This window comes from Peromyscus maniculatus, chromosome 11, assembly GCF_049852395.1.
Source record: "Peromyscus maniculatus bairdii isolate BWxNUB_F1_BW_parent chromosome 11, HU_Pman_BW_mat_3.1, whole genome shotgun sequence".
Taxonomy (NCBI): Eukaryota; Metazoa; Chordata; class Mammalia; order Rodentia; family Cricetidae; genus Peromyscus; species Peromyscus maniculatus.
The window spans coordinates 31434838-31506926 of NC_134862.1; the positions used below are offsets into that span (position 1 = coordinate 31434838).

The 72089-nt window shown below is 44.6% G+C and overlaps 1 protein-coding gene and 1 pseudogene across 1 annotated transcript; both read right to left on the bottom strand.

Moving 5' to 3' along the window:
• Window positions 1-295: 295 nt before the first annotated feature.
• Window positions 296-15154, bottom strand: Ddx18 (DEAD-box helicase 18). The gene is made up of 13 exons (XM_006980955.4): window positions 14973-15154; window positions 13003-13293; window positions 11390-11500; window positions 8713-8848; window positions 8294-8394; window positions 7887-8201; window positions 6476-6615; window positions 5541-5702; window positions 4712-4864; window positions 3581-3694; window positions 1996-2052; window positions 1559-1736; window positions 296-593 (listed from the first exon to the last, which is right to left on the bottom strand). Exons 1-13 carry the CDS (start codon window positions 15055-15057, stop codon window positions 451-453), a joined length of 1986 nt encoding a protein of 661 aa, XP_006981017.1. The 5' UTR covers window positions 15058-15154; the 3' UTR covers window positions 296-450.
• Window positions 15155-49002: 33848 nt separating this feature from the next.
• On the bottom strand, window positions 49003-49898 carry LOC102904245 (small ribosomal subunit protein uS5 pseudogene; annotated as a pseudogene).
• Between the last annotated feature and the right edge of the window lie 22191 nt (window positions 49899-72089).

Below are 72089 nucleotides of genomic sequence, written 5' to 3' on the forward strand. Positions count from 1 at the left end.
CGGCTCCATAGCATTGGAGTTCCAAGCGCTGCTGTGCCCGGCACTTTCTGTGGATGCTGAACACAGGTCCTAGTATTTGTGCAGTGTCACTTTATCCAGAGTCACCTTCTCAGCCCCAGTGACAGACACCACTGAAGGTGTTCATTAGTTTCCTCCCAACAGTCTTTGCCCTCTGTATCTGCAGCATTTTCAGGGGCTCCAGGTTATTGTTAAGGTCCAAGAAATAAAAAACAAGCCTATTTTCGTTACATCACCTCAACCCTCCTTATACCAAAAGGGAAAGGTACAAAAGGCATTAGAACAAAGACACGGTTTGTTTATGGGAGTATTTAAAAATAAAATATTATCATCATAGTAAAGACAGAAAGATCCAAAGGTGACTGAAAAAGTTCCTTTCTAAAGAGAAAGGGGAAATTAGGGCAAAGTCAGTCTGGGTGGAAAGCCGTCCCTTCAGTGGGAGAACTGCCTACGGTCGGCCGTCTTCTTGCTGATGTGTTTAAAGATCTTGGACTTCTCCACTTTCTTTGTTTTCTGGTAGCCGAATCCACCACCACCTCCTCTCTTTTTAAGCTTGCCATCATGGCTGCCCACGTCTACAGGTGAATGTTAAGGAACAAAGGACAAGCTACATTAGAGAAAATCCCAACATGCCCTGTGCCAGTCTCCGCTAGACAAACGGAGACGTGGGGCCTGAGGCTGAACAAGGAACCTGCAGGAGACCAGGAGGGACAATGAGCGTGTACATCAAAATGAACAGGAATGACTTTAACCACTCTGCCCTGGAATTCCCTCAGTTACTACAGCAGCATTCAAAGTAGTCTTCTTCACATCTGGTTCTTTCTTCTGAAAGTATCGAGTCAATACGTCAATACACACACACACACACACACACACACACACACACACACACACACACACACACACACACACACACACACACACACACCCTGCAATAGAACCAACTGGGAAGTTCCTTTTACCTTTATCTGGAGCAAGGCTTAGGTTTGTTTTCTGTGCCAGCCTTCCCATTTCCTTACAGATAAACAACTCCCCCAACGGCTCTGAGGCTGGGAACTCTGAAAGCTCTTATCCACTCTCTTCAGCTGCTACTTCCCATCTCTCTGCTTCTACCCAGAAGACACAACTACCTGCCTTTCACTGACAGTCATGTTTTTATCTCTCTCTAATATTATTCTGTGTGTATGGATGTAGTGTGTCATAACTGTGAGATGTTTGGTTCTTTCCATCCATTGTGGGTCCGGGGAATCAAACTTGGGTTGCCAGGCTTGCTGGGAAAATGCTTTTATCCACCATGCCATCCTTAGTACTTTACAGACTTAAATCCTGAGCTGCCTTCGTCTGGTAATTCCCACCTCAGTGACAAGTCCTTGCTGACACTCGTCCTAGTCCCTTGTCCTATGCTACTGCAGACAGACAAACACGGGCTAGGATAAACTCAGAGCCTTTGGCTGGCAGCTGTACCAACTCACTGCTAAGCCCCCACAGCCCCACTAACGCCCTTAATTGCAGCACAATGTAGTAACAAAGAAAAGGATACTCAGATCCACGAAAGGAGGGACCTTAAAACCAAACGACAGAGCGACCTGAGGCAAATTTAAGTTGTTCACATTAAAGATCTGCTTGAGGGAGTGCGAGTCATACGCTCGAATGTAGGACTTGTATGCTTCCTGTGCAGACTTATGGAGAAAGTAGTTCTTCTCAATCAGCTTTTCCAGCTGAAACAGAAAGAAAAAAGGCAGACCTCAATTATTAGAATAGTTATCCTATAAAACCACTCATCCTAGTACACCTGATCTGGCTTTGAACTCTTGGGAAACCAGGCAGAAGGAAACCTTAAGGACCCCACAGTGCAGGCCAGCATCATTCCCAAGTGGGAGGGAGCTTGGGAGAGTGACTGCCAAACTCCGTAAGGGAGTACTGGGACAGACAGGTGATCTCTTCCCCAGAAGACAACGAAAACAAACAAAAGCATACCTGAGACTGAATATCAGAAACTTTAGACCAGGAAAAGTCAAACTGATTCAATGGAACCTAGAGAAACAAAGTTCACGAATCGGTAAAAGGCACTCAGTTTTAGCTGCATGAAGGGTGAAGTGTCCCATAAGCAGCAACAGCAGGGACAATTCTGGTTCTGAAGACAGATGCCTGGGCTTGTGGAAGCCCCAGGATGGACTGGGATTCGCCGCTCGCCGCCTCCTGTCATTACGGCGTTCCGTCTCCGCCCTGCTGAGACTATACAAATCCTGTGTGGAAGCCTGCATTTCTTCCCTCCTCAAAAGCTGAGGGAGATGAGCAGAGGCCAGTGGCTGCTAAGGCTCTTCCCCAGGAGCTCCCAGACCCTGACCTTCAGGGTGATAAATGACTCCTACTTTCTCCTTTTTCCTAAGAGGGTTTCACTACATAGTCCTGGCTGGTCTTGAGGCTGCTGAGATCCTTCTGCCTCTGCGTCTTGATTGCGGGATTACGGGTCTGTAATCCATGCCAGGGATGACCACCTCTTTCTCTATACCAGGAGAGGGGTCTCAATACCACTCTGCCTTGTGTCTGGTGCATGACACCAAGCCCACGTTTGGATGACTCCAGCCCCCGCAAGGATTCATCACTTCTTACCTCTTACTTAACTGGGAAAGCTCAGAGCCTGTGTTTATGCTATAGATTGGGGAAGAAAATAGGTCTATAAGGGCTGGCTCCTGCCCTCCCCGCAGAGAGCATGCTTGTAGTCCTACAGAGCACGCAGGTAAGTGATGGAGCAACCTGTCAAGGTGCATTTGTGTGCTGGGATGGGAGCACAGAAGGTTAGAGGTCAGACAATGTGCTGAAACCAGTGTCCTGTGAGATCCAGGAAGAGCAGCTGGCGAGGGTGCAGAGGCCTCAGGGCAACTTCAGGGAACTGCGCCATATTGTAGGAAAGGGAAAATCCATGTGGTAGGACTGTCAGGAGGGTGTCACGGTGCCAGTGTCAGGGACAAGCAGGACTACCATGTACCAACTAGGTCCATCAATAAGCAGGCCAAATGCAGTCTGGATGCACTCTGTCCTGGCAAGCTGGCATAAGGGCAAAGCCAGGTAGGCTGGGGATTGAGGCGATGGTGACCAGAAAATATACAGACCACTTTCCTAAAGAGGCAGACTGAGGAGGCAGAGCCAGTGGAGGTGGTCAGCCCTGAAGGGAGTGGCAGGAGGCTGAGCTGAGGGATGAAGGAGAGCTGCAGAGGGAGACTTGGGAGCACGAGGACCAGAATGAGGAGGCTGGCACAGGAGAGCACAGATCTGCTGCTCTTTTACAAGATCTGCACAGCAGACTGCAGGGATGCTAGGGAGTGGGCGGAGCTGACCAGGGCTGCAGAGCTCCATCAGGCAGAGGAAACAGAGCTGGGGAACTGAGCCACAGTTCATTCCTCTGTCAGTGCCTCCTGGGCCAGGAGCACATAACATCTCAACTAGTGACCTGCGGCACAACCTCGATGTCAGCTAACCCCCACTCTAGAGACGGTACCTGAGAAGAATCCTCATAGCAAGAGGATTCCCAACTTAAGACTCTCTGAACAAAGGCCCTTACCTTGGATTGCTTCAGGTAACGAAGGAAACCCAACTCTTCAGGGCGTAGGATGAGCAGGGCGTGCCCTCTCCCATTCAGGCCCCTGGCCGTTCTACCCACACGATGAATGTATTCCTGTGGCAAGGCAAGAAAGCTGGGTTAGACCTCTTCATGAGTCCCCACCAGCATTTTCACTGTGTCCTGTGATGGAAGAAGCACGCCAGCACACATGCACCAATCACAGGGCAGGGCCAACTTCACCTTCACCACCCCTGCCAACACTGGGCCAGCATTCCCTCTGCAGACACCACCCCTTAACAGGGCCAAACACCAAGGCAGGAAGAGAAGCTGCACACATCAGCCATACCAACAAGTGTAAGAGAAGCCTCAAAGCCAGTCATATCAACACTGACCCAGTAAGATAACTATTGGGTGTAGTTCATCTTCAAAGTAACCTCCTATGAAAATGATGTTTCAAAGCTAGCTGACAATTTACTATAACTCACTGCTGATTAGAAGGACTCCTTTTGTGTATGGAGTATGCATGCATGTGTGGAAGTCAGAGGTGCAGGCCAAGTGTCTTACTCTGTTGTTCTCCACCTTGTTTTTTGAGGCAGGATCTCTCACTGAACCTGGAGCTTGCTGTTTCAGTTAGGTGGCTGCACAAGCCCCCAGGCCCCATTTGTCTCCATCCTCCTCCTTCCTCCTGCCACTGCTGGGGTTACAGATGCACTCTACCAGGCCTGGCCTTTACAGGGGTACTTAATGACTACAAACATTACTGACTTTTTATCTACTTCCTGGGGTTACAGATGCACTCTACCAGGCCTGGTCTTTACAGGGGTAGTTAACTACAAACACTACTGACTTTTATCTACTTCCTTACACACTTGCTATTTCCTTCTGACACCAGTTGGACACAACAGTCCAAGGATCTCACATTCCTAACTGAAAGTCACAGACACCCCTCAAATCTCTTCACACACCCCTTTTGGCCCCACGAGGTCCCTGACACCTATCAACACCAGTAATACCCTCCCGCAGACGGGGCAGCTGTTCCGTACAGGGAAGCATCATGGATGTGAAAGGACATGCTTCTTTGGACAGCAAGTGCACTCCTCCACATAGATCCATTCTGAAGACACCTGTTACCTTGGGGTCATCGGGAGGGTCATACTGAACAATCCAGTCCACTTCTGGGATGTCCAGCCCTCTGGCAGCCACATCTGTGCACAGCAGTATCCCTGAATCTGCATTGCAGAATTGGAAGAACGTGGTTGTTCGCTTATTCTGCTTTTGCTTTCCCTAGATTCAAAAGCAACAAGAGCACAAAACCCATTCAAGTTGTTTCTGAGAGGAGAATGGAGAACCAGTCAACTGTGGAGCTGCTACCACACTTTAGCTCAATCTTACTCTGGCCCAGGCCCTACGTTCCCAAACGGACCCCAAGCCCTTGAGAGGATGGGTGTCTCTCATTCCTTTTTTAGTACTTTCTTCTTAAGGTTTTTATTATGTGTCTCGTTATGACAGTTTCATGTGACCTATCATATATTCCGCTCACACTGACCCTATCACCCTTTCCTGCAGATTCTTTCCTGCAGATTCTTTCCTCTTCCCAACTCATGCCCTTCTCCCTCCATGTCTGTGTGTGATCTGATGAGCTTACGGGTGAGGGGTGCTTGCAGGCACATGGGCACCAACCCGTGCTACACCACTGAAGAAATGTCTCTCTAACAACCATTAGCTTCCTATAGATCCTCAGGGAGGGGTGGAGCCTTTTAAGCCTCACTGTCTAATGTTCTTCAAGTAATCACAGCTGCTCTCAGATCCTTGTTCCCTCCCCATACACACTGATATCAGCTGGGAGATGAACCATTCAAATCTATGTTCAGAGGGAATAAGCAATACCTCCAATCCCAAAATGTACCGAACTTCATTCACAGGCTTACCCCTTCCCAACAAGCTCATCGCCACTACTTACATGGATGGCCAAGACAGGCAGGTCAATGTAGTTCAGTAGCTCATAGTGGTACTTCACAGACATACATGATGAAAAGAAGACCATCACTTTCTTCTTCCGGTTCTTCTTAAGGAATGTGAAGAGTAGAAGGAACCTCTTTTCAGAGGGACACACAACATATCCCTGAAATGGTGCAAGTGAATAGATGACTCACAAAGGCATTTTGTAGCTTCATTAAGCAAAAAAATGTGTTTGAACACAGCCATATACTGCAGAGTCTTCTGCCACATTGAAGGACTATATCAACTCCAATTACATGGAACTGCTTACTCATCCAAACTTTACCTTGGGGCTACGAAGACAGCTCAGCAGGTAAAGGCGGATGCTGGTAAGTGTGGCAGCCACCATGTAATCCCAGTGCTCAGGAGATGGGATTCGTGGGGCCACTTGGCTAGCTAGATCAGCTAAGTCTATAGGCCCTGGGTTCAAATTAGACTCTCCTCAGTATTCAAATGGCGAGTCATCAGGAAGACACCTGACATCACATGCATGCATGCACTCTCTCTCAAACACACACTTTCTCAATATGAAACTTGTTTTTCTTGAACTCAGACCCGGCACCTCTCCTCTACCTTGCAAGCAATGCGCCTGCTCCCCCAAGCCAGTGTCCTCTCTATCACCCAACTCTCTGGTACTTTATGTTATGGAGATTACTAAAACCAAGTTCTAGCTGCATTTCAAATCAGCAGCGACTGATAATGCTTCCCCCACAAAAAGCAGCATCAACAGAACAGACACTGGCTGGACCATCGAGTTCACATGTCTGCTGCTCTGACTTATGTCCATCAACCCATTTGCTCTCTGGATCATTCTGAACAAGCACAAGGAAACACCAAGTAGACCCTATGGCTTTCCTTATTTATTTTTTAATAGTATAAGCTATTTATAAACAATACCTGCTCAAGCCCATCCACCGTGGCAACCTCTTTATCGTCATCAACACCCACATACAATGGCTCTTTTTTCAGAGAAATTCTTGCCAAGTCTTCAACTTTTCGAGTTTGTGTGGCAGAAAAGAGCATGGTTTGCCTGCGTACTGAAAAGACACAAGAATAACCCAAACCTTCCAAAGGATCTCACAATCACTTCATGATTACACTTCAAGCAGAAATTCCAGGAGGAGGGGATGTGCTACTGGTGTGGATTCTCCAGATATCAAGAGTAAAAGGTTATACTGTGAATTTTAGGTCTATAAACATGGTAACTTAGGCGAAATGGACACATCCATCCTAAGCAAATGAAACCCAAGTGATGGGTGGTTAAGGCTTCCCACCTCCCATCAATGCCTTCTTGAAGATATTCATGAGAAAAGGAGCCAAAAAACCTTACAACAACTTGTAGTGAACATGTATAGGAAATGTCAGCAGCTGCAGACAGCATACATATCTGTCAACAGCTGAACAAATAAATGTACTGTACTCTCAATGCAGCACCCTGAGAATCTAAAATAAGCTGCATGGTAAAAAGAGTAGTACATACTGCCTGCCCTACTATATCTACACATTTCAGAAAACGTAGGCTCATGTATAAGGACAGAAAAAGCTGGTTAACAGTTGAAACGGAAGTTACTTGTATGGGGGTGGGGAACTGCAAATGGGCATGGATTTCTGAGGTGGAGGACATGCCTATCATCTTGTTTGCGGTTATGATTTTCAAGGGCTACACACATTAAAATACCAAAAACTACAGATTTCAATTTGAATGGTCTACTTATTATTTTTTTTTATGTGTTTGTGTGCCTGTGTAGTAAAGCCAGAAGGGTTAGATTCCCTTGGAGCTAGAGTTACAAGTGGTGGCCATGTAGTGTGGGTGATGGGAACTAAGCTTAGGTCCTCTGCAAGAGCAGTATGTGCTCTTAACTGCTGAGCCAGCTCTCTAGGCCCTAATTTATTTTTTTTTGAGGCAGGGTCTCACGTAGCTCTGGGGTCAAACTCTCTGGAGTCAAGGTCTCAGGGATGACCTTGAACTCCTGCTTCCATGCCCAGCTAATTACATCGGGTTTCTTCTGTCAATTATATAGTTCCGTACAGCATCGTACAAGGTACAGGATCATGGCTTTCTTATAAACAGAAGCAATTTATCACATAGAAAGATTTCTGCCACTAATAGAACACAGAAAGAAAGACTGCCTCCATGGAGATAAGAACAGGGACAATGGAGGAGGGACTCAGCCCAACAGCTCAACTCCTACAAGGAATTTTAGAGCCACAGTAAAATTCCGGTATTAAAACAGTATTTGTCTTACAAGATCTCTAACCATGGACCCCTACCTACTCTGTAAGCCCCATGCAGATGCTGCCTACTTACCTGGCAAAAGTTTAATAATTTGCTTTAATTCTTCTTCAAACCCAACATCCAAGATACGATCAGCCTCATCAATAACCAGACACTGGAGGTTCTTGTACATAAACCCTGGAGTATTCTGCATGTGGTCTAGGAGCCGGCCTGGGGTGGCCACGATGATGTTGATGCCATTGACGAGCTTCTGCGCTTCAGCAGACCTGTTACTGCCCCCCATGATTAGCCCATACGTGTGAACATGGTGCGTCATCAGTTCCTTCAGAACACCGAAGGTCTGCATGGCCAGTTCTCTGGTAGGAGAGAGAATCAGGACTCCTGTTCCTAAAAGGCAAAAGGCGACAGAAGGCCGTCTCCACAAGTCCTCATGAGGCTCACCTCCTATTAAATGATAGCAGAAAGACACAGACACTTACCATTCCTGGGCATGAACTTCAACTTGACAATGAGCTCGATGACAGGGATGAGGAAAGCAAGGGTTTTGCCACTGCCTGTTTTCGCAGCTGCCAGAAGATCCCTTAGCATGGCAGAAGAGAAGGACATTCACTCAAGTCATGCAGATGCACACTCAACACCCCCACAGCTAGGAGTATGTTCTAGGCACTAAGTGAGAACCCCAAAACACAGTCCCTGCCTAGCCACCTTGGCATGCACCTAACTCACAAAGAAAGACTGCTACAATTTTCTTCAAACACTAGAAAATGACCCAAGCCTTTAATACAGCCAGGCATGAACCTATACAGAGAACAAAATCAGCGGGAACACACAAATAGTTCTTTTACAACTCCAGTCTTGAGAGCAGACAGGAAGGTCCCAGTATCGGTGTCCACCATACCTGCCTTCCAGAAGTGGCCTGATACTTTTATGTTGGATCTCGGTCATGTGCCTGAAGCCCATTTCTTCTATAGCCTTCAGAGTGTTTTCATTGACGAGGTTCGACAAGGAAGCAAATGAAGTGTCTTCAAAAGCACCTAAGTGGAGATTGGTCACTGTCAGAAGGCTGCTCTGTTCCCAGTGAGTGCTGCCACAGCCACCTAAATCCATGCCAGTTCTTAAGAGTATCTTACAGCAGGAAGGGACTAATGCTCCATCACTGCTAACAGGTAATAATGAGGAAACAGTCCACAGAGAAATGACAGTGTAAACGTTGGGGTTGGAGAGATGGCTCAGTGGGTAAGAGCACTTGCTGCTGTTGCAGAAGACCTAGGTATGGTTCAGGTCCCACAGTGGCTCTTAACCATCCACAATTCCAGTCTCAGGGGTAAAATGATTCTAACCTTCATGGGCACCAGGCATACATGGTGCACAATCATACAAGCTGGCAAAGTGCCACAGACATAAAGTATAAAAATTAAACATAATAAAAACTGAAGCCTAAAACAAAAAAGTAGACAACCCGAGTCCAACAAGATTCCCAAGAAAGCGACAGCATCCTGTGGCTCTTTAGTAGTCAGGGCACCAGAGAGCTCCCATGACCCACATACTCAGCCATGCCCTGACCTCAGCTGCGGCTTCTCAGCTTGGCAGTAATGGTGACTGATGGTCACCTCCAGACTTTCTTCCTTCCAGTTGTGGGAAAACACACCCATAACCAAACCTTGACTTGCATTTTCAGTGTGGCATTTGATAAATTAATAGGTATATAATAGTTTTTTAAAATAGGCTTTGTTAGATGATTTTTTCCCCCAATTGGAGGCCAAATAAGAGTTCTGAGCATAAGACTCCTAGCAATGGGGGATACAGAGCCCGAACCTTCGACCTACAATTTGCCCTGCCTACAAAACGTGCTGAGGTAAAAGTGGTGGGGAAACTGTGGGAGTGGCCGACCAATGACTGGTCCGGCCTGAGACCCATGCCATGAGAGGGAGCTCACCCCTTACAATGCCGGGAGGGCCAGGACCGAGGCTGGACAGCCCAGAGGCTTAGGATAGAACTAAACACAACTGGGGCAGCGTGTGCGTGTGCTGTCAATGAAATGATTTCTAATGATATCTGCCATACTCATAGGTTGGCGCCTGGCCCAACTCTCATCAGAGAGGCTTCACCCAGCAACTGATGGAAACAGATGCAGAGACCCCAGCCAAATGTCAGGTGGGGCTCCGGGAATCTTGTGAAAGAGGGTAGGGGAAGGATTGTAGGAGTCAGTGGGTTCAAGGACACCATGAGAAAACCTAAAAAAAAAAAATAATAATTAACAAACCTGGGTTCATAGGGGCTCACAGAGACTGAATTACCAACCAGGGAGTCTGCGTGGGACTGACACAGGCTTTCTGCACGTATGTTGCATGGTCTTCTTGTGGGACTCCTAACAGAGGGAGCAGGGGCTGTCTCGGGCTCTGTTGCCTGCTTTGGGGACCCTTTCCTCCTATTGGGTTGTCTTAATAGCAGAGGAGGTGCCTAGTCTCACTGCAACTTGATATGCCATGGCTGACTGATATACACAGAAGGCCTGCCCTTTTCAAGAGAAATGGAGGAGAGGATGAGGTGGGGGAGAAGAGGGGAGGGGCTGGGGGTGGAGCAACTGGAAGGAGAGGAGAGGAAACTGTGGTTGGGATAAACAAACAAACAAACAAGAGTTCTGAGCGCGTTTCTTCCACTTCGGCAGGTTCACTGGGATACAGCCTACATTTGAACTGACACTGGGCTGGAGAACTCCCCTTTTGTGTGTAGGGAATTCCGGACCTTGTGTACGCTGGGTGAGGGGCTATCCTATGTATCCTGATGCTGTGTGGAACCCAACCTCCACACTCTAGATGTCAGCAGACTGTCCCTAGTCACTCTGGGAATGTAGAACTTTTGGTGCTAATCTGGACATTTCTGGGTAAACCAGAAGAGTTAGTTGCTTGACTTGGGGTGAGAAATTATCCAGGCTGAGAACCACCTCTATAACTTGCCTGTTTTTCTCTTTTCTCTGTAGACTGCTTAGTACTATACCACCAGCTCACTTTAGCAATCTTGATTAAGCATTAAAATGGTCCAACTGCTAGGCAGTGGTGGCGCATGCCTTTAATCCCAGCTCTTGGGAGGCAGAGGCAGGCAGATCTCTGTGAGTTCGAAGCCAGCCTGGTCTACAAACCGAGTTCCAGGACAGGCACCAAAACTACAGAGAAACCCTGTCTTAAAACAAAACAAAAGAAAACAAAAGGTCCAACCTCAGTATTTTAACAACGAAGAAAGCAAGCAAACAAAATCCCCTAAGTCAAACAGCTTAAACAAGTAGATAGTTCTGACTGGAACACTAAATTCCAATCTAATTTCTTGAACATTAAGGATCCCAGCAGCTGTGAGAACAGAGAGGATAGAAATATCAGGAAAGCAGAGAAAGAAAGAAAAAGAAGGATGGAGAAAGTGCCAAGGTACCACAAGGTAGAAGATAAAGGAAAACGGCACAAAGACACAAAAGCCACTGCTTGTTGACAATCATTCCCCTGGTAATGAAAAGTCACACTGGAACCTTCAACCATGCAACGGAGAAAAGTGACACTTGTAAGCAAGGCCATGGCCATCATCACCTGTCAGTCCGAGGGGCAGGCTGGGCTCCTCCCTGCCATCTGGCTCCTCACCACCATCTTCTGCTTCCTTGTGAGCCCCAATGCTTTCTTCAGTTTTTGTTTTTTTGGTGTCTTGGTTTAAAAAACAAACAAATAAAAAGTAAACAATAAACCCTTTATTAAAATAACAAATGAAAACCAAAGATCTGTAATGTAGAGAAATATTTTTCAAAGTTCAACATTATTCCACACTTATTTGTTAAAAACCTTTTTCAGGAAGAGACTTGCTCAATATTTAAAATTTTGGGGTACAAATGACTTGCAAACAAAACAAACGTTTTAAAATTTCTTAAACTATTACACTATCCTTAAAAGAATTTAAGCCAGGTGGCACATGCCTTTAATCTCAGCACTGGGGAGGCAGAGGCAGGCGGATCTCTGCGAGTTCGAGTTCTGGTCTACAAAGTGAGATCCAGGACAGGAACCAAAACTACACAGAGAAACCCTGTCTTGTAAACCCCCTCGCCAAAAAAAATTAAGTTCCACTAATATCAGGACAGCTCATACTTTACAAGGAAAGCAGCACATTTCAATTAGACCAATTTTAAATTAAATTCATACAAACACCAATATTTTCTCTTCTTGCCATTACATGTCTGCAAGTCACTTCTGCTTTGAAGATGAACACTAAGAGCTCGGGGCTCTTCATGTCTTCCTGTTCCAGACAGTTAAGACTGACGCAGGTGCAAGGATTCCTTAGCTGGGTGACTGAAACTGGATTGCTGGGAAGTTGTTTTAGTGGAGGAGGAGGAATGGCAGAGCCTTCCAGCTTCTCACTTCTATATTCAACTTTCACAGGATGGTCCCAATCTACCTTTCTAGTAGATTCTACCTGTGACTCTTAACACTGCACACTGGGTTCACTGAGCCGGGAGAGGTTGCTGGCCTGGCTCACCCTACCTCAATTTGTTCACATCTCAACAAGTGGCTCATTCATCCTGCACCAGAATTTACTACCCCCTTCCTTCCTCCTGCTCTTCAAACACTGCCCTGCACTTTCTGCTCACTGGGAAATAAGTTTTTTATTTACTCACAATTTTCCTACATGATATTTTATATGCTCTGCAAGGAAGTCTCCTTATGAGGGAGGGGGTTATAGAAAATAATGGGCAAAAGACAAGTCAAAAAGGGGTACCTTATAAAATTAACAAGTACCTTCATACAAAAAGGCCCAGATACTTGCCATCACCAGGCCAGATCCACACAGTGCTAATTAAAGTTCTGAAACTCTGAAATATGCAAAACACAAGCACTATGCTATGGCATATTCAGTTTACTTAAAAAGCCCAACTAACTGCTCCCCTGACTCCTCAATACAGTATTATAAATCTAAAGAAATTATTACCAAAGGCGAACTTTTCCAAGGTTAGTGAATTTAAAAACACAACACAAATTTGGGAGAAAATTAAAACCCACTTCCCTTCTCCACATTTTAGTAAATGTGTCTTCCAGCTACCAGATTAGTCTCTCATATGCTGGCGCACACAGGGGATGCTGTACAAACACAACAACCAAAGGATGTGAACAGCTGAGAAGCTACCCGAGTGACCGATAGTCAAAGAAAACAAACCTACCAGGCCCAGCATCATTTGCCATTTTCCTCTTTTTCTTCTTCTTTTTCTTTTTTGGTTCTGAATCAGGAGAAGGCGTTGCTGCTGTTTCCCCATTGGTTAAAGTGGTAGGCTTTTGGGGTGATCTTTTAGCTTTCAAGTTTTCCACTGTCTCTTCAGGCATGTCTCCACTTTGTGCTTCTGCTGAGCCCACATTCACAGAATGTTTCATGGCTTTCTTAACTTTTCTGACTCTGACTTCTTCTTTAGGCCCATCTCCGTTTTGAGGCTGTGACAGGCTCCTGTCTGATGCTTCTGTTAAAAAACACAGAACTTATTACACTGTGACACAGAAGAGGAAGCTTACCTATAACACTGACCTCTGAGGGAGAAATTCCATGGTTTCTGGAACTCCAACCATTTAGTTTTCCTTCTATGTTCACTGTAGAAACCACCTGTTGATTCTCTATTATAAAAAAGGTACCCCCCCCTTTTTTTTTTTTTAAAAAGAAAAAGGTATCAGAAAAGTAAAGTTGCTTTATTTTAACTTCAAAAGAGCTCATCTCATCCGACATTGTGGTGCATGCCTGTAATCCCAGCACTTGGGAGGCAGGAGAAGGTAGATCTTTTTGAGTTTGAGGCCAGCCTTGTCTACAAAGCAAGTTCCAGCTTTGTACAGCCAGTCAGGGATCCAGAGAAACCCTGGAAAACCAAAAGAAGAAAGAAAGAAAGAAAAAACAAAACCAAAACAAAAACCTTATCTGTTTAAGGCTACAGAGGAAAATGCCAACAATGTCACATGTCACATAATTAAATCAATGGCGTTAAAAAGCAGCAAGGAGAAGACATATTTCTAACATTAAGTATTTGATAAACATAACTGAATGACATTTATTTCATACTCCCACAACTACTGCTTATATAATTTCACATCATTCAAATCCAAATTCCTGAGACTTTGGTGAACTGAAAACTCAGTTAATGAAAACCACTCATTTACCCCATTAAAGCTCCGATCTATCTTTACAAAGTTTCCCTGATCACAGAAAAAAGGAGTTTACATTATCCACGTCAGGTAGCTACTAATTAGTGTTAATTATTCTACAGCAACTAAATGAAGGAACTTGCCTTAAATCCACGCCCCCCCCCCCTCCGCCCAGGCTTTCTTTCAATTACTACCCGTTGCATATTACATGGGATGTGACAATATGCACCAGCACCTCACAGGGTCGCATATCAGATATGTACATTACGATCCATAACAGGGGCAAAATTAGTTATGAAGTAGCAACGAAATAATTTTATGGGTCGCAGCAGTAGGACGGTTGGGGAACCACCGATTTATATTTTACAGGTAACCTTAACAAGCTACAGAAACTGCAACGGGAAAGGTGACATTTGTGTCAACTTTTCATTTACGTCGCTGTGCAAAAAAAAAAAAAAAAGACGTTAAGGGATTTACAAACTAAGTTGGGCACGACAAAACACTGGGAGGGCTCTGCGCTTAACATGTGATGAGGATCGCTGCAGGAATGAGGAGAACCCGCTTGGACAGACGGCAGAAGACAGCAGCTGGGAATGCATAGAGGAAAGCAGTATCACTGATGGGAAAGAGCCGAGAAAAAAAATTCCTAAGCTCGGGGGAGAGATGAGATCCCGCAATTAAATAAAAGGAATGGAAATGTATAGTACCTAGATCTAAAGTTCTACGTGGGGCCGAAAGAGGATGGGGGAGTCTAAGATGAAGGCTGACACGTAAGTTTTGCTGTATGCCCAGCCAACGGAAGCCTGGGAAGCAAACCCAGGACTCCTGCTCCCACTCTGAACCAAGAAACCCAGGCTGGCACAGTCTGGGACCCAAACCACGGGGGGCTAAGACCCAGGCGGCCTGCTCGTGCCGTGCGTCCCAGGCACCCGCCGGAAGCTGCCCGGCGCACGGCGGAGTTTCGGGGTTCCCGACGTCGTTCGCCACCGCGGGGTTCGACAGAGCTCACCTTGCAGCTTCAGGTTTCGCTGCCGCAGCTTGACGTTCCGCTTCTCGATCTTCTTGCGCAGGAGTTTCATCTGTAAGTGCGACATGTTGCCCGGCCGCACGAGCAGGCTGCGCGGAGCACCGGGTGCACGTGCGCAGTTGGAACTCGGAAGTGTGTGTCGCGGGACCCTACCGAACCGCGGGGCGGAAATGCTTCTGGGCGGAAACGGTTCCCGGCGCGCGCCAGGGGCCCCTTTGGAGACCGAGTTCCGCGCAGCGCCCCCTGGGGGAGTGGAAGACGCATTGCAGTTTGAGTTTTCCAGAACTGAACAAAAAAGGGCCGATTGGAAGACAGAATTCCTCGTGGCTCACATTCTATTCCCTTCACTGCTAGAGCGGTGCCAGTATCCAGTCAGAACACTTTTTTGTTTTGTTTTTTTTTCAAGACAGGTTTCTCTGTGCAAAAGCTTTGGCTATCGTGGAACTCGCTCTGTAGACCAGGCTGACCTCGAACTCACAGAGATTTACCTGCCTCTGTGTCCTGAGCACGGTTAAGTCTTCTTGCTTGGGAGGCGGACGTGTAAGTGGATCTCTGTGAGTTCGAAACCAGCCTGGTCCACATGGCAGGGTCTAGGCTAGTCCCTCCCACTAAAAACAAACCAAAAAGAACCTCCTTGCTTAGGTACTGTATTACTCAAATGTCTTTTTTCTTCCTTCCTTCCTTCCTTCCTTCCTTCCTTCCTTCCTTCCTTCCTTCCTTCCTTCCTTCCTTCCTTCCTTAATTCCTCCCTCCCTCCCTCCCTCCCTCCCTCCCTCCCTCCCTCCCTCCCTCCCTCCCTCCCTCTCTCTCTCTCATCTCTCTCCCTCCCTCCCTTCCTTCTTTTCTTTTCCTTTTCTTTTTTTTTTTTTTTGTTGGTTTTTCGAGACAGGGTTTCTCTGTGTAGCTATGTGCCTTTCCTGGATCTCACACTGTAGACCAGGCTGGCCTCGAACTTAGAAAGATCCACCTGCCTCTGCCTCCCGAGTGCTGGGATTAAAGGCGTGTGCCACCACCGCCCGGCTCAAAATGTCTTTTTTCACAACATAGTTATCCCTCAATTATCCAGGGCTTTCTAAATTTATTTATTTATTTATTTATTTATTTATTTATTTATTTAGTGCAAGTTGTGTGGTAGATGTATGATAAAGTCCATAGATAAAACACTGGATTTTTACAGGACTTCCATGAAGACAGAATCACAGTTACAGACTGTTGGTTAAATGGTGCAGAAAGGAAAGAGAGGGTCCACCCGCTTTTTAGGCTGAGATGCAGTAGCAGGCTGATGACGTAATTAAGGACAGAATCCTTACAGACTGCACATTGTCAGGGAAGTTCATGCACCACTTGAGAAAGAGCCTAGCCTCAGAATGGACATGTGAGTCTTCGTTCAGCATCCAGTGTGTGTGTGTGTGTGTGTGTGTGTGTGTGCTTGCGCTCTAGACTGTGAATGGCCATGCAGATAGAGTCTTCAGTGTTAGTGCTGGGTATTGAACTCAAGACCTCTTTCATGTAGGCAGCCACTATACCAACTGAGCTACCCCCTGCTCCTAAGTGTGTAGAAGTTTTAATTGGGGCTGGGGAAATGGCTCAGTCTGGAAAGTGATTGCCTCAGAAGCACAAAGACTCTCGAGTTCCATCTACTCCCTGTATCGAGAAAGCCAGTTGTAGTGGGGCTCAGTGGCCAGCATCCTGGTGAGACCGAGACCCAGGAGAAGCCATGTCTCAAGGTGGATAGTGCCTGAGAAATAACATCTGTGATGGCAATTATTGGTTGTCAACTTGACCACATCTGGAATGAACTACAGTATAGAAATGAAGGGCACACCTGTGAGAGATTATTTTTGCTTGGTTTGAAGTGGATGAATCCACTTCTAGTCCAGACCTTTGAGGTGGGAAGACTCATGCCTTTGATCCAGATTTTGAGGTTGGAAGATACACCTTTACTCCAAGCCACACCTTCTGCTGGGAGACTTTTGCTTATCGCCTGCTTACCCTCCCCTTGCTAGCACATCCATTCCTCCACTGACTTCAGAGTCTACTTCTTTGGGATTCCAGCATATACTGAAGACCGGCTGTGAAGTGTGATCCTAATTAGTCTTACCAATAAAAACCCAGAGTTAGAAATTAAAGCTGAAAGATCAGAGAAGCAGAACAACAGCCACTAAGAGATTGTTTACTTCTACGACATCTCAGACCGGATGGAAGGATCCTGTCTCTATGAATCCTCAGACTTAATGGGGGTCAAGATCCTGTCTCCACCCTGTTGTAGAATATTATTGTAAGGTGTGTTACTTTTGTTTATGTTGTATTTGTTTAACTCTGTGAAGCTGTGTTACTCTGCCTGTCTTAAACACCTCATGGTTTAATAAAGAGCTGAATGGCCAATAGTGAGGCAAGAGAGAGAAATAGGTGGGGTTGGCATGCAGAGAGAACAAATAGAGAAGAGAGACGGAGGCATGGAAAAAGAAGAAGTAGCCAGAGAAGGAGGAGGACTCCAGGGCCCAGCCACCCCGCTACACAGCAAGCCATGGAGCAAGAGTAAGATTTACAGAAGGAAGAGAACGGGAAAAGCCCAGAGGCAAAAGGTAGATGGGATAATTTAAAGTTAAGGAAGGCTGGCAAGAAAGAAGCCAAGCTAAGGCCAGACATTTATAATTAAGAATAAGCCTCCGTGAGTGATTTATTTGGGAGCTGGGTGGTGGGTCCCCCAAAAGAAAACAACAACAACACCTGCCTTATTCTTGTCTCCACCTCCCAAGTGCTAGGATCAAAGGTGTGTACCACCACTGTGCGGCTCTGTTTCTCTTTTAGACTGGTTCAATCTTGTGTAGTCCAGGGTGGCCTTGAACTCCTGATCTTCCTGCTTCCTTCTCCCAAGGGCTGGGATTAAAGATGTGTGCCACCACTGACTGGCCTCTATGGTTAACTATTTGCTAGCTCTGCCCTCTGATCTCCAGGCAAGATTTGCCACAACACAAAATATCACAAAACACAGCTGAAACATTCAGTCATGTGGACTGAACAATTACTGGATTTTTGAATTTTCTGTTCACGGCCAGCCATTGTTGGATTAGCTGGACTGTAGCCTATAAGTCATTCCAATATGCATGCTCGCACACCCACACCCACACATATGCATGTATACACACAGAGACAGCAACAAAGACAGAGATATTCATTCTATAAGTTCTATAAGTCAGAGAACCCTGACTAACACAACATCCTGATTAACCCTGACTAACAACGTCCAAGCACATCCTTTGATCAACACACACACACACATATACACACACACACACACACACACACACACACACACCCTGGGGCATTTAATTTACACAGGCTGTGCCTTACCCATTCTGTTCTTTGAATTTTTTTCTGGGATCCTTAAACCAAAAGCAGTGTTTGTAAAGTAGAAAGTAGATTCATATACTTTAATCAAAAGAGAAGGGCTTTGATTCATGGGGTAATAGAAATCAGTCTATTTTACCAACACCTTAGAATTGTTAGAAATAATGGACACACCTGCGTCAATCTCTGAACTAGGGCTTTTTTTTGGGGGGGGAGGCTGATTTCAAGACAGCATTTCTCTGTGTAGTTTTGGTGCCTGTCTTGAATCTTGCTCCGTAGACCAGGCTGGCCTCGAACACACAGAGATCTGCCTGGCTCTGTCTCCTGAGTGCTGGGATTAAAGGTGTGCGCCATCACCACCTGGTGAACTAGGGCTTTTTTCAAACTTTCTTTTTGTTGTATTGGGGATCAAATCTAGGTCTTTAGGTATAAGAGGCAAGTGCTTTACCAATGAAGGACATCCTCAGACCACATTAGGACTCCTGAAGTTAATTTCTATGAACTTTCAAATGCCATTTTTCCACAAAATTCACCACTCTGCAGTGTACAGGAGTTTTCAAAGGGCCACATTACTGTAAATGAGCAGCCTGACTGTCTTTAGGAATCAAATGGCTGTTGGCAGAGACTAGTAGGGACATCATGAAAGCTACAGGCCATCTAAATTTAAATGTTCTCTGTCTGTCTGTCTGTCTGTCTCTCTCTCTCTCTCTCTCTCACTCGTGTGTGTGTGTGTGTGTGTGTGTGTGTGTGTGTGTGTGTGTGTGTGTGTGCAGGGACCTGTGCAGAGGCCTTTGCAGGGCACAAGTCAATGTCCAGTGTCTTCTTCAATAGCAAATCTGTCTTATTTTTTGAGATAAGAGTCTCACTGAATGAGGAGCTCACTGATCACTGATTCAACTAGACTATTCAGCCAGCACTCTCCAGGAATCTTATTGTCTCTATCCACGGAGTGTCAAGATTATAGATGTGTGCCACCAAGTCCATCTTTCACTTGGTTGATGGGGATTTAAACTCAGGTCTTCATGCTTGCACTGCAGGTACTTTCCCAAGTGTGGTGTTATGAATAAAAGTGGTTCATAGGCCCACAAGGAGTGGCACTATTAGGGGGTGTGGCCTTGTTGGAGGAAGTGTGTCACTGGGGGCGGGCTTTGAGATCTTAGGTGCTCAAGCCATGCTCAGTGTGACAGTCTCTTCCTGCTGCCTGCAGATCCAGATATAGAAATCTCAGCTACTTCTCCAGTGCCATGTCTGTCTGTGCTCCACCACCTTTCCTGCCATAAGGATGATGGACCTAATCCTGTGAAACTGTAAGCCACCCCCAGTTAAATGTTTCCCTTTATAAGAGTTGCCATGGTCATGCTATCTCTTCACAGCAATAGAGACCCTGACTAAGACACCAAGTGCTTTGTCTTCTTAGCCTCTTAAAAATTATATTTTTATTACTGTCTATGGGAAACCTGGAGGGATAGATTCAGGATTCAGCTACAAATCCAAATGTAAATAATCCTAATTTCTTTGAAATTTTGATGTTGCTGATCTCATCTTTTAAAGGGACACCTGGTTACATTAAAATTAATTGTTGTCAGGTGGTGGTGGTGCACACCTTTACTCCCAGCACTCAGGAGGCAGAGGTAGGCGGATCTCTCTGAGTTTGAGGCCAGCCTGGTCTACAGAGTGAGATCTAGGATAGGCAGGGCTACACAAAGAAACCCTGTTTTGAAAAACAAAAAACAAAACACAACAAAAACAAAAATAATTTTTCACTTTGGGCTATACTACACACTCTGGACACATTTTATATCAAGTATTATATTGGACATTTGAAGATATTCATAATTAGCCATTGTGTTAGTAACTGAGTTGTAGGTTTTGGCCTAACGTTAAAAAGTTGTCTCATGTTTTGGACTTGAATAGTTTTTGCTTTAAATTTATATATTATTTATTTGGTAAGACGTCTGTGTGTGTATATATGCACGCACACACACACACACACACATACACACTTAGCATGTGTGTAGAGATCAGAGGACAACTTGTGGGAGTTGGCTCTCTTCTCTGAACTCAGGTGATCAGGCTCGGCCATAGGGTGCCTTTATCCACAGAAATCTCTTCTGCCCCTGAATTCTTTAGGTTATGTATATGCTAACAATGCGTTAAATAAGCTTGTGAATGGTCTGCTGAGAGGAAGCTCATTGGGAGTTTCCATGTTATCACACCCACTGTGTTCTGCTGTGCTTTGCTACTTCAGTTGGAGTCCAATATTTTCCAGTTTTGCTTATTAAAATATCTAGTTTATTGAACATGTCAGTTCTTTTGTTTCCCGTATCCCCCCTCCCCATCTCTTTCATTATCTTTTCTACCTGCAGAGAGACCGAGGGAAGCCTGGAAGTCCCCTCAGTTAAGAAAGGCACACAAGGAAGAAGGCCTTTATCAGAAAAATGGCACCCTCATCTCAGACCTCTAGGTTCCAGAGCTGTGAGAAAACACAGTTGATTTTGAAGAGGGGTCTCATGTAGCCCAGGCTAGCTTCAAATTCAATAAATAGCCAAATGTGACCTCAAGCTTCTAATCCCCCTGCTTTGACTTCCTAAGAACTGGATTACAAGTCTGGAGCCACTATGCCCAGTCTATTTGGTACTGGAGACGGGACCCAGGGTTTTGTGTATGTGTATTAGGCAAGCCTTCTACAAACTGAGTTACATCCCTTCACTACAGCTCAACTGAAGGCTCCCTTTCCCCTCTGGAGCCAATTTAGGCTTTCCAGAAGTCCTGAAAGGAACAACTCAGCTCTGGCTGCTTTTCTTCCCCCCTTCTCTTTCTTACACTTGTTCCTTAGTGTCAGGGTCCGAGAGAAGCCCCTAAGAAAGACCAACAGTCACGTATGCAATTTAGCAAGAGCGTTTATTTCCAGCATGTTGGGGTGGCAAATAGCGACCCTGAAGGGAGGTCGAAAGTTCCTTTTAAGCAGAGTTAGGGGAATTCCAGGGAGGAGAGATTAATCTGGTGGTGATTGGTGGAGGCAAGATTAGTGGGGAGCTGATTGGTGGGAGGCTGTAGTGGTTACAGACCCATTGGTGGTCATGGGGTCTAGTGTCTAGGGGCTTGTTGATGAGAGGGTAGGGAAAGTTATCTTTAGCTAGCAGAAGTCTGGGGGGCTTTGGGATGCCTGGTGAGCCGGCAGGAGGCTTGGGGGGCTCCTGTTGATTGGTTATCCCTAAGTTGTGGTTTTCCTGAGAATTGCTTGCTCAGCTCTAGCTGGTTTTAGTGAACCGAAACTAAGGCCTGGTCCATGTCAGGGCTGCTAGGGGAGCCTGTTATGGCCCTGGCTTGGCTACCCAGTCCTCTCACTTGGGATTACAGTGAGAAGGGAGAGGGAAAAACTACAACAAGCAGTTGATTGCTCTTCCCTTGTTGACTGGAATGGCAGTATTTTCCCCTCCCTCTCTCTTCCTTCCCCCTTTCTATCTTCCTTGTGTTTGAGGCAGGGTCTCTCTGTGTAGCCCAGATTGGCCCTGAACTTGTGATCTCCTCCCTGAGCCATGCAAGTGCTGGGATTACAGGCATGAGCCACTAGACCTGGCTCTGTCCTGACTTAACCTTGTGTAAACAACCTTGTATTTCTGGCAGGAAGGTTTGTGCTCCTGTTTTATTATAATCCTTTCTATTCTTGCTTACTGACTAGAGACCTAATAGGTTGACCCCAGCAGTTTCCCACCACAAGGACTTCCATTCTGGGAAGTTCCCATGGCCGTTGGTGGTCTTTCTCATGATTCATCCATATCTTCCTGTCGATTCTACCCTCTGTTGTGTGACTTACCTAGTCATTCCAGATAGAGCACTGATGACATACCAAATATACAATTCAATCTAAATCTAGCTTAATAAGTCAATGAGCATACTGTATCCAGCTGATAATAGAAAAAATTAATTAACTCATTAAAAAAACAAATCAATGAGCTTATTGGGGTGACTTACAGGATTATGGGTGAGAGGTGACTTACAGAGACACAGAAGGCACAAAGGCAGCTGTTACTGAAAAGCTGGCCCCAACATGGTGGCCTCTCAAAACACTGTGTCTCTAGAGTTCCGTGCATGATGTGGGCAGTTGGGCTGGTTGGAGTGTCTCCTCCCTTAAGAATTGTTACTACTTATATAACCTTTGGGAGGGGCCTTGCCCATCTTGTAAGTTTCAGGGACATCCCGAGACCCTCCAGTTTTGTTTACTTACTGGCCTTGTAAGTCTCATTTAGTTACAGCCCTTTATTTATTTATTTATTTATTTATTTATTTATTTATTTATTTATTTATTTATTTATTTATTTATTTATTTGAGAAGGGCACTCACTGTCTAGCTCTGGTTGGTCTGGACCTCATTATGTAGACCGGCCTGGAACCATCACACCCAGCTTTTTCAACAGGTGCTGGGGATTGAACTCAGGTCCTCATGCTTGTCATGCTGTAAGAAGGAACCAAACTGAAGTCATTTTGAATAAAACTTCCATCTTGAAAAGCCGGGTGAAACAAAGTTTAAGTTCTCAAGACCTCCTCAGACCTCCCTGAGTAGCTGATATTCACAGACATCCTGATTGGCAATTGACACAAGAAAGGTGGGCAAGCCACCCCACCACACTTGAGTAAACCAATCAATGAGATAAGATAAACGTACCACAAAACAGTGTTCCTAGGAAAGTCCCGGATCCCTGAATCCTGATAGGTGAAAAAATGCAACTCTAACTTGGCACAGATGCTTGTGGGTTCTCTACTCAAATACTTGCTGACTTGAACGTTCAGGGGTGCAGGCAGCTCCCGAGTCTGTGCTGTTACCCATGACTGGTCAGTTTGTGCTGCCCAGTTCAATAAAGAACTTGCTTTGTGTAGACTCTTGGGCCTACTTGGGTTGTTTTGGACTCTTGAACCCCACAACAATGCAAGCACTCACCTACCCATTAAGCCAAACCTCTCCAACCTCAGAATGATGTGCCTTGGAGGTACAGAAATTAAGGCACAAAGTAACTAGAACCTGTTTTACTAGATCACATCACCAACAACGTTACTCTCTGAAAGACCCAAGCTTCAGCAGAATTGCATCCATAACAAAAAGACCACACAGCAAGAGCCCAATCAGACATGGACAAACAACTCCCGGTGTCTTTCTGCTGAGACTAAAATGTTGCAACTCCCCTAGACCCAAAGTAGCCATCAGCTCAGTCCAGATACCCCTAACCAGAGCGTGGGCCAATCCCAAGTCTATAACTATGCAGCTTTAGAATTCCCCAGGCCCCTCTTGCCTATCCACAATAAAAGCCCTCACCACATGCTGCTCGTGGTCTCTCCTGCTCCACTGCTGCTTCAGATGGATGGAGAGGCCCAAGTAACTCGCAATAAAAGCTCTTTGTTTTTGCATCAGATTTGGTCTCTTGGTAGTCTTTTAGGGGTCTGGACTTGGGGAACAGCACTCTCTGCTTAGAAAGCTTTGCATAGGCTTGTAGTTGAGAACAGAGTCTATGTTTTTCTACCCAAAGTAATGCCACTGCAGATCTTTCTATTTGCCATCAAGATTACCAACTAAGGTTGACAAAACATGAGCAGATGAATCAGAATTTCAGATGTTGTCTCTAGCTCAAAACTTAGAGATGAACTGGTTCTCACAGTTCTTAAAATCAAAATCTCTGTGGTAGAGAACTTTGATATAGTTATCTTGACTCAAACACCAACAAGAGCGGAGCAGTGGTGGCACAAGCCTTTAATCCCAGCACTCTTTGGGAGGCAGAGCCAGGCGGATCTCTGTGAGTTCAAGGCTGTTCGAGGAGAGGCACAAAGCTACATAGAGAAACCCTGTCTTGAAAAAACAAAAAACAAAAACAACTACAAAAACCCCCCAAACCCCACATGAATTCTTTAAAGGGGATGTGCTTTCTTCCTCCAGTAGAGTGTTCCCAGGCTGGTGAGATGGCTCAGTGTGTAAAGGAACCTGCTGCACAAGCCTGATAAACCCGATTTGGATACCTGGAATCACATTAGGTAGAAGGAAAGATCCAACTCCACAAAGTTGTTGTGATGTCTACCCATGGTTGTCAACTTGACTACATATGAAATGAACTACAATCCAGAAATGGAGGACACACCTGTGAGAGATTTTTTTGCTTGGCTCAAAGTAGGTGAATGTTAGGGTCCTTGAGAAGTCCCACAAAAGACCACCAGATACATAAACAATCAGCAAGAGCATTTAATTCTCAAGATTAAGAGAAATGCAAAGGCACAATGGCAAAATGGCGACCTCAAGAGAAGCTTGCAGGTGCCTTTTATACATAGCTAAAGGAATTCTAGAAGCAGTTAGGTCATCCTGTCTATGATTGGCTTAAGCACGTGAAAACTATGCTAGTACACTTCTAATTGGCTAGGGCTATAGTTTTACCATCTTTGGGAAAGTTTGGTCGAGTTCCAAGGTGGCGGAGGTAGAAGATTTGTCCCTTTGGACATTTGGTCATTTTGGTCATTGCTGTGAGATACTGTAGGGGCTGGTCCAGGCTTGGTATGTGCTATCTCCTCTGTCCCTGCTGTCTGGGGCATTGAAGATTGATTGTCCATTGTTTGTGATTCTTTCAGAAACTGCTTGCTCAGTCTCAGGAAACTGAAACTGAGGCCTGCTCTCTGACAGGAACAGCTTGTTATGGCATCTGCTCAGCTTTCTCATTCTCCCCTTGAGTATGAGTTTGGTCCAGGGGCTGACACTGGGATTTTAGCAGCATCAGCTTAGGTATGCAGACAGGAATTATCATTTAGTTAAGGCATCAATGATGTAAGAGCCAACCACAATTAGTAGAAGCAGAAGGGCCAAAGGCCCTGTGATGGTTGACAGAGTTCCCTAAAGAGAAGAAACTTGAGAATGAGGATGGAGATGCGTTGTTATTTTTTCTCAGGTCCCTTATGACAAGAAATTCCATTTTGTTCTAACATTTCAGAGGGAACAAGGAATGATGTATTTTCTTCTGTAATTATTTCCTGCTGAAACTAGGACATTGTTGTCAGGGCCCTGGAAGGCTATAATGTTAGTCAAAGACAAGGAGGGAATCTAGAAGCATCTGGTTCCTTGACCAGCTGAAGAAACAGCATTTATATCCGGTGGATTGGTCCATATCAGCTTTTAGCAAGTTTAGGGCTCACAGTCATTTGGAGCAGGTTGTAGTCAGCAATTGATCCTTGGATGTGTCTGTCAGCCAAGTGGAAGACTAGCCAAGTGTAGACTAGGAACAGAAATTAAAATCTATTAACTTAAAGGAAAATACTATATTTGGAACTTTTATGTCTTCCTCCCCTGAGGAAGGGGTGGAAGTCTCAGTACTAAGAGAGAAAAACACCATCCTCAGGAATAGGCAGGTGGGGAAGCTTAGGCTGTACTTATCTGGAGTCCTTTTGACTTGTAAGAAATGGATCTAAGTTTTATGACTCATCAGACTTTTGAAGCTTATAAGAATTTTTATTTTATAAAAAGACATAAAAGTTTTAGATACATTAGTATTATCAATCTGTATTGAAATCCATATTGTGAGAAAAGCAGGTAACAGATATCTGTAAAACAGCAGGGGTAGACTCATATCATTGAGCCTAACAAAAGCTATAGATTTGGGTTAAAAAGCATGTACATTTTCTTCTGACCAGAGAGCCAGACATGGATTGGACTGAAATATTTTTAGCCCAATTAAAAGTACCAGTAAGTCTATATTTAGAAGACAACCAAAGAAAATTTAAAATCTTGAGCTTGTGACTGACTAGTAGCAGTGTTTTATCAGAGCTAGATTAATAGCTTATCAGAATTCTACTGATTATTGTTAAAACTCTGAACTTTTGAAGTCTCAATTGAATAATAGCATGTTGAGGGAAAGAAATCTGAAGCATTTCCTGTATTTTAAATCATGTTTGAAACCTGTTAATCCATTAATATGAAGCCTGTGAGTAAGGCAAACCTGTTTGCCTTTTCTTATCAAGAGACTTAATAACTTTAACTAATGTATTGGTAAATGAACTAACAAGGTGACTTGTTGTTCTTGTTTTTTTTTTTTTTTTTGCTCTTTTGAGGAGCCTGCCACCCAGCTCCCAAATAAATCACACACTGAGACATGTTCTTACTTATGAATGCCTGGTCTTAGCTTGGCTTAGTTTCTTGACAGCTTTCCTTAACTTATCCTGTCTACCTTTTGCCTCTGGCCTTTTCTTGTTCTCTTATGTTTGTAGATCTTACTCCATTGCTGGTTGTGTAGCTGAGTAGCTGGCCCCTGATGTTATCCTCCTTCTCTGGCTCCTCCTTTTTCATACCTCTTGCCAGATTACTCCTTCTATATATTCTCTCTCCCTGCCAACCCTGCTTATTCTTTCTCCTGCTTTGCTATTGGCCGTTCAGCTCTTTATTAGACCATCAGGTGTTTTAGACAGGTACAGTAACATAGCTTTACATAGTTAAACAAATGCAACATAAACAAAAGTAACACACCTTAAAATAATATTTCCCAACAGTGTCTAGAGCCTTGTGGAAGAATCTGGTTGTCTGTTGCTGCTAAGCTGACAAAGTTATAGTTAGCCTAGCCGTCAATGCCATCAGAGATCTGAGAAGGATAAATTATATCTGAGTAAGCAGAAGTGTGTAGCTGGAGTTTTCTCTCCAGGTCCTGCCAAGCTCTGGCAGTCCGACAAGCCCACTTATAAAATAAACACACAGACGCTTATATTATTTAAACTGTTTGGCTTAATGGCTCAGGCTTCTAGCTATCTAGTTCTTACATCTTAAATTAATTCATTTCTATAAATCTATACCTTGCCACATGGCTTGTGCCTTACCGGCATCTTCACATGCTGCTTGTCATGGTGACAACTGGCTGTTTCTCCCTCTGCCTTCCTGTTCTCTCAATTCTCCTCTCTGTTAGTCCTGCCTATACTTCCTGCCTGGCTACTGGCCAATCAGTGTTTTATTTATTGACCAATCAGAGCAACACATTTGGCATACAGACCATCCCACAGCACTCAGAAGTGCAGACCAAGTGGCTTCTAAATCTATTAAAAATGGCTAGTCTATTACCTAGATAGCCATCCCAGGCTCCTGTGTTCTTTATAGCATTTGAGGCAGAGGTATCAGTCTTTGGCTGCCAGGCCCATAAGGTGAGAGTTTTTCTGTGGAGGAGGAACCTGGGAAGACTGATCTTATTTTGTCAGTGTCTTGCTTGTCCACAATCTGGTTGCGGATATTGCACTGGGGCATTTTGCCCAGAGGTCAATGTTACCAAAAATCTGGATGGTGTTGTCATGTTGTTCCATATCTTCTTTGGAGAACTTGGGAATCATTGCTAGGAGCTGGGAGTCTCTGTCTGCCATAGTAAGCTTTTCATTAAATAATTTAAATGTCATATTTATCAGATCTTTGACAGGTTTGAGGATCATTATCTATTAAATATATCTGAGCTAAACAAATCTAGGCTTAATCTTGAAAATATATCTAAAGTTTGGTAATAATAACCTGGCCCACATGTTAACCTGTAGACATATTAATCAAATGGAACTCTCAGGTCCTGTTTTTATTTTATAAGCATTTTTTATTTATAGACATATTATTTATATATATCCTTAGACATTACAGGAGCAGTTAGACTGCAGTTTTCATTTCATTTATAGACCATAGGTGTGATGCTGACAATTTTTAAGAAATAGGTTTGGACTTCTCCATGAAACTCTGAATAGCTAAGAGCTTTAGTCTTATTATTTCATAGGAGGCCAAACATATAGAACCCTGTAATCCAGAGGGCTGTAATATGATGACTAATTATTAATCTGTATTTTTAGTTATATATTACATATTTAAATAACTTTGACATGAGAACCTCAGTCCTTCTCTTCTCCTTTAAAGAGCATGACCCCATTTCTAGCATAAATATTTTTCCCCTTTTAATTTAAAAATTTTTTAATTCATTTTATATACCAACCATTGATCCCTCTCTCATCACTCCTCCCACGCCCTCCCCCAAGCCTCCCCCTATACCGACCCCCCCATACCCTCCTCCAGGGTAAGACCTCCCATGGGGAGTCACTAAAGCCTGGTACATTCAGTTGAGGCAGGAACAAGCCCCTTCACCTCTGCATCCAAGGTGAGCAAGATGTCCCACCATACATGATGGACTTCAAAAAGCCAGTCCATGCACAGACCAAGCTGCACAGCTGTCTCCTACATGCAGAGGGCCTAGTTGGTCCCATGCAGGTTGTCCCACAGTTGTCAGTCTAGAGTTTATGAGTTCCTACAAGCTTGGTTCAGTTGTCTCTGTAAGTTTCCCCATCATATCTTGACTTCCCTTGCTCATATAATCCCTCTTCCCTTTCTTTGGCTGGACTCCTGGAGCTCAGCCTAGTGCTTGGTTGTGGATCTCTGCATCTGCTTCCATCAGTCACTGGATGGAGGCTCTATGATGATAGGATAGTCACCAGTTCAGGAACCCTCTCCACCATTGCTAGTAGTCTAATCTGGGGTCGTCCTTGTGGATTTCAGGGAATTTCCCTAGCACCCCTTACTTTATAATGTCTCCCTCTATCCAGATATCTCTTTTCTTGCTCTCCCACTCTATCTTTCCGCTAGCTCAACCATCCCATTCCCTCATGTTCTTATCCCCCAATTCCTTTCTTCTATTACCTCCCCCTCCTCCCCAGTTTACTCATGGAGAGCTCATCTGTTTCCCCTTCCAAGTTGATCCATGTGTCCCTCTTAGGGTCCTCCTTGTTTCCTAGCTTCTCTGGAGCTGTGGATTTTAGTCTGATTATCCTTTGCTTTACATCTAGTATCCACTTATGAGTGAGTACATATAATGTTTGTCTTTCTGCGTCTGGGTTACCTCACTCAGGATATTTTCTAGTTCCACCCATTTGCCTGCAAATGCTGGGGGATATTGTTCTGTGAATATATGTTGCTCTGAATGGTTGACAAATAAAGCTGTTTGGTCAATGGCAAGGCAGCTTAGAGGTAGGCAGGAAATCCAAGAGAGAGACAAGAAGAAAGGAAGAGGCAGAGTAGACACTGCTTGCTGCCATCAGAGAAGCAAGATGTGAAAGTACCAGTAAACCACAAGCCACATGGCAAAGGGTAGATTTATGAAATGGGTTAATTTAAGATGTAAGAGCTAGAAAGCAAGACGTCTGAGCCATAGATCATATAGTTTGAAAACAATATACGCCTCTGTGTGTTTATTTGGGTCTGAGTGGCTGCAGGACCAGGTGAGACACAGGAAAACGTCCAGCTACATGAAAATTTCATGATGTCATTGTTTTTTGAAGCTGAGTAATACTTCATTGTGTATATGCACCACATTTTCTTTATCCATTCTTCGAATGAGGGGCTTCTACACTGTTTCTAGGTTCTGGCTATTATGAATAATAGCATAAATACTTTGCAGTGAAGAATTACCAGATTGTTTTCTTTTCAAATTCAGTATTTGCAGGTATGAAAAATCAAAGCAGATATAGTTCATATCCCCCCTAGCCTTCTATAACATCCTGTTTATCCTTAGGTCAGGCTTTTCCTAGCTCTGTTCTTCTGATTTAGCCAAATATTTTTATTTTAGTTAAATTCCTCTTTCCCTTTTCTTTATTATTCCAGTTTCCTGCCTTTTGTCTTGCTTTGCAGACAACATGAAAACTTTCACCAAAGTCCTTTTTGTGGTTTCTTTTACTAGTCTAGAATACTGTATAGGTATAATATCTTAAACATGAGTAGAAATATATATGTATATATCATAATAAAAATAGCCTTAAATTTGTAACAATATATAAAAATTTGTACCAATGTGAAATATTTGAGTAGTTTTTTTCTTACCATGACCAATAATAATTAGTCACCCCCCAAATGATGACAAGTATTTATAACCCATCAAATCCAAATAGCCAAAACCCATATATTTTTTTCTTTCTTGTGGAAACAAAAGCATAATTTTTCCTAAACATTACATATATATATATATATATATATATATATATATATATATATATATATATACTTTTATTCTAAAACCAAGACATCTTAAAGTATATAGGCTGGTTCAATCCAGCAGTTTCTTACACAGTGTCAGGACAGGAAAGAGTTTGGTGAAAAGTAGCAGCAGGAAGACCTTGGTGGCGGGAGGTATTGTCACAAGGCTTCTAAATTTATCAACAGTGAAGAACTTGGCTTAGGAAGGAAGAGGGAGCCGTGGCTGCAAGGGCAGTGCAAGAGCTGGTGGGCGCAGAGTGTCTGGCAGTCAGTATTCCTGCAACAGCTTGTTAGTTTCACCTGCCACATAATTAATTCCAGACTCTCTGTTTAATGTTTAAATTTCTTGAAATGCTCAATGTCAGGAGCCTTAGGGGGACTTCCTGGCCAGTGCACCAGAAGTTAGGGTCCTTGAGATATCTCACAAAAGATCACCAGATATGTATGCAATCAGCAAGAGCAAGCATTTAATTCTCAAGAATAAGAGTTCCAGCATGCTAGGGCTACACATCTGACTCAAAGACATAATGGTGACCCAGAGAGAAGCTCAAAGTCTCCTTTTACATGCAACTGAAGGCATTCTAGAAGCAGTTAGATCATCCTATCTGTGATTGCCTTAAGCAAGTGACAACTACGTTAGTACACTTCTTTTTTTTTTTTTAAGTTATGGGTTTTATTATGGTGTTTTCTTTTCCTCTTTTTTTGAGATTTATTTATTTATTATGTATACATTATTCTGCCTGCATGTACACGTGCATACCAAAAGAGGGCACTAGATCTCATTGCAGATTGTTGTGAGCCACCATGTGGTTTCTGGGAATTGAACTCAGGACCTCTGGAAGAACAGCCAGTGCTCTTAACCTCTGAGCCATCTCTCCAGCCCTTTTAGTACACTTCTAATTGGCTAGGGCTATAGTTTTACCATCTTTGGACAAGTTTGGTCCATTTCCAAGTGGGGGAGTAGAGGATTAGTCCCTATTTGATCATTGCCTTGAGATACTGGGGATGGCCCAGGCTTAGTATGTGCTATCTCCCTCATCCCTGCTCTCAGGGGCATTGAAGATTGATCGTCCATTGTTCAAGCTTCTTCCAGAAACTGCTTGCTCAGTCTCAGGAAACTGAAACTGAGGCCTGATCTCTGACAGAAGACTGAGTGTCTGCTTGACTCTCTCAGTGAATCCACTTCTAGTCCAGAGGTTTGAGGTAGGAAGACACAGCTTTGATTCATATCTTGAGGCAGCAAGACACACCTTTAGTCTGGGCCACACCTTCTGCTGCCTATTAGAAGGACGTGGAAGAAGGAAGCTTTTGCTCTTTGTCTGCTTGTGCCCTTATCTTCCTAGCACATCCACATCTTCACTGGCATTAGTACTTACTTCTTTGGGATTCTAGCATATACAGATTTTGGTACCAGAAGTGGTTTTAGAACAACAGAAATATAAAGATGAATCTTTTAAATATCTGGAATAGGCTTTTCAATTTGCCAACACCTACAACTATGGAAGCCTCTCTAGTTACTCCCTCTCCTGGGAGCTCTGAGAGTACTGAAAGCCTATACTGAAAGTATGATCTATCTATATTACAAACTTAAGGAGATAAATACATTTGATTACCCTTGTTCACCAATTGTGAGTGTTGATGGATTTGGTGACCCTGTATGTGAAACTTTTGACAATTTGGGAGAAAATAAGGAAAATCTTGCTGCTGATTGGTTGCTCTTAGCAACTCTGGATATTGATAGAGGATAGGAATGAGCTCCATGATACAATTAATCAATGTCTAGCATCTCAGAATACAGTGAAGGACAACAATGAACTTAGTGATGAAATTGACTGGCTCCAGATGTGCCTAAACAGTCTAAAGGATTCTAAGTCTGTCCTGGAAGAGAATCTTCTCTCCAGCGGCCACAGAGCTCGAGGTGTGGAAAATCAAACTGAATCCCTCATTATGAGGTTGGCTGAGTTACAACAAAAATTCAGGTTCCAGTTTCAGAGGGTGTCGGCAGTTAACGTAAGGGCATTGATTGGTAAAGGATGGGATCCTGGAACTTGGGATGGGGATGCCTGGGAGAACTTTGACCCCTCAGATTTTCAAGGGTCCATCTTATCTGAGGAAGTAGTGCCCTCAGTACCACTGCTTGAGATATTGCCCTTTCCACTTTTGACTGAGGAAATTAATGTCACTGTCTATTAAGCCAGCAGTGACTTTTCTGAAGGAAATGTCAGGAAAGACAATACTGATGTCCCTCAGGCCTCACCAATAGTTGCCTCTAGATCTATAAACAGACTTAAGGCAAAGCAGTCTTCTAGATGGGAGGTAGAAAGTGTAGTCCATGAGAAGGTGTGCTACACTACTAAAGATCTTACTGAATTTGATAATTCATTCAAGCAGAAGTCTGGGGATTATGTGTGGGAGTAGATTTTAAGGATGTGGGATAATGGTGGTAGGAACATAAAACTGGGCCAGGTTGAGTTGATTGATACAGGCCATCTCAGTTGAGAGTCTAGGTCTAATATGGAAGCTTGCACAGTTAAATAAGGTGTCAAAAGTTTGTTTGAATGGTTGACTGAAACATTTGTCAAGAGATGGCCTACAGAAAAGGAGCTGGAGATGCCTGACATCCCTTGACTTAGAGTTGATGAAGGAATTTTAAGGCTCAGGGAAGTTGCAATGTTAGAGTAGGTTAATCCTCCATAATGGGGAAGGCCCAGACACATGCCCTTCACTAAGCCTATAAGATGCAAAATGGTGAGGGGGCACCAGCACTTTTGAAGAGTTTTGTTGCCACCCTTTTCTTTGTGCCAGACCTTAGGGTTGAAGATGCTGCCACTCAGCTGGACAAATTAAGTGCAATGGATTTAATTGGGCCTAAGGTACTAGGGGCCAGGTGGAAACACTGAATTGCCAGAGGCAAGGTGATCATAGTTATCATGGCCTGACCCATAATGGTCAGCACAGGTAAAGTGAATTTTATGGTCACATGACCTATGTGGACCTTTGGTACTGGCTAGTTAATCATGATGTTTTCAGGCATGAAATATATAAGAAGCCTACTGAATTTTTGTTTGGTTTGTGTAAGTGGAAAAATTTCAAACAAATGAAAGAAAAGTTACATTGGGTCATGGCAAAAGGCAATCTTGGTGCATGAATCAATTTCCAGACTTGAGCTGTTTGCAGACCCAGAACCCCTTGAATGAAGGAATGGCCAAGTTCTCCTGAGGAAGGACCTTGATAAAACACTTACAGGTTTTACAGTTAGCCTTTCCCAGTCCTTCCCCAAAGGGAACTACAGCCTTTTACAAGGGTAACCATACAGTGGGGGAAGGGAAATAAACAGACTTTCCAGGTTCTAACTGGATACTAGTTCTGAATTGATGCTGATTCCAGGAGATCCATTGTGACCCTCAAGTTAAAATGTAGGAGCTTATGGAGGTCAGGTGATTAACAGAGTTTTGGTTGAACTCTGACTCACAGTAGGTAGGTCGAGAAGGTCCCCAAACTCAGGTTATTCCCCCAGTCCTAGAATGTATATTTGGGATAGGTATGCTTAGAGGTTGGTAGAATTCTCATATTGGTTCCATGACATGTGGAATGAGGGCATTAAGGTTGGTATCTTAGTTAGGGTTTTATTGCTGTGAAGAGTTGACTATGACAACTCTTGTAAAGGGAACATTTAATTGGGGCTGGCTTACAGTTTCAGAGGTTTAGTCCATTATCATCATGGTGGAACATGGCAGCATGCAGGCAGACATGGTGCTGGAGAAGGAAGCTGAGTTCTACACCTAATCTGGAGGCAGCAGACTGTCTCACTGGGTGTGGCTTAAGCATATATGAGACCTCAAAGCTGACCTTCTCAGTGACACACTTCCTCCAACAAGGCCACACCTACTCCAACAAGGCCACACCTCCTAATAGTACCACTCCCCATGGGCTAAGCATTCAAATACATGAGTCTTTGGGGTCCATGTATATTCAGACCACCACAGTTGGAAAGACTAAAGGGAAGGCTTTAGAGTTGCCTTTGCCAAAGAAAATAGTGAATCAAAACCAGTATGGCATCCCTGGGGGAATTGCAGAAATTACTGCCACCATCAAGGACTTGAAAGATGCAGGTGTGGTGGTTACCACCACATCTCCCTTTAACTTTCCTACCTGGACAGTACAGAAGACAAATGGATCATGGAGAATGACAGTTGACTTTCGAAAACTCAATCCGGTAGTGACTGATTGCAGCTGCTGTACCAGATGTAGTGCTCTTACTTGAGCAGATTAACACATCTGGTACATGGTATGCACCTACTGATTTAGCAAATGCCCTTTTCTCAGTATCTGTCCATAAGGACCACCAGAAGCAATTTGCTTTCAATCAGCAAAGGCAGCAGTATACATTTTCAGTTTTACATCAAGGATATATTAACTCTCCTGCCCTGTGCCATAACTTAGAAGGGAACTTGATCATCTGTCTCATCCACAAAATAGCACTTTGGTGCACTATATTGATGACATTCTGCTGATTGGACCAAGTGAACAGGAGGTAGCAGCCAAGTACTTGGAACTCATTGGTAACACATATGTGTGTCAGAGGGTGGGAAATAAATCCAACCAAAATTCAAAGGCATTCTAAAAGAATCTCTAAAAGAATCTCAGTGAAATTCTTGGGAGTCCAGTGCATGCAGAAACATTCCTTCTCAGGTGAAGGATAAGTCATTGCACCTGGCCCCTCCCACCATCAAGAAAGAAGCTCAACATTTAGTGGGCCTATTTGGATTCTGGAGACAAGACATTTCCCACTTGGGTGTGTTACTCTGGCCCATATACCAATTGATTTGGAAAGTCGCTAGCTGTGTTTGGGGTCTAGAACAGGAGGAGGCTCTTCAACAGGTCCAGGCTGCTGTGCAGGCTGCTCTACACTTGTACCTTTTCTTCCAGCAGACATGATGATGCTTGAAGTGTCAGTGACAGAGAGGGATGCTATTTGGGGCCCTTGGCAGGCCCCTAGAGGTGGATCACAGTGGAGACATTTGAGATTTTAGAGCAAGGCTCTACCGTCACCTGCAGACAACTCTTCTCCCTTTGAAGGACAGCTCTTGGCCTGCTATTGGGCCTTAGGGGAAACTGAACGTTTGACAATGGGCCACCAAACTACCATGTGACCTGAGCTGCCCATCATGAGGTGGGTGTCATCTGACCCACCAAGTCATAAAGTAGGAAGTGCGCAGGAGGGATCTATTATCAAACGGAAGTAGTATGTACAGGACAGGGCCCAAGCAGTTCTGAAGGCACAAGCAAGTTGCATGAAGAAGTTCCCCAAACGCCTATGGTTTCTACTCCTGTTACAATGCTGCCTGCTGCCAAGCATGCGCCCAGAGCCTCGTGGGGTGTTCCCTATTGGTTGACTGAGGAAAAGAAGACTAGGGCCTGATTTACTGATGGTTCTGCATGTTATGCAGACACTCAGAAGTGGACAGCATTACAATCCATTTCTGGGACAACCCTGAAAGACACCAGTGAAGAGAAATCTTCACGGTTGGTGGAGCTTTGGACAGCACACATGGTCATACATTTCTTTTGGAAGAAATGGCCTTTGAGATAGGAAGATGCACAGCTTTGATTTAGATCTTGAGGCAGGTAGAAACATGCACTTAATTCAGATCATGAGGCAGGAAGACCCACTTTTAACTTGGGCCACACTTGCTGGAAGCCTACATAAGGACATGGAAGAAGAAAGCTTTTGCTCTTTGCCTGCTTTCTGACATTTTTCTAGCACATCCACTTCTTCAGTGGTGTTGGAGCCTACTTCTTCAGGATTCCAGCAAATCTTGAAGACCAGCTGAGACACCCAGCCTTATGGACTGAGCAACTACTGGATTCTTAGACTTTCCATTCACATCCAGCCATTGTTGGATTTTCTGGACTGTAGCCTGTAAGCCATTTTAATAAATCCCATCTCTCTCTCTTTCTCATACACACACACACACACACACACACACACACACACACACACACACACACACACACACCACACTTGTTCATCTAAAAAAAAGTGTTTTAGGAGACTGGGCATAGTGACACATGCCTTTAATCTCAGCACTTGGGAGTCAGAAGCAGATGGATCTCTGAGTTTGAGGCCAGCCTGGTCTACATAATATATTCTAGGCGTGTGTGAGACAGAGACAGAGAGAAAAGAGAGAGAGAGAGAGAGAGAGAGAGAGAGAGAGAGAGAGAGAGAGAGAGAGAGAGAGAGAGAGAGAATGAGAATAAAACCCTGAATAATTAAAAAAATGTTCAAGGTAGCTCAGTGATTAGTAACAGTCACTGTTCTTGCATAAGACTGGAGCTTGGTTCCCAGTACCCCCAGTCAAGAGGTCCCCAAATCTCTTTAATACCCTCTAAAGGGATCTGACTTGCTCTTCTGGCTTCTGTGGCTAATGCACTCGTATGCACACATACACACATAAATAAAAATAAAACAAAGCTTTAAACAAGTTTTTGAAAGCATGGTAAGAGATTGGCTTATATCACAAAGTGCATATAAATCATGCTTACAGATTTTGGTCCTGTTTTTCAGTTAATAAAGTGAGTTATAGCCAATAAATTACCGAGAAATGTACAGTTTGCCTCAAGTACTGTGCTACTGTATGACTGCCTGGAATCCATGGATCTCTGTTGAAGTTCAAATTCAGCACTCCTATGTATTCTTGAGGATTTGGATTGTTCTTCTGACTTAATGAATTGATTCATACTGTGTGTGTGTGTTTTTTTTTAACAGAACTCAATGGGATAAATACATTGTCTCACAAATTCTAAAAAGTTACCAAGGTAATAGTTGCATACATAAAAAGAAGAAAGTGTTGTGACATTTACAATGAAAAATGAGACTCCCACATCTGTTGTCCCCATGGCCACTTACTTTATCTTCCTAAACTCAGTTTTTGGTAAATATTGTCATATTTCTAAGTAGCTCATATGTTATTTCATCTTAATTTAAAATATTTAATTTAAAACTTGTCCTTTAGAGACAGAAGACTTCTTATATTAACTAGACTTTTTTTCTGAATCCTGGCTGTTGTTTATAGTGACACTTCATGCTCCATTCATTATAACTCTTGGAAATATTATCCCAAATGGAGTGGAGCTCTTTATCTTTCTCAAACATCTAATTGCTTTGTTTAGTCATCAAAATAACTGATTATTCTTTTTTTTTTAAATAAAAATGCATTTGGTCTGTGACTGTGTACTCTCTCTCCCTCCCTCGCCCCCGTGTGTGTGTGTGTGTGTGTGTGTGTGTGTGTGTGTGTGTGTGTGTGTGTGGTGTATTTGAATGTGTTTGCATGGGTGTTTTATTCCTGTTGCTCACTACCTTATTCCCTGATATATAGTTTCTCACTGAACCTGGAGCAAGATTAGCAGCCAGCAAGCCAGAGTGATCCTCCTGTCTCCATCTCCCCACAGCTTAGGGATAGAAGTGTGTGGCCATACCAGGTGTTTATATGGATGCTGGATTTGAACTTGGGCTCTCGTGCTTGCCTAACAAATACTCTTACTTGCTGAGCCACCTCTTTAGCTCTTGTTATGCACTATGATTAATTAAAAAAACAACAACAAATATCATAGTATCATAGACGTAAGATGGGTTATGTTTATTCTTCTGAGTTCCTCTTTCTTGAAATCCCTATGCCAGTGTTCCAGTCTTGCCAGCTCCTTCTACCTGTTGACACCAACATATTATGCAAATTGGTAGCTTTATATTGCTTGATAAATACCACCTAATAAATTATAAGAGAAGCATATCAGGGAGAGAATTAACATGTATTAATTACAACAAGAAAGATTTTAAGACCTGACATCCAAGAGTATTTATCTTTTTTCTTATGTGTGACTTTTCCCAGACCACGCCCAAATTCACCAGAGCTCACCTCTCTTCTACAGAATGGCAGAGGGGCTGGAGAAATGGCTCAGGGGTTCAGAACACTTACCGATCCTACAGAGGACTCCAGATCTTTTCCCAGCATCCATGGCAGACATTTCACAACTGCACTTCACGCCTGCTCTAGGGCATCTGGCGCTGTCTTCGGGCCTCTTTCAGTACTGCACACATATGCATATCACACACATATGCATGTCATACATACACACAAATTAAAAAATAATTTTTAAAAATAGAATGCCATAGTGTTTGTATAGAACCTAGGTACATTTCCCAGAGCTCAAATCACATCTAGCTAACTTATTAACACCTAGTAGAATGTAAACTTTGTGTAGATGGATGTTCTTCTGTGCTGTTTGGGAAATGACATGGAAACATCTGTGCATGCTTGGTAAATGAAATTGTTCTTCTAGATATTCTCAGTGTAGGAGAGGTTGGGAGCATTTCTCCGTGACTGACTCATCACAAAGCAGAAAGAAGCAGGGGTCTTTGGGAGCACGTGAGTTGATTACACAGTATGGGTGACATTTTTGTTACTCTCCCACAGGGGCAGTGTGACCACTGAGGGAGGTGGCACAATTTGTAAGAACACTGGCATTTGTCCTCATGTATAATTGGAGACATTTTATGTGAGGGGAATGGAATGTTACTCTTGCTACAGCTCCAAGGATAGTCAGTCTAGCACGTGAGGAACTGTCACACTTGATTACCAAATATTACCAAATATTTTCTGAGTAGTCATTCATTTATTTATCTGCACTCGGAACGGGGTCCCTGTCACATATATCTGCAAGGCATTTTCCATTACATTAATGCGTGTGAGAAATATGCCTTCTACTCCCAGTCTTCAACCCAGTACCACCTTGTTTATAACTTTTTCATGTTCTCTTCTGGTAGATACTATCATATTTCTAAATCATTTACATCATATTAGAGTCTCCCTCCCTCTCTCTCCCCCTCCCCCCACGTGTGTGCGCGAGCTCTCGAACATGCGCGAGTGCAGGTGTATGAGAGGCATGCATCCACACTTGTAGAGGTCAGAGGACAACTGTCAGGAGTTTTGCCTTGCTTGAAGTAGGGTCTCTCTTGTTTTTGATGCTGTGCTGCACACTCCAGGCTTGCTGCCTGTGAGCTCCTGGGTGATTCTCCTGTCTCTACCTTCCATCTCACCACACGCGTGTTAGGAATACAGATGTGCTACAGCATCAGTCTGGTTTCTGGTGTTGAACTTATGCTGTCAGTCTTCCAATCACGTTTACTCACAGTCATTTTCCTGGTCCATACCAGTGCATCCTAACTTAAAAGTCTGGGGTCCACCTTTGTCTGTTGGCAGTGGTCCAGAGGGTGCTGGACCAGTCTAATCTAGTGACCAGCCTAGCAAGTAACCTAGCTGTCATCATAGAGCCTTTGTCCAGTGACTGATGGAGGCAGATACAGAGATCCATGGCCAGGCACCAGGCTGAGTTCTGGGAATCCAATTGATGAGAGAAAGGAGAGATACTGCAGGCGAGGGACGTCGAGATCATGATGGGAGGACGTGGAGAGATGTCCGGCCACACTAGTGGAAGCCCATGAACTGTGGACTGGTGGCTGTAGAGCCCCCATGGAACTGGACTAGCCCCCCTGGATATGGAAGACGGTTGTTTGGCTCGAACTGTTTGGGGGGCACTTAGGCAGGGGGATCGGGATCTGTCTCTGGTGCATGGACAGGCTTCTGGAACCCGGTGCCTGTGGTGTGACACCTTGCACAGCCTTGGTGCAGTGGGAAAGGTCTTGGACCTGCCTAGGCTCAGTGAGCTGGGCTCTGCTGACTCCCCATGGGAGACCTCGATTTGGGGGATGTGGGGATGTGGGGTGGCTTGGGAAAGAGGGCTAGGGGGTGGGAGGAGGGAGGAGGGGGAATCTGTGGATAGTATGTGGAGTGAGTAGAAAATTTCTTCATAAAGAAAAATGAAAGAAAAAAATAAAAAAATAGAATAATGAAAAAATAAAAAATAAATAAAAAAAAGTCTGGGGTCTTTTTGACTTTTGTTATCATGGATCTCGTTTGAAAGCTGGTGTCTCCCTAATCCTTGTTGGTAAGGCTGTCTCATAGCTTTTAACTCAGTACCAGTTCAGGGAATGCTTGTCTTATTGTTGGACACTGGTGAGAGTTTGTCATCTCTTTGGAAACCCTGTCCCTGGTGGCAAAGCTGCTGATGGTGTATGAGTCACAGGCACAGCAACCCTGTGATGGTTTGTATTCAGGGCTGGCTCTTCAATAGTGTTCTGAATGTGGAAGTGTAAGCAAGCATGAAATGACTTTGCTGAGTCTTTTCAAGTGATTAGGCGTTTACTTACTTAAATACACAGTTTTAAGAGTGTTTATTTTTTTCATTTTCTCTTTCTCTTTCTCTCTCTCTGTCTCTCTGTCTCTCTCTGTCTCTCTCTGTCTCTCTGTCTCTGTCTGTGTGTGTGTGTGTGTGTGTGTGTGTGTGTGTGTAAGAAAGTAAGTACCCGCAGAAGCCAGAAGAGGGTGTCAGATGCTCTAGAACTGTAGCTACAGGTGATTGTGAGCTGATGGACACAGGTGCTGGGAATCAAACTCTGTTCTTCTGAAAAAGTAGCAAGTGCTCTTTATCACTGAGCCATCTTTGGAGCCCCTGAAATATGTATTTTTGTTATTAATTGCTACTATTCTGGCATATTATGGTTTGGCCAGTGTTTTTATTTTATTTATTTATTTATTTTTAAAGATTTATTTATTTATTATGTAAACAGTGTTCTGCCTACATGTATGTTTGCAGGCCAGAAGAGGGCACCAGATCTTATTACAGATGGTTGCCACCATGTGATTGCTGGGAATTGAACTCAGGACCTTTGGAAGAGCAGGCAATGCTCTTAACCTCTGAGCCATGGGAGAGCAATCATTGTTTTTATTTTTATAATTTAATTTTTATTCATTTTTAAAAATAAAATTTTTTTTGCGTGTGTGTGTGTGTGTGTGTGTGTGTGTGTGTGTATGTGTGTGTGTTTGTGCTCACGCGCACTCACGCGCATGTACATATACATGTTACTGTGTTCATGCAGCAGTTGGAGGAAAGCTAGGAGTCATCAGTCCTTTCCTTCTACCATGTGGTTGCTGGGGCTTGAACTCAGGTCCTCAGGCTTGGCGAGTGCCTTTACCCACAGAGCCATCTCACTATCCCTGATTTTCTTGAAGCTTGAGAATTGGGAGCTTATGTGATCTGTAAATATAACTTATGGATCATTGAGATGACGTCATAAAGTATTTGCTATTTGGAAAAGACTTGAGTCTTATGGAGTTCAAAGGCACAGATATGTGACACAGACACTTCCAGATGGAGCATCGTCTTATCTGTATGAGTCGCTTCTTGTCCTGACAAAAATGCCCTAGAGCAGCTTAAGGAAGGAAGGGATTGTCCTGGCTCACAGTCTGAGGTGGGGAAGTCACGGCAGCCGGAGTGAAGCGGCTGCTCCCACTGCCGTCACAGCCAGGAGGCCGAGAGACAAACACTGGCATTTGTACTCTCATTTGTCTGAGACCGCAGCCTGTGGAATGCTGCCACCCCCATTCGGCTCAGACATGCCCACAGGTGTGTCTCTTAGGTGAGTCCAGATCCCGTAATGATGAAGAACCACCACATCACCTGGAGATGGATGACAAGCGGAGAGGGAGCGGGAATGGAGAGCTAGAGGTGCTGTGCCATTCAAGACAAAATGGGGGAGGTCCCAGTGGAGTTCGGTGCCAGGAGAGCTCAAGGAAAGGAGCAAAAGCTCTCAAGGCAGATGTTAGAAAATTCAAGCTGACAGGAGCATGAGGTGGGCCTGGGGAGGTGAGTAGCAGCCACTGTCTTACAGCACTTAAAGAGCAAACTAAATTAGCATTTGATTTGTACTTTAATAGAAAGCTGTTGAATGGTAGTGAGTAGTAGGTTGGAGAGATGGCTCAGTGGTTGAGAGTGTGTACTGCTCTTGCAGAGGACTGGAGTTCTCTCCCCTACACCCATGTCAGACATCTTACAACCACCTGTGACTCCAGCTCCCGGGATCCAAGGCCTGATAGGGCTCCATGGGCAACTACACTCATGTACACATATCCTCACACAGACACACATGAATACATACAATTTAAAAATATATAAAATTTGAACTTGAAAAAGAAAGGTACCCAGTGGTACAGATTTTCATTTTGAAAAGTAACTACCTATAGTGTGAAGAAAAATTAGTGAGTGAGAGAGAGAGAGAGAGAGAGAGAGAGAGAGAGAGAGAGAGAGAGAGAGAGAGAGAGAGAGAGAGGCAGTGTAGGATGGATATGGGGCAATTGCAGTCTGGCTGAGAAATAGCCAACTCAGAGGGGGAAAAAGATATTTTTCTTTGGTAGGAGGCTGCTTAATGTGAGATCGAATCAATCATGGTTGGGAGAGATGGACTGTATTCATTGAAGGTGCTGGGAGCCAGGCAGATGATAGTCTAAGCAGCCTGTTCTCAGGCCCTGACTGCCTCTGTCCTGTGATTTATGCTTATTTCAATGTTACTCCCAAAATCATAGATCACCACCAGGGGTCCCCAAAGCATTTCTGTCTGGTTTCAAGGACTGTGGTCTTTCAGTGAGTACAATTAATAAAATACCCCATTGGCAATAGGACAGGTACCGTGGTCCCAGTTTAAAGTGTGTGTGTGTGTGTGTGTGTGTGTGTGTGTGTGTGTGTGTGTGTGTGTGTGGTGTGTCTCAATATTTTCAGGAGAAGTGGCAGCAGTTTCTAAAGTGGTTTGGGTGTACTTTGATTTTTATCAGTTTGTACTGGACTGTTTAATAATCCTTTATGGCTTGGCATCCTTCTGATATGGTTAAGGTGATTCTTTTTATGTATAAATTTGATATTTGTTTGATAGTAACAATATGCTTCACATCTTTTCAAATGAAAGGTGGAAAAACAATTTGATTTTGTTCTCTACCTTGTTAGCAAGCTAAAGGAGCTGGGAGTTTGTGAGGTGGCATTGAAAAATGTGGTCGTTTCCATAACGTCCCATAGTTTGTGTCAGAGTAAATGTTTTCTTGGATTTTCTGTTTCTAGAATGATGTGCTTTATTTATCTTTTAATTTTTATTTATTTATTTATTTTTGTTGTGTCGGGAATTGATCTTAGGGCCTCACACCTCAGGGTAAGCAAATGCTCTACCACTCTCTGTGTGTATTTGAATGAATACTTAATTCTAGTCCTTTTTGGGATAATTGTTTAAGGGGGGTGTGATTTGTGGGCATAAAGCCTTGGTCAGTCAGTTTGATCCTTTATGGCAGATTCCATATATTGGTGGCTTATAAACAACTTATTGCTCACTTTTCTGAAGGCTGCAAAGATCAAGACAAGATCAATGTGTTGGTAGATTGTGTGTCTGCTGAGGGCCCATTTCCTGGCTCACAAATAAATGTTATTTTCCTCTCTTCTCTTTCTCTTTCTCTCCTTCCTTTTGTTTTGTTTTCTTGACAGGATTTCTAGTCCAGACTGACCTCAAATTCTCTCTGTAGCAAAAGAAACTGTGAACTTCTGCCTCCTCCTTACAGTACTGGGATAGAGGTATGAGCCACCAAGCCTGGTTTATTCAGTGCTTATAAGTGTTGTGGGGGAAGGGTTGGCCCAAACAAGGGCTACAGCTCTTTAGACACTGTATGGGATTCTGAGCTCAGGGATTGGTGGGTTTTTGAGCTTAGAGATTTGTGGGTTTTCAAATCTTGTATGTGAGCTTGGATTTTTGGCTCTACAGTGCTGGAGATGGAACCCAGGGGTTCAAGAATGCTAAGCAAGTACTCTACCAACACCCCCAGGTCCACTGATGGGTGTTCTTGCTGTATCCTCACACAGTGGAAGGGATAAGCAGCTTTCTTGGGACTATTTTATAGGGGCACTAATTCCATTCATGAAAGTGACACTTATAACCTCAGCATTCCCCATTGGACCCTACTCTTAATATCACCGTTTGGAGGATCAGATTTCAATACATGAGTTGGGGGGCAGGCAAGCAACCCAGAAGACTGTCTTAGTTTTGTTTACTGTTGCTGTGAGAAAATACCCGAGACACAAAGCAAGCTGGGGAGAAAAGGTTCATTTTAGCTCACAATTCCAGATTCTAGTACCTGAAGCAGGGAAGTCACAGCAGTGGGAACCAGAAGCAGCTATTCATGTCACATCCACAGTCAAGAGCAGGGGACCGTAAGATCCACATGTACGCCTGTGCTCAGCTCTCTCCCACTCTTAGGCAGCCTAGGGAATGGTGCCACCCATTGGTGAGTTGTGCCTTCCCATTCCACAGTCTATAACACACACACACACACACACACACACACACACACACACACACACACACCAAGGACAGAGGCCAGCCTGATCTAGACAGTCCCTCATTGAAACTCTCTTCCCAGGTGACTCTAGATTGTGTCAAGTTGACAATTAAAACTAACCATTACAAGGCCATAACTATTTTTATTAATCTGGGCAATTCATTTAAATTTTCAGAGGACTATTCTCATTTCAGATAGGCATTGACAGTTAAAGTACCATGCTTACTGAAATGATCTCTTTTGGTGGGGAGGGAGTCTCTCAATTTAAAAGATATAAGAGTGAGACTCTCTTGTTTTGGAGACAGTATGATCTGCTTTTTCTGTTAATATTTGTGTTGGCTTCTATAGATTTAGCATTTCTTATAGGAGTAAAGTGTGATTGTTCATGTATATTAGGATTTGTAATACTCTCCCCCCCCCCCCGCCCCCCGGGGCTGAGGACCGAACCCAGGGCCTTGCACTTGCTAGGCAAGCACTCTACCACTGAGCTAAATCCCCAACCCCTGTAATTCTCAATCAAAACCAAATAGGATAACCAGTAATGATCTGAAAGACATAGAAGTAACCGCAAGTCCTCTGATCCTGTACTCAAGGTTCAACCCTTAGGCAGGAAGGCCAGGAAAGGCCACCATCACGAGCACGTGGGTAGAGATGCCTAGAGGCAGCTGAGCTCTCTATTTGTAAAGTGGCAAAGCAAACCAACATACAGGCGTTTAACTGCCAGAATGGACCACCGAGGTTCCAGAATGCAAAGACTGTGTTCCTCATTCAAGCAAGAGCCTCTCAGTAGATGCATCTTAAGGAAGGGGGAATTTATTTAGGCTCCCAGTTCAAGAGTAGTCCATCACATGGGGAAAGCAGGACCGCGGGAGCTTGAGGTACTGTTCACATGGCATCCACAGTTGGGGGGCGGGGAGATGAATGCCCACCTCAGTTTCCCTTGTCTTCAGTCCAGCACTGACTGCAGCCATCACATAGTGACACCCACATTTAAAAGGATGAGTTTTCCCACCTCAGTTATTACAACCTAGAAACTCCATTGGAGACATTCCCCGACGTTTGTTTCCATGGTGACTCTAAATCCCATAATGTTTACGTTAAGATTAACCATTATACCAACTTCCAGGAAGCCTGGTGGTTTTTAGTCTACAGCTGTGGGAAGCATAGGCAGCAGGGGTGGGGGTGAGCAGAGGGGCACAGACCCCGATGGAAGACTCACAGCCACGTGGAGGAACTGTGGACCCCGAGGACGCCACAAAGCACAGTGTGGTTTTAAAGGTTAGGGCAGCTCCTCAGGGAAATGTAAGTCACTGAGTTCAGTACCAGCTTTCTCAGTCACCTCAGTACAGCACCATGGCAGCTTCCAACAATGCTTCCGTAGTGCGCAGGCTCTGCGGAGCGGGGAGATGAAAAGGGTGAGGCCCTCTCGCTCCTGGTCTCTCCAGTGTCTTTGTATCCATTTTACATGTTAGAATTCTATAAAGGGCTAAACTGTATGTTGGAGAACCATTTTCACCCCACTTTGGGGCCACATTGAGACTGAAGTAAAAGAAAATATATGTCTTCACCTCTGTCTGTCTAAAAGGAGGGGACAGGTATGAAACACTTCAGACATGTTTATTATTCATTAAAATTAATATTGTTGCACGGCAGATTCTAAATAAAGTTTTTTTTTGACTGGGTGAATGACTGGGTGCAGGGAGGTTACTCCGTCCGCACCTTCCCCCACATTACTGAAAAAGTGGGGCGGTAGAACAGGACGACTCTGCCGAGTTTTGTTGTGTTTACAGATACCTGACTCTGTCCTCTAAGAACAACTCAAACAGGAATGTGGCAACATTTGGCAAGGCACTTGTTGCAAGTGCCTTCAAGTACTATCCAGCCATCTTTAAGAAACATCCTCAAAGCATGCGGAATGAAAGCCGATGATTGGTTCTCTTACAGATGTGGATTTTCTGAGTCAAATCAGTAATGGATACAAGTGCAGTTTCCCTAGGTAACTGGGCTATTTAATTAAAGTGTTAGTTGTTCTTTGAAAGGAAATGGATTTATCTTATGCATGATAGGTGTGTGTGTGTGTGTGTGTGTGTGTGTGTGTGTGTGTGTGCGTGCGCGCATGTATGTGGCTTGTAAAATACAACTGTATGTAGAAAAGTTAGTAAGATAGAAACAGACAACTACCCTGTGTGTGTAAAAGGCCAAAAGGAAATTATACATGGTCTTCCGCACTTATTCAACTTACCATTCCTTTTTGCCCCATTTTGACTAGCATGTATTACTTACACAAGATGACTCCATCCTGACTTTTTCACAGATGCATGTAACATGCTTTGATCACATTTACCATTTCTAACCATCAAATATTCTCTCTAGCTCTCTGACTGCCTTCCTCTTCCCCAATAGTCTTTCTATTCTCATGTCTTTTGTTTTAGATTCTGGTAATGACAAAACATGCGTTTTTTTCTTTTATTCCCTCCTCTTCCTTCTCCTCTCTCTCCTCCTTTTTTCCTTCCTTCCTTTCTTCCTTCCTTCCTTCCTTCCTTCTTTCCTTCCTTCCTTCCTTCCTTCCTTCCTTCCTTCCTTCCTTCCTTCCTTCCTTCCTTCCTTCCTTTCTTCCTCCCTTGCATTTTTCTTTCTTTCTTTTTGTTTTGAGATAGGATCTTATGTAGCTTAGGCTGGCCTCAGGTTCAAAATATGGCTGAGAATTAATTGTCTTAAGCTCCTGACTGTCCTGTCTCCACCTCCAAGAGTTGGGTTCACAGGTGTGCACCACTACACCTGTCAATATACATCTTTCTGGGTCTTGCTTGTTCTTCTTAATCTGATGACCTCTTATCCACACATTTTCCTGTTAGCTACACTGTTCTTTGTGCTGAGAAAGTACACACACACACACACACACACACACACACACACACACACACACACCATGTTCATCTGTTGGTGGGTATCTGGGCTGAATTCATGGCTTGACCATTTTTAGTAGCACCAGGATAAACACAGGTATACACTGGTCTATGCTGAATGCTGCCCTTGCTTTCCTAGGGATCCAGGAGGGGTGTAGCTGGATTCTGTGGCTGTTCTATTTTTTAAAAATTTAATAAACTTGCATGCTGAGATCCACTGTGGCTAGACTACTTTACACTTTTACTAACAATGCATCAAGCTCCTTCCCATCCTCACCTTTGCTGTTGTTAATATGTGTATTAATGGCATGGACACTATGAAAACAATATGGCTGTGTTTCAGTAAAAATTTACAAAGATCAGGTGGCACATAAAGTTGGAGCTCTGTGTGTGGTTCACCAGTGGATTGATTTCTGTGTAAAGGCTGATGTTGGGGCTGGCGAGAACAGAGGACCTCAACTGATTGTCTTGTCTTTACTTCCTGGGTGCTGGGGTTGCAGATATGTGCCACCGGAGCCAGTTTATGGAGTCCTGGAGATGGCTTTGTGTGTGCTAGGCAAGCCCCGCGAGCCACTCACTTACCCAGCTCCTACATGCTTATCATGGTTTTTTAAATGATTTCCTGTGTAGCCATCACATGCATTTATTTTTAGGCTGACTCTGTGGAATTCAGAGCTTGTGCCCTTCCAGATTGGCCTATCAACTCCCTAAAGATGTGGTGACTGAGCGTCTTGGTTTCTAAGTCCCTACTACCAGACGACCCACCTACTCAAATCCTAGTTTGTAGGCTCCATTTTTCAAGGCTGATATTTGAAAGCACTTGTCTAATTCCAAACCCATTTGTCATTCGTGGCTATAAGAGAAAATAATATACATTTTTAAGTGCAGAAAAGACATTCGGAAAGGAGGGTTGCATGTTGGAAACCATTCATAATTAGTGCATAAGCAACCGTATGTAATTACTTTTTCTTGGTTTGCATGAACAGTGGTAAGCACACGACAGTAGATGGCAGTGTTTCTCAATGAATAGTGTAGGCTCTATTCTGGTGAACTGGGAAAAACATTTTTGTTACTCTGGAATTAAGACTAATAAACACAAAGCTGCAGAAAGTTTTGTGGAAGCCCTGTGCTCTTCTTCCCCCGTGAGCTTAATTAAACTCAATGAAGAAGCTTTAACTCCTCATCCTTGCTTCCCTGACGGTGTCTTTTCTCAGATCAGCCCCAGCTAGGACAGATGGATGGATAGCTCACAAAGCCAGAATCGAATGCCTGGATAGGGATGGGGGTCAGTGGTAGAGCTCTGGGTTCTTATTCCTATTGCTGACAAACACTCTTCCTGCTGCTCCCAACCTCAGTGCTCATGGGTGTGGTCCTGTGCTCTGCTAGAGAGCAATGTTGGTGTTCAACCTGTTTCTGCCATGTTCTCATTCTGGCTCTTTGACCTTGGCAAATATTTCCTTTTGTACCCCCAATTTTTTTTTAACAGATTTAATTCACTTTATTTTTCTTGTATAAAAACCTTTATGTGGTGGCCACAGCTGGAGCCTGGGTTCTCTGAACAGACACTCTGGTGTGGGTTTTCACAAGATGGTCAGTGAATTCCTGATAAGGAGATTTGGTGAACACAATCTCTTTCCAGAGGTCGGGGGTCAGGTAGCTGTAGGTCTTGGAGATGGCATCAAAGGTGGCCTTGGCAAAGTTGCCCAGGGTGGCAGTGCAGCCCCTGGCTGACGTGTAGCAGTCATCAATACTGGCCATCATCAGTAACTTCTTAGGCACAGGAGCAGAGACGATGCCAGTGCCTCTGGGGACAGGAATGAGACGCACCAACACAGAGCCACAGCGGCCTGTCACTTTGCACGGGACAGTGTGGGGCTTGCCAATCTTGTCCCCCCCCCAGCCTCTCCGCACAGGGACAATGGCCCTTGGCCAAGATGATGGCCCCTCGGATGGCAGCGGCTACTTCCTTGGAGCACTTCACACCAAGACCAACATGACCATTGTAGTTCCCAATAGTGACAAAAGCCTTGAACCTGGTCCGCAGGCCAGCCCGAGTCTGCTTCTGCACTGGCATGATCTTTTAGGGATGCGCCCAGGAAAAAGTCAATGATCTTGGATTCCTTAATGGGAAGGGAGAACAGGTAGATCTCCTCCAGGGACTTGATCTTCATGTCCTTAACCAGGTGGCCCAGCTTGGTGACGGGGATCCACTCCTTGTCTTCAGCTTTACCTCCACGAGCCCCGCGGCCTCGACCACAGCCACGGCCCCGACCACGACCGCGGGCCCCTAAGACTGCTGCTGAATCCTCCGCGGAAGCGGCCGAGGCCTCCTAGTCCTGGGCTCCCGGGGTCCTCCGGGCCCTCCCGCTGCACCGGTGTCGTCCGCCATTTGGTGTTTTCCCGAAGAAGAAGAAGCTGGACCCCCAATTTTAAAATGTGCATATGAATATTTTTAATGCACATATTAACACTTAACATTTCTTCTTATCATATATGTAGTAGTTTGAATGTAATTGGCCCCCATAATCTCATAGGGAGTGGCACTATTAGGAGGTGTGACTTTGTTGGAGTGGGTATGACCTTGTTAGAGGAAGTGTGTCACTGTGGGGGTGGGCTTTGAGGTTTCCTATGCTCAGGATGCTACCCAGTGTCTCAGTTGATTTCCTATTGCCTGCAAGATGTAGGACTCTCAGCTGTTCCTCCAGTACCATGTCTGCCTGCATGCCATCATGCTCCCCATCATGATGATAATGGACTGAACCTCTGAAACTGTAAATGAGCCACCCGATTAAATGTTTTCTTTAAAGAGTTGCTGTGGTCATGGTGTCTCTTCACAGCAATAGAAAACCGGAAGGCAATATATTAATTATATATTAATGGGTTTCATTATGGCATTTTCATAATCATATTCTCCCCTCCTAGTCCTGTTGATCTTCCTCTTCCCAACAAATCTCCTTTCATCTCTCTCTCTCTCTCTCTCTCTCTCTCTCTCTCTCTCTCTCCCCCTCCCTCTGTATGTATGAACCAATAAATTTATTTAGGGTTGATTACAGGAGCATTGGTGAGGGATTGATTACAGGAGAATGGATGAGGGGTTGTTCACAGGAGCACAGGTAGGGGATTGTTCACAGGAGTATGGGTGAGGAGTATGGGCACCTTACTGGTGGCTACATGACTGGAGAAAACGTCTCTCCCTCCCCAGCAATGGCTAAATGCACATATATCCTCAGAGATGGGCAGGGCCTCATAAATCCCTCCCCTTAGCCACAGTTAACTATCAGTAAATCTTTAGGGATGAGTGGGACCAATCTAGCTGGGGCTAAATCACAAGACTGCATCTCAAAAAAAGTGGGGGAGGGAGAGGGAAAAAATCAGAATTGAGAATGGTAACTATCCTATACTCATGGCATCAAACCTGGCCACTTGCATTTCTCTGTAGTTTGGACCCATCAGCACACACTAGTGTACCAGTGCCTCAGCCCTGGAGATTTGGATGTGATTGCTCAGCAATGCTCCAGGTCCTTGGGTGACTCTGGCTGGCAGCTGTGCTGAGATGTCCAGTCTGTGGTGTGCTGTCTAGCTTACAAGGTGTCACCTGCAGAAGTGAAAGCATGTCTCAGGCTTGTAGAGCAGGTGTGGGTCTGCACCCAAGTGTCTGGAAGATGTTAGGGCTAATGGCTCTGCCTGGGCACTGTGCAGGTGGGCTGCTGACAGGTGTCTTTGGCAGAGAGGAGGTTGAAATGTAAGGGTCATGTGTACCACCCCCATGTGCTTCCTGAAATACAGGAACAAAGTCCCACAGGAAATCACAGACTGCATCATGCAATTTTGTCGTTTCTCATGTTTTCTCTGTGGCTATCTGTTTTGGCTTCTGTTTGCTTGGATAACTGTGTGTCTATCTGCTTTTTTTGTTATGTTGGTTTGTGTACCTGCTGCCTGCCTCTCTGTTTCTGTCTCCTTCCTTCTTTCCTTCCTTCTCTCTCTCTCTCTCTCTCTCTCTCTCTCTCTCTCTCTCTCTCTCTCTCTCTCCCGTCTTTTTTGGTAGTGCTGGGACTCTAACCTAGCACCTCACATGTTAGTCAAGCACCCTGTTTCTCTGCTTGGCAGGCGCTCTACCACCAAGCTGTATCCCCAGTCCCTGTCAGCCCTGCTTCTACATGTCTATTTCAATCTGCCAGTTTTCGTCAGTCTGTCTGTCTGTATCTTCATGTCATTGATCTGGTAGGACCTGGGTTATGACCTCACCACTTCCGTTAGGTGTATTAAATGTATACACATTTAATATATATAACATCTGATATAGTGATGCTACTTACAGTTATTCTATATGATGGTAAAAAGGTCTAACCATATTCTGCCTTTACTTTCAGCTTAGTAAAATAGACCACAGTAACTGCTCAGTACAGCATTATAAAACAGAGTTTCTGTTAGTGATCCAGCTTCTGCCCTGTCGCTGTTCTGTTTTGAGCATGGTCAAGGTAGGAAAGGCTAAGCTAAGATGTTCTTGTGGTCAGGCTCTTTAATGCATTTTTTACTTGCAGAAGTTTCAACTCGTAAAAGCTTTATTAGGATATGTGATGGTTTATATTGATCTTAGAACCTAGAATCATCCATGAAAGGAACCTCTGGGCATGATTGTGATGGGCTTGCACCACTATGAGAACCAAGAAGACATTCCAAGATCTGAAGTTGTCAAGCTGGTGACATAAGAGAGGTGACCTAGTCTGAGTCAGAGTCTGAAGACCAATTTGATTCCCAACTGAAGACAAAGAGGCAGAGCTTCTTCCTGCTCATCTTCCCTTTCTCATTCAGGTCGTTACTAGATTGGATGAGGACCACTCACTCTGGGGAGGTCTGTTCTATCCAGCACACTGAGTACTGATTCAAGTGCCAATCTCATTTAGAGCCTTGCTTCCCTTTCATGGCTTCCATGTCCTTAAGCAGAGGTTTGGTGTCATTTGTCCCTCAAGTTGATGCACAGGGCAGGGGAGATAAGTCAGGAGTTAGTACTTGCCCTGCAGTCTCCAGAATTCATGTAAAAGAAGCTCAGTGTGTGTGTGTGTGTCGGGGGGGGCATATGTTTGTAACCCCTGTGCTGAGGAGGGGGCAGGAAGATCCCTGGACTTGCTGACCAGTCAGCCTAGCTGAGTTGGTGAGCTCCAGACCAAGGAAGAGACCCTGTCTGAAAAAACAATGTGAATAATACCTGAGGACAACACCTGAAGTTGAGCTCTGACCTCCATATCCACATGCACACTTCACATTACACACACGCACGCACGCACTCGCACACTGACAGAGAAGTTGATACTGTTGATGTCTTTTCCTCCCTCCTATTTCCATTACATCTAGTGGGCTTCCTTCTTCACCCAGGGTTTCACTTCTTTTTTTTGGTCATGTCTGGTTTCAAGGCCATTGAAATGTGTGACTTCTTTTCTTTCTGTTCTAGCAGAACTAGACTAAATATAGCTTATTTCACTGGCAAAATAAAAATACATACATAACTCCCACTGGTGATATTACCCAGGGAGAGAACTCAGAGTTCGATTACATAACTATCTGGTTCCTTGTTAGCCCTCTATTTTGGGAGGAAAACTCATTTCCTGATGGGCTTATCCATGGAAAGAAGACGATGCCGTCCTTTGTGCCCTGTTTGCCAGCCTGTTTGTTTAGTAGGAAAGACGTGCTCCGCACACTGTCTCTGCATCCTGCTGCTCTTTCTGGGTCAGTTCAGGCCCCTTTTCTGCTGGATCTGTCTGACATTCCCACGCTGCTGAACCTCCTGTTGACCAGGACACAGCCCCGGGTTCCCACATCACTGGGTCTCCTGGCGAGCAGGGTACACAGTGTGGGGCTTCTGGATACAAACAGTCCCTGAACATAACCCAGAGCGTGAACAATCATGTCAATGATATTTAAATAGAACTTTAAGAAGTCTTACAAAAACAAACAGTTCTGTCCATCAGGAACAGAAAAAACAGGCCTGTAACTCTGTGACAGAACTGTAACACCCTGTGCTAAATACTCGGTTCCATACTTTCTGAAAATCTTTGTGATGAATTACGATGATTTTTTATGTAGATCTTGAAATGTTTCCGACAGTGCCTTGCTGTGGGAAGCATAGGGCAAGAAGCCGATCAAGAATGAAACCAGGCTGGGGGAGATGGCTCAGTTGGCAAATGCCAATGGTGGAAGCATGAGGGCCTGGGGTCCATCCTCAGAACCCACTTTGGAAAGCCAGGCATGGTGGCACATGCTTGTCATGCTAGCACCGGGGAGGGGAAGACAGGAGGGTTTCTGGGTGCCCAGACAGTCTAGCCTAATTGATGAACCCCGGGTCAGTGAGAGATCCCATCTCCAGAAACACAGGTAACTCCTGAGGAAGTTGAGGTTATCCTCTGACGTTTAGACACTCATGCACACACATTTGTACATACGCACAGGAACACAATATTAAAGATAATTAAAAGGACAGTTTTTTGCCCTTACTGCAGTTGGAGGGATCAGGTGGGAGGTGGTAGACAGGGCTCCCGGATGGATGACACCAAGGAGCTGAGGGTACAGAACTGCTGGGGAGAAAGAGAGGGCAGGGCACAGAAAACAGGAAGGTCCCAAGCTCCCTTCTTGAGGATTCCAGTGTCTGCTCTTGACAGGAAGAGGGAGAGGGTGCTACATTTCTATCACATAATTATGGATCTATCTTTTCTTTTGTTCCTGTTGGATAGAACAGTGTGCTTTAAAATCTCTCTCTCTCTCTCTCTCTCTCTCTCTCTCTCTCTCTCTCTCAACTTCTGCTGCCTTTCCTCAAGAGCTCTCCACATTGCTTTTTAGAGGCTAGTTCTTTCACTGGGACCTGGGGCCCACTGATTAGACAAGCTGGTGGCCAGTAAGCCCCAGGACAGATTGTGTTTTCTAACCACCTAGCACTGGGATGACCATCACTTTCTACCATACTAGGCTTTTTAAATTTTTTTTGCTGCTTTTATTATAATTATAGCATTTCCCCCTTTTCCTTTCCTACTTCCAAGTAATTCCATATACCCCTCCTTGCTCACTTTCAAATTCATGGCTTCTTTTTTTTTTCATTAATGGTGGTTACATGCATCTGTGTATATGTATGTGTATATGTATATGTATATACATATAGATACCTAAATACATGAATACAACCTGTTCTATCTGTATAATGTCACTTGCATGTACGTTTTCAGGGCTGAGTATTTGGTTAGATAACCAGCTGGTGAGCTCTTCTCTGGGAAGACCACCTCTCCCACTCCCAGCTTTCCTCAGCTGTCTGTAGTTCTTTAGGTAGGACTGCAACCTCATGGACTTTCCCACATCCCCTTTGGTATGTTGATTGGTGTCATCCTCGCTCAGCTCATGTTTGAGCAGTCTTGTTAGTGAGACTTTATGGGTATCGCTTCCAGCATTACTAGAAGACACAACCTCACAGCAAACTCCCTGATCCTCTGGCTCTTACAATCTTTCCTCTCCTTCTTCCACAAGATCCTAGAGTTTTGGGTGTGGAGTTGTATTGTAGATGTGCCCATAGTTCTGGGACTGGGTTCCATAGTTCTGATTTTGATTGGCTATGATTTTCTGTAATCATCTCCATATGTTGCGAAGAGAAGTTTCCTTGATGAGGGTTTGGGACTACGCTAATCTGCGGGAATAAGGATGTGGTGATTTGAATAGACATGGCCTTCCTAGGCCCATAGGTAGTGGCACCATTAGGAGGTGTGGAGCAGGTGTGGCTTTGTTGGAGGAATGTGTCATTAGGGAGTGGGCTTTGAGGTCTCAGACGCTCAAGCCTGGGCAGTGTAACTTTCATTTCACCTGCAGATCAAGGTGTCAAACTCTCAGCTACCTCTCCAGCACCGTGTCTGCCTGAGTGCTGCCATGCTTTCTGCCATGATGATAACGGACTGAACCTCTGAACTGTAAGCCAGCCCCAATTAAATGTTTTCCTTTATGAGAGTTGTCATGGCCATGGTGTCTCTTCACAGCAACAGAAACCCTAACTAAGACAAAAGACAGATGTTTAGTGTGTGGTTAGGGATTATGCTGGTTTGATAAAGTGATGGTTGTAGGATCTCCACCAAGATCCATGACTTCACTAGCCCTGTGTAGTCAGCCAAGTTTCCGGCACAGACACAATTTCCCTCCTTCTGAGTTGGTCTTAAGTTCAGTTATATTGGTGTTGGTTGCTGCCAGGATATGTGTGCCTCTATGTGCCCTGAGGGTTATTGTGCCATGCTAGTCATTGTTCTGGTTTATAGGCAGCGTCATTGGGTAGGACTGTTGGTTGCAGTTCTTCTTTGAAGCTTGCGTGGCACCTTTTGGTACCATAAAAGTTAGTACACAGGATGCATTCAAATGTGTTCCAGCTCAAAGTCCTCTCAGATCTGTGACTGAAGTGCATGGATGGTGTTTTCAGCAATAAGACCTTACTGTTCACCTTTGGGGTGGGAGTAGGGGATCAAGGACAATAGTAATAACCTGTAATGGTTTGGGGGTCTCTTGGACAATCCTGACCAATGACTCAAAAGAGAGCTTCTCATACCTGGTGTTGAGGGTTTTGGTCGACAGTCTTTGACTCTCAGAGGAAGCATTGTCAACCAAAATGGGAAGATTTCAGTTAAACTATAAATGTATATTTATTTATATATTTATACACATAAGTTTTATAAGTTTTTTCACACTAGGCTTCTTACATGGGTTCTGGGGACCAAACTTCATGCTTATTTAGCAAATACTTCATTGACCGAGAAATCTCCCCAGCCCCGTATTTTAAAATCTTTTAAGTTCTATCTAAATACTGGTTGATACTTAAGCCGTTACAGACTTCATCTTGTGTCCCTGTTCTCTGGAGGCAATTTCAGTAGCCACTGGGTTCCTTACAACCAACTCAGAAGAATTTCTTTGTCTGTGATGGGTACGGAAAGACCTGGACCATTGTGGTTCTGCTGGAGTTCTGGTTTTTCAGTCAATTTAGACGTAGTGTGGTTTTTTTTTTTTTTTTTTTTTTTTTTTTTTTTGCACTTCAAGGGAGTTTAGATTTTGAAACAACAAAAATGGAAGCAAGAAGCCAGGACGGTTCAGTAACATTCTGTTTCAGGGTTGGCTGAGCACAATCAGGAATTTGATTAGTGGCACCAAGGAAGGAGATAGATGAAAAGAAAAATAAGGGCCAGCTCAGGAAGGCATGCCCGTTTGATTGGCTTTGAGGAAAGGCAGGCAGGAGGTGCTGGGGAGAACTGCTCAACCAGGGTGGAACAGCATGCCTTTGAAACAGAGTCTCCTGTTGTTCACAGTGTACACCAGGCAAGCTGCTGGGAGCTTTCCTGTCCCATCATCCCTTCTACCCCAGAAGTACTGGGAATACAGACACCCTACTGTGTCTGGTGTTACGTGGGTTTTGGGGACCTGAACTCAGGTCCTCTTGCTTGTATGGCAAGTGCTCTGTCCATTGAGTTATCTTCAAAGCCCTTAAGAAGATGCCCATGGTCCCCTCCCCCTGGCAGTGTCATCATTAAGTCCTTTCACTTAGGCACACCTTCATGTAGTCCCATTCTGATTGATGCATGTGCTCCAGGGCTATGGTGCCAATGTTTTTTTTTTTTTTTTTTTTTTTTTTTTTTTTTTTTTTTACCCTTTCCTCTTTATCAGGGTATTTGTAGATGTGCACAGATAGCCACTGGGAAAACATCCTGATGCCTCTATTTCTGATATAAACAGAGGACTCTAACTGCAGCTTGAGAGATGTCTTGCCACATTTTAACCATTGGGAGATACAACTGCCAGTATGCAGCTGTGGTTTCCTTGGTTACCTCATATCTGACTCATTGTATACTCAGTTGGGATGTACCTGAGTACAAAAGGCGTGAATCTGCATGACACTCTCCTCCCTCCTGCTCTTGCTTGCTTAGCAGCTGACTCTATAGGTCCTTGATTAATGTTGGAAGGCAGGAAGGGAGTAAAATGTAGAAAGAATGTTAGGCAAAGGGGTGCATGCCTGTAATTCTATCCCAGCATTTCAGGGGCTGAGCAGGGCTACATATTAAGACCTTGTCTCAAACCAAAAAGCAAGCAAACAAACAACACAAAAAACAGCAACAACTGGCGTCTTAGGTAAGTTTGTGCCGTGTATCTGGATCCCAGTCATGATTACCAACATGTGGTCACAGACAAGATGCTTGTTATGTGACATTGTTCCTAGTGAGAGGTGAACAAATGTCTATTCACCTCAGGGAACCGAGGGCTGAACAAAATATGGATACCAGCCAAGTCCAACTTGGTGAACCAATGAGTTTTACTGGGGTCCCTAACAGGGACAGTGAGAAGTTGCAGAAGCAGGAAGGACTCAAAGGCATCACCAAAGCCCACCCCAGCGCGGTGGCAGCTCTGGAAGGCTGGGAATCTGGAGTGCACGTCGCAACCTTCAGCAGCCTGACGGGCTGGAGAGTGTGTTTTCTGGGCAGCTCAGCTGGTTTGAGCATCTTCCAGGCAACTCAGATGGTCCCCGCCCCTCTAGCACCTCAGCGACTCTGAGAGTGTCTCTCAGCAGTTCTTCCTGCTTATATAAACTTGGAGGTGGAGGGACCTAGTGAGCCTTCTCAGTTTCAGGATATTCCTGAAGCTTCTGAGTTATTTACTTCCTAAGCTTAAGGAACTTCCCTGTAGGACGGAATGCTTCACCTCCCTTAGAACACCCTGCCTCTTAATGAACTTCCCTCCAAGATGAAATGCTTTTTCTTGGAGGAAATTACTACACAACACCACTGAGCCTTCTCATGCTCAGCTTTGTCAGTCTAAACGAGTGGGGATTAGTCAGACTTTTATAGAAATATTGTGAGAAGAAAATGAAAAATAATTGAAGCATCAGGTACTTGGCATATGATCAATAAATGCTGTCTTTGTTATAAGCATCGGTAAAATGATGGCAGGAAAAAAAAAAACACCTCAAAATCTATGTGTTGATTCCCTGGTCCCAGTATATATTAGTCAGGTTCTCTAATGGAACAGAGTTTACAGAATGAACCTCTCTCTCTCTCTCTAAAGAGGATTTATTAGAAGAGCTTACAGGTTGTGGTTCACCTAGCCCACAATGACTGTCTACCAACAGAAGGTCCAAAAATCAAGTAATTGCTCAGTCTGAGAGGCTGGATGTCTCAGCTAGTCTTCAGAGTACACTAGAATCCCAAAGAAGTAGCGCGTAATGCCCGTCTCTGAAAGAGTGGACTTCCTAGGGAGAGTGAGAGCGAGAAGAAGCAGTCAAAGGAAGAGCAAGCTTCCTTCTTCCACGTCCTTTATCTAGGCTGCCCGCAGAAAGTGTGGCCCAGATTCAAGGTGGATCTTCCCACCTCAGAAGATCTGGGTTCTAAGTGGGTCTTCCCACTTCAAATGATTTAATTAAAAAAATCCCTCACAGTTGTTCCCAGCCCTGTGGTTTTTAGTTAACTCCAGATGTAGTCAAGTTGACAACCAAGAAGAGCCATCATATCATAGCAATTGTGTTTGGAAATAAGGACTTCCAGGAGGTACAGCATTTCCATTATCCTCTGTGGATTGGGCTCCAGGAACCCCATGGGCACCAAAATCTTTGGATGCTTTAAATCCCTGTATAAGTGGCATAGAGTCTGCATATAACCTACACCTATACTCCCATGTACTTAGCCCCGGAGATCATAAGTCATCTCCAGGTTACTTACAATACCAAGTATAGGTGCTGTGCAAATTCTTGTTAAACTGTATGGGAGGGAATAATGACAAGAAGAAACATCTGTGTGAGTTCAAAACAGGTGTAAGTTGTTTTTTCTGAAAAATTAAAAAAATTCTTACATGTATTTGTGTGGGGGAGGGGGAAGGGAGGCATAGAACAGCACATGTTGGAGGCCAGAGGACAACATACTGGGAAGGCTTCCTGGAGTAAGAAGGAAAGTGGTGTCATTACGTTATCCTGAAAGAAGGTAGGAGGTTACAGTTTTTGAGGCATTGAACCTTTAATTCATCTTTTAAAAGAGTGAATCCCTTTTCATAACACAATAGTTAGGATCCAGCTTTTGCCTAACAAAGCACAGCCTAATTTAATGTCTTAAAATAGCAGTGATTGTTTGATTTGCTGGGGATAATGTGACATTTCTTTAGCCTGGATAGTATATCTCTTCTTGACCCATTTGTCAACAGGTGGATGGTATCAGAAGCTGGAGGGACCTCTTGTGAAAAAGATATACCCGCAAAAAGACGCATCCACATGCCTGGCAGTCCCGGGAGCCCTCCTCCCAGAAGCCTTCTCAGGTTTCTTGGGCTTCCTCACAGTGTGACAGCTGGGTTCCAAGAGTGGGAGCTCCAGAGTCAGCAAAGATGTGGAAGCTGATGGAGGTCTGGATTTGGATTTGGTGGGTGTGGCACGGACTTTGCCTTATGTGTGGACTGAGTTGTTAAGTGAAGTTTTAGGGAAAAGGTCTCCGCTCAGGAAGTCCAAAAGAAGGAGGCTGGCCCATGGGTTCCAATTCACCGATTAGAGACAAGTGGTGTGAAAATACGAAGAGGTTTGCTTAGTTTCTAGTGGGGAGAGGACTAGCGACCCCAAGTTTGTCCGACAGGAAGGAGCATTCGGCCTAAGTAGAGAAAATGCTGTGGCACGCATGCGCAGTGAAACGGTCTTGCTCAAGGTGTCCTCCGTTGACCATTAGCTCAGGTCTGGCTCTGCCGGGGGATGGAAGTAACTGCAATTGCCATGATCACTTGAGGGGAGCAGTCTGGTTCCCACGAGATGTTTCCTTCTACTCCAGGGTGCAACTTTACCTTGATGGGTAATTGCTTTCATTTTGTGAGTGGTCTTCACTGTGAGGCTCACTATTGCTTGGGGACAGTTTTAGTCTCTTGTCACAGAGGTACTTATGGATCATTTCTGTTGTTCTTGGAATCCAAGGTGACTTCAGGGCACAGTGGCTCAAGAGGACGGTGGAAAGTAGCAAAGGCAGAGCTGGGCGTGTGTGTGTGTGTGTGTGTGTGTGTGTGTGTGTGTGTGTGTGTGTGTGTGATGTGGCTAGTGCCTGACTTCCAAGGTGTGGCCAAGCATCCTATCTTCTGATAGAAGGCATATCAGTTAATTTGGGGAGTATTCTCTCTCTCTCTCTCTCTCTCTCTCTCTCTCTCTCTCTCTCTCGTTTGTGAATGTGGTGCGCATGGGGCATGATATGTGTGTGGAGGTCAGAGGACACTCTCAGCTGTCAGTCCTTACCCTCTACCTTGTTTGAGACAGAGTCTCTCTTGCATTTTTGCTGGATACACCAAGCTAACTGGCCCACTGGCTTCTGGGATTCTCCTGTGTTTGCCTCTCATCTCCATGTAGGAGTACTGAGACTACAGATTCTTCCACTACTGTGTCTGGCTTTTATGTGGGTTCTAGGGACTCAAACTCAGGTCCTCAGGCTTGCACAGCAAGTGCTTTTGCCCATGGAGCCATCTCTCCAGTTCAGGTCTTTTCCGCCTAGAATAGCAGATGGTATAAACTGCCTATATTTAGAAACTTTTTGGGATTAAAAGTAATGTACTAGGGCTGGGGAGAGAGCTTAGTTCACGGAGCGCTGGACCTGAACAAGGACCTGAGTTCAATCCTCCACACTCATGAAAATGAGCAGGGGGTGGTGGCACATGCTTGTAATTTCAGTTTTGGCGGCAGAGCAAGCAGATTCTTGGGGCTCACTGCCATCCACTATAGCCTAGCTGGCAAGTTCTGTGCCAGTGAGAGACCCTGTCTCAAAAGAAGGTGGGTGCCTGCAGAATGGCACTTGAGACTATCTTATGTTCTACACGTACAAACATGCTCAGCTCATGTACATGCACCCACACGTATTATGATGTTAGTATTGGTTGTCAACTTGACAGGATCTAGAATCTAGGAGACAAGCTCCCAGGGGCTTCTGTGAGGGATGCTGTGCACGAGGTTAGCCTCTGGCATGCCTGTAAGGGATTATTTTGATCAGGTTAATTGAGCTGGGAAGACTCACTGTAGTTGTGAGCCGCACCAGCCCACTGCCTGGAATCCTGATAAAAGAAGGAAGCAAGCCGAACTCGAACACGTACCTCATCTGCTTCCTGACTGTGGATGCTGTGTGACCAACTGCCTCATGCTCCCGCTGCCTGCCTCTCATGACAAAGTGACACACCGCCCCGAATTGTGAGCCCAGATAACCCTTTCCTTACACTGCTTTTGTTGGGTATTTTCTGGCAGCAGTGACAGTCTGGCTTTGTCACGGTAGGGTAGGCCAGGCCTAGTGAACTGCATTGAAGAATTGCTAGGTGATTCTAAGGTGGTAAAGGAGGCTCTCCATGACACCTGGACCTGCTGGAAGGAATATAGCTCAGAAACTGAGCAGACTTGGGAACTCTCCAGGAGAAATTGCTTCCCACCCAGCACAGAGGAAAAAAACCCTTAAGTCAGTGGATCACATGTTGTATACATGTTCCCTGTACTTTGTAAATCACGCAACACACACACACACACACACACACACACACACACACACACACACACGCCACCACATTATTCTAATCGAATTTAATCTTTCCTGATGGTGTGAAGCACAGGAGGTGTCTGTGTGTGTTAGACCTCATAGTGATGTTAAAGGTTCATTAATGCATCTGGGCAGTGGTAGCACATGCCTTTACTCCTAGCACTAGGGAGGTAGAGGCAGACAGATCTCTGAGTTTGAGGCTAGCCTGGTCTACAGAGCTAGTTCATGACATCCAGGGCTACACAGAGAAACTCTGTCTTGAAAAGCCAAAAAAAAAGTTCATAGTGAATAATCATTAATCAGAAATGTACAAAGACATAATGTCTCATTAGTAATCAGTAAATCAGGTTCCACAGATAGTGGCCTCCCTGTTCACTTATACAATGGCCAGTAATCACTAAAGTGGGGGTCATTCATGATCTGCGACCTGCACCTCTGACAATAGAGTCTGTCTCATTCAGAGGACCGGGGAGATGGTTTCATGGGTAACGCACCTGCATCACAACCATGAGGACCTTCAGTCTCTCAGAACCACATCCAGCTACATGTGCTAGTGTGCACCTTATGCACATCTCTGAGAACTTGCAGGCTGCTGGCCTGGTCTACACAGTGGTGGTAAATAAGGAGGTGGAAGGCAGGGAGGCACCAACACCTGACCTTGTCTCTTGACCTCCACATGCTCACTGTGGCACATAGACCTGCATTTACATACACTCACATGTGCACACTTGTGCACGCACATACATGCATGATGAAAAAAAAAACAAGTCTTATCTGTAGAAAGACTTTAGGCAGGAAGCAACCATGCATGTACAATTGCCACAGTGTTCGTCCCAGGCAAATAGATGCTCCTTGGAGATAAGAGTCAGGTTAAGATTCAGTCAGATAAACAGCTGAAAGTGGAGAGAGGTGGGAGGAAGCAATCCTATTTGCTTTCAGAGGTTAGCTAACTCACTTACAAAAGATGCCATCTGGGCCTTGTATTTCAAAAGTCCGTGTGCCATTTTGTGAGAAGGAGACACATATTTTGATTTGGAATGAGGTCAGGATGGAAGGTGCTCCCTGCATTTTCAGGAACTGGGTTTTTATTTTGACGATGTTTGTGAGGATTTAAGATGAGACACTGTAATACCAGCGGTGCTATTTCGGTAGCACAGCATACAAGGACTGAATTGTGTCCAGCACCAGTTTCGTCTCCACCTCCCATATTCAGCCTGGGCCATTTCAGTCTCAGCCTCTGGGACACTGGCAGGCTGCACTTGTCTTCCCGCAGCTGTAGAGCGTCGGCCCTGCCGGTGTTCATTTCCAACCCTGAGTTTCCTTCTGTGGTTGTTTTGGGTAGTGAAGCTTCATCATCACCTGTAACAGGTGACAGAGGGCTGGCTAAGCAAAGCAGTTTCCAGGCTGTGGAATGTTGTTAGGAGTGTCACATGCAGCGGGGCTTGTCCGGGTTTGACTCGGTGGTACCAGACTTTTTGAGTCTTTCTTCTCCTTTCCCCTCCCTCTTCCTCTTCCTCACACTTTTTTGCCCCTTTCTCCTCCCCTCCACTTGTCTCTTTTTCTTTCCACCCACCCTCTTTCTTCTCTGTTCTCTTTCTTCTCCCTCTCCCCCCCTTTTTTCTGTTCTCTTACCTCCTATCCCAATTTCCTTGCCTCCCTGCCTTTCTTTGTGGCTTTCTTTCTTTCTTTCTGTGCTAGGGACTGAACCCAGGGCTCTCTGCATCCTGTACAAACACCCTACCCTGAGCTACATCTTCTGCTGTCTTCCAGGTCTTCTCATCACTGCTCAGACTGACTTTTGATAATAGTACTAAGCATCCAATACTTTTGTTCTCATCCTTTCATCTCTGGTCCAGTGACAAGTCACTTTACCCCCTTAGTAGTCCTTCTGCAGGGTTTTCCACAGGTCTTTGAATCATGTGCCTGAGAATGTTTGTCACTTTTGGGGAAAAAAATGAGAAGATCTTGTTTATATTATGCATTGGAGTTTTGGTTTGCTTTTTTTGTTTGGTTGGTTTTTTTGTTTTGTTTTTTTTTATTTTTTTTTTAAGATTTATTTATTATATCTACAGTGTTCTGCCTGCATGCATGCTTGCAGGCCAGAAGAGGGCACCAGATCTCATTACGGATGGTTGTGAGCCACCATGTGGTTGCTGGGAATTGAACTCAGGACCTCTGGAAGAACAGCCAGTGCTCTTAACCGCTGAGCCATCTCTCCAGCCCCTATGCATTGGAGTTTTGGGAAGGAGGACCATCTTAAAAATGGCTAACATTGGCTTTCATATTAATTTGCTCAAGCAAGTTGATGAAATTATGTTTCTATCTTTCCAAAAAATGGTTCAGAGCAATCTAAGATACACTTAATTTTCAAAACATCTGAAATTAAAGGGCATGAGAAAAAGAGTTACTAGTGGAGAAGTCGGAAGAAGGCAGAACTAAAGTGAGAAGCACATTTGTCATCTGTTACTTGGTAATAGAGGCCTCCTGCTGGTTCCTGAGTGTTCCACAAAGCAAGGAAATGGGGCATGTACTTGTTCTGCCATTCACAATTTGTGAAAGTAAAAACCAGTGTATCCTAAAGAAATGCACAATCGAGCTTGGCAGATGCCTGGAGAGTGACTAAGTTCAGTTTCCAACACCCATATCAGGCTAGCTCCTGGGGAATCTGATGCCTTCTCTGGCCTCCAAGGACAAACACACACACACACACACACACACACACACACACACACACACACAACGAGAAGGGAGAAGGAGGGAGGGAGAACGAGAGAGAGAATTTGTTTTTGAGAGATATTTTGTTTTGATTGTGCATAAAGAACAATACTGTTTGGGGAATTTTTCTAATGAGTACATTATGTAAAGTAAAACCATCTTTGACTTTGACCTAGATACCAGGGCTGCTGTGGGTCTCCATACAGATCGATAGTTTCCCCCATAGTTCATTTTAGTAAAATCTTCCAATGGGAGGAGAAAGGAGAAGGGTCCAAATGACAGCCTTAGCTCTCAAGTTTCTTCTGTTCTAGCTATGTTAGACTATCCAGATGAAAGGAAACAAAAACAGAATTTATATTCTCTTTAAAGCTGTTTTCCTCTGAAGCTTTATTATTTATTATTAATTTGAGTGTTATTATTATTATTAATTTGAGTGTGTGTCTGAGTGATTTATATGTGTGAATATGTGCAGGCTCTTGTAGCCATGCTCCTTGAGGCCAGAGGTCCATGTTGAATGTCATTACTTTCTACCTTATTTTCTGAGACAGGGTCTCTCACTCAAGCCAGAGCTCACCATTTTGGTGAGGGTGGCAGGCCACTGAGCTCCAGGGAGCCTCCTGTTTCCACCTCCCCAGCACTGGAGTTTAGGCATGTACCATTATGCCTGTTTTTTTTTTTTTTTTTTTTTTAACATGGGTACTGCAGATCTGAACTTTCATTTCAAGCACTCTACCACATACCCATCTCCCCATTCCCTACATGGAGCTTTTGATGGAGGTCGATGTTCCATGTATGTTTCATGTTACACTTCAAAGCTGATGCTTACAGTGTGTGGACTTTCTGTCCTTAATTAAATGTGGAAGCAAAGACTAGTGGCTGGGGGGTGGGTTAATGTGACCTGTGCAAACCCAGCCTCTGAAAGTGTGCTTTCGTGGTTGCTGTCTGCCCCAGCTCTGCCAGGGGAAAGTAAAAGGGCAGAGGGCTGGGTGTAATTCACTCTTTCTAAGTGTTTCTGTAATTTCTGTTTCAGGAATCTGAGAATCAAAGAAGCTGGACTGATGGATGATAACAGTCAAGGTGGGTCACTGCTAAAAGGCAGGAGTGAGGATGTGAGGAGGCATGGTTGATTTGTGCAGATTCCAAGATAGAGCTAAATGGAGCTCCCTGACAAGAGCATTGATCCATTCTGCCTACTCAAGCAGCACCAGACCTTCTAGAACTGCCCCCACAGTTCTGGGTACCAAGCAAGAGCAGGACGGATGCTGCTTCTCTCCATCTTTTCTTTCTCATCTTCCACACTTAGACTGATGCCCCCTTTGTCCTTCATGGATGCTTTAGAGCTCATGATTTGTTCTCCAACTTCACAGCATGAATGACCTTTGAAGAGCAGGGCCAAGCCTGCTAATGCAGCCGTGTAAAGATTTCAGTTCTATGTTCTGGTGATGCCAGAGGTCCTGGTGTCCAAGGCACTGTGGTCTTTGTCGTGTTTTCTTAGTCGAGTAATAAAATGACAGTTAGGAAGTACTGCTAGCCACACAACGGTGGGGTCATCTGAACTTTCTCACTAGAATAACTGCGGGGAAGCTTTAGTTTTAGGCTGAATTAATTTGAAACCTAGTTATTCAACTTGAGTGGTTAATTTTCAAATGTCAGCAGTAGCAGAAAAGACCTTTTATTCTTGTGAACTATCAGGGAAGGAACAATGCAAAATGTTCTTGTTAAAATTTCTTTTTTCCTCATGTGTGGATGTGTGTGCATGTGCACATGTGGAGGCCAGAGGACAATCTTGGGTTTTGTTCCTTAAGAGCCATCTGCCATGTGTTGTGAGAAAAGGGACCCTGGAAGCTGGGGCTCACCAATTAGACTTGCTGGCTTGAGCTCCAGCGAGATCCACCTGTCTTCACCTCCCCAGCACTGGGATTAAGAGCAAGTGTTATCATGCCTGGCTTTTTTACACACACACTTCGGTATTGGGCTCAGGTCCTCATGCTTGCAAGGCAGGTGCCAGACTGAGTTAGCTCCCAAGGCTGTGCCTACTGAATATAGATAATTCCAGTATTAATTTTTTTTTTTTTTGGTTTTTCGAGACAGGGTTTCTTTGTGTAGCTTTGCGCCTTTCCTGGAACTCACTTGGTAGCCCAGGCTGGCCTCGAACTCACAGAGATCCGCCTGCCTCTGCCTCCCGAGTGCTGGGATTAAAGGCGTGCGCCACCACCGCCCGGCTCCAGTATTAATTTAAAGGCAAAATAAAAAAAAAAAAAAAAAACACCAAACACAACTGGAACTACTCTAACTTGGGGACCATCTGTATCGAGTTTGGAGCTCCCTTATCTGAATCTAGTGACGGACTAACATGACCAGTAGGACACTGGCTGTCACATTCATCCTGCTCCCAGGCTGTCCTCCAGTATTACTCTTGTGATATGCCTTGCTGCAGGGAGTACATGATGGCCTTTGTGAGTGTCTGTCACCCTTTGCCATGGCCCACTCTGGCATACGAAAGATAAGGGAAGCTGCGCTAGCACTCTCGAAAGTTTGCTCTTCCCCAAAGGTGTCGGTCCTTGAGAATAGAGCCACCTCTTCTTCTTCCTTTCCTTTTCCTTTTTCTTTTTTTTGATGTGGGGTTTCTCTGTGTACCCCTAGCTGTCCTGGAACTCACTTTGCAGATCAGGCTGGCCTTGAACGCACAGAGATCCACCTGCCTCTGCCTCCTGAGTGCTGGGATTAAAAGTGTGCGCCATCACCGCCTGGCTAGATGCTTCTGGTTCATGCAGCCCCCATTTTCTCTGGATACTGCTATTAGAGGGCACAGGGCTTGAGCTGTGGTAGCTTCCTATGACTGCAAGACAGGCTCGCAGTCAGGCAGCGCAGCTGGAGACTGGGAAGAGGAAGTCACCCTCATCCTTCGTGACTTTGTTGATCTTCTGAGCAAGGCTGGGGCTGTCTGCATCTTCTTGCCAGGCTAGTAGACTCTCCTTTTGTTTAAACCAGGGGGAAAGGGTGCTTGGTGTATTGAAAAATAAGCCAGGGGTCAGTGTCGTTGGAGAGCAGTGAATGAGGGAGTATGAAAGGAGTTGAAGTAATGATGAGAGGCCAAAGCAGGTAGGGTTTTGTAGTATGGCAAGGAGTCTGAGCTTTTCTTCTGTGGGTGAGGGTCTTTGACGGGTGGTGAGCAGAAGCATAGTGTATTCTGAATTACATGTAATTGGCTCACCTGGCCAATGTGTTCAAAATGTACTCTAGGAGAAGGGTGATTTTTTTTATGTGTGTTTGTTTTCCCCTGGCCTTTAACATCGCTCTCTCTCTCTCTCTCTCTCTCTCTCTCTCTCTCTCTCTCTCTCCCTCCCTCCCTCCCCTCCCTCCCTTCTCTTTCTATCAGGGTCTGTTATATGCTCTGCAGATAAGTACTACACAAGATAAATATGGGAAACAGAGGCATAAGGAGTTGGTAACGACAACTAAGCTCCTGAACGTCTGTGACAGAAATCCTAGAGTTGTTTTATAGTGTCCTGGGTCTCCACTCAGCATTTGAGTGGGCCTGAAGTTTCTCATTCAGTGTGGGATGCTTTCCCACTCCAAGGTGGACACAACAGGGCCCAGGACTGAGCTCAGGAGCTTCCATTTGCTAAAGGATGTACAAAGAGAAAGAGGCAAAGGTTGGGTTAACCCCCACATCTGAAATTAGCTGTTGGCTTTTGTTGCATTCTTAAATCCAGTGCCTTGTTAGCCAGGAATCCCGAGAACACAGTTCCAGATATTGGTGATTCTAGAATGTATGCTTAAGAGGAGAAGAGGGCTGGGGAGGGATATGGCCGGGAAAGCATGGGGGAGCTGAGCTCTGTGCCGAGTACCTACAGTAAAGCTGGGGAAATGGACACAAGGTCCTGAAGGTTCCTGACAGTCAGCCAAATGGAATCAATGAGATCCAGGTTCACCAGAGACTCTGACTCAGAAAGTAAAGTGGATAATGATTGAGGAAGATAGCTAACATGGACATGTGGCCACATCCACACACACATTACTCCCCCACCCCCGCATGCATACATACACATGCACACAGGCACACACTGGCAAGCATGCACACATATGCATGCAGGCATACACACAGACATGCTTGCACACACATGTACAAATGCATGTATATATGCATGCACATCAGCATGCACACGGATACATGTACATACAGCACACACACACACACACACTCATACACACACATCAGCTTGCACACGGGTACATGTCCATACACCAAGCACATAGAGGAAAAGGGAAACTTCTTCACAGCATCCTTGAAGGATTTGCCAGGAGTTCATCTGGAGCAAGGTGGACTTCCTTCCAGCTCCCCTTGTCTTATCCTTAGACCTCTGGTAATTATTGAACCAGGGGGACACTCATCCTTAGGGATCTTCAGATCTTTATCGAGAACTTGCTATGGACCAGAAGCTCCTGGGGAAACAGGACCTGTGCCAGGTGTTTGGTCTTAATGAGTTCACACGTGGTTAATTGAATGGCAGACAGGAAGTTGTGTGTCACAAGTTGATTTGTGTTCACCACTGTACTGCGATGGCCCTCAGTGTTGGTGAAGGACGATGTTCTTTGAATAGGTGCCAGATGTGGGTGTAGGGGCTTCCCAGGATCAGCAGATGGGAGACACTCGGAGAGAGGAAATGATCTTCCTCTTCCTCCTCCTCCCTCCTATTGTCACAGAATCCAGTGTTAGCTGAACAGGCAGAAGCTGAATTCATTCTTCATTTCTGTTCATGTCCAGGTAGGTTCCCTTAGCCTGGATTTTCTTAGCTGACGTCTCCCTACATCTCTATGGATCAGCTATAGAACTAGTGTGTTTTCCCGTTTTGCTTAAAAAATGCCACACACTTCAACTGAGTAGCACTGATTGCATTTCAGATTCTCTTTGTTCACAGAACTGAAATTCCCACACTTTCTCAACATGAACCTGTCAAATTTGTTTTTGTCTTGGATATAGGAATATTCAATCTTTAAGGCTAGTTGCTTTGGTAGTGCCAGCGAAGGCTCAACTCCACTTCCGAATGCATTTCTGTTTGCAGTCTCCTCGCTACACAAGAAGCTGGCTCCTAATTTTCATGAGCAGCAACTTCTCAGTTTCCGCGAGGTTTGATTTGTGGCCACAGAGGAAGAGCGGAAGGAGAGAGCATCCTCATGGAAATGCCGTGCCTGGGTCCCAGCTGCAGGCTGTGAGTCTCTGCTAGAGTGCCGTCTCAGATAACCTCTGGTTAGACTTCAATGTGCCTGCGTCAGCAATGTGTGTCATGGAGAGGCTCATGCCCAGGAGAGCAGCAGCCACAACTTACAGGCTTGACAAAGGGAGATGACTACATAAGTCACGGCACAGTCATCCCACTGGGCGCCTTGCTGCAGCTGGCATGGATAGGCAGCTCAGGACGGTCTGTCTGAGGAAGATTTCATGTGAGACAGTACAGAGAAAGACAGAGAAACATTGGGAACATGGGAAGGGAAAGGCCTCCTGCTCTGGATTGAAGGCCATCATCACCATCAGCTCAATGTCAAGGATTTCAGCACTGTTAACATGTCCTGTGGAGCCAGTGGCATAGAGACAATATTCTTATTATAGAGAGATGTTTCAAGTGAGAACTGTCAAAACCACAGAGTCATGTGTAAGGCCTGAGCACATGTATGTGGTCTCTCTCCCTTTCTTCTGCAAGTTTGTAGGAATCTCACCGGAAACCCTATTTACTGTAAAGGTAAATGTAAACATGTCTTAACTCCTTAGTGCAGCCCTGTGGCCCATGGTTTTACCTGATCATCAGATTGGAGTCCTACCCAAGCAACCTCTGGGGCCACCCTATGATCTCTTTTATTTTAAAAAAAAAAAAAAAAGGAAAAAGGGGGTTTTGTTTTTTATTTGTTTTTTGTTTTTTATAAGCAACCCTTTCAGGGTATAATCCAAATGTCACATTTGTCTACTGTGAAGATAAACCATGACTCTCCCGTGAGAAGTCCGTACCCACACACAGGTGAGTCTGATTTTGTCCCCAAGCACTTCTCTTTCTCTTAGTCCTGATGCTTAAATTCCATGTTAACATGTCTTTTTAAAAGATATTATTATTATTATTTATAACTCTAAACAGATTTTAAAAATCTATTTTATGTGTATGACTGTATTGCCTGCCTGTATGTCTGTGTACCTCATGCGTGTGGATGCCCGTTGCCCACACAAGTCAGAAGAGGGTGTCAGATCCTCTGGAACTGGAGTTCTGGGTGGTTCTGATCCGCTATGTGGGTGTTGAGAACAGAACCCCAGGGCCTCTGTAAGAGCAGCAGGTGCTCTTAACTGTAGAGCCAACTCTCCAGTCTCAAGATTTTATTATTATTTCTAATTTGTCGTGTATGTGTGTGTGTGTGTGTGTGTGTGTGTGTGTGTGTGTGTGTGTGTGTGTGTGTGTGTGCTGGCAAGGCCCTGAGGAGGCTAGAGGTGTCGGATCTTCCTGGGCTAGAGCTACAGGCAGTTCTAAGCTGCCCAAACCACTGAGCAACCCTCTCAACCAAGCCCTAAAATAGTCCTCACAACTCTGTAGTGGGTAGCCATTCTAGCTTTGATCTGGAAGTACCACCTCCATTGAGGCTTCGGTAACTGCCATGCTTACAAGGCGGAGCCGAGAGAGGACCCCTGAAGACCCGAGATCCAGATGGGCAGGCTCTCTTGGTTCCTGGATCCTGGAAGCGGGAGGTAGACCGAGCAGAGTTCTCCAGAGAACACCGCTGGACTGAGCTTCACCTTTCCCAGACTCTGTTACCTATCTCTTCACTTGTAAGTTACCCCACAAAATAAACCTCCCTTTTAACTACGTGGAGTTGCCTTAATATTTAAACCAATACAACTCTTCTTTGACACATCCACACCCATGCTCTTGCCCATGTATCATCCCCCCCAGCTGCCTTTTTATTAATCCTTGTATTTAAATCTGTGTTAAACTTTCTTCTTAGCAGATTTGGACTCTACTTCACACTGGTTTGTCATGAAGTCATTTTTGCAGTGAAGTTAAGCGTTATGTGAATGGAGGTCCTAAAAGGAAAGGGAAGTGCTGTGGAATATTGTTTTAAGGTGTGTTACTTTTGTTTCTGTTGCATTTGTTTAACTCTGTGAAGCTGTGTTACTGTGCCTGTCTAAAACACCTGATGGTACAACAAAGAACTGAACATCCAATAGCAAGGCAGGAGAAAGGATAGGCAAGAATGGCAGGCAGAGAGGATAAATAGAAGGGGAAATCTGGGAGAGGAGAGATCTAGGAGTGCGAGAAGGAGGAGGACATCAGGGGCCAGTCACCCAACTACACAGCCAGCAA

What these genes read in the sequence shown, in the direction of transcription:
- Ddx18 (XM_006980955.4), bottom strand. Translation starts at nt 15,057, where the DNA reads ATGTCGCACTTACAGATGAAACTCCTGCGCAAGAAGATCGAGAAGCGG. An exon ending in AATTATTAAACTTTTGCCAG is followed by an intron (nt 6,616 to 7,886) that starts GTAAGTAGGCAG and finishes GTGTCTTTTCAG; the next exon opens with TACGCAGGCAAACCATGCTC. An exon ending in GTTACCTGAAGCAATCCAAG is followed by an intron (nt 2,053 to 3,580) that starts GTAAGGGCCTTT and finishes TTGTTTCTCTAG; the next exon opens with GTTCCATTGAATCAGTTTGA.